This window comes from Diadema antillarum, unplaced genomic scaffold (assembly GCF_040938485.1).
Source record: "Diadema antillarum isolate AM-2024a unplaced genomic scaffold, OU_Dant_1.0 seq00001311_RagTag, whole genome shotgun sequence".
Taxonomy (NCBI): Eukaryota; Metazoa; Echinodermata; class Echinoidea; order Diadematoida; family Diadematidae; genus Diadema; species Diadema antillarum.
In genome coordinates this window covers 1-72,089 of record NW_027272084.1, presented here as the reverse complement: position 1 = coordinate 72,089, position 72,089 = coordinate 1, and the positions used below count along the sequence as shown (strand labels likewise).

Sequence of the window (72,089 nt, the reverse complement as noted above, 5' to 3'; positions counted from 1 at the left end):
AAGATTTAGAAAGATTTAGCATTTTTTTATGAACCATCATTATCTAAAATAGTGTTTCAATGACGAAATACCTGTCACACATTGACATGGCAGCAAATCACTGTCCGAAATATGAACCTCATGACATTGTTCATTACTCTTGGCAATCACCACTATATTTAGTGACACGAAACTGGGGCAAATGGTCGTGGCGAGGGTACACGAAATAAATTCAAAATTGCCCGTAAACCAAAGAATATAGATGTCTTTTTTATCATCTTTGAATTACCATTTGTATCATTGACTTTTCTATGATATATGAATGTAAGAGTAAAGCAAACTTAAGTCTAAACTGGCAACAGTTCAGACTTCGCTCAAAGTCTTGCAAAGAATTTTTGCTCAATTGTTTCTTTTTTTCGACAAAACTGTAAACAATCATGAACACTGAATAAAGATTGGAATACAAAATGTTTGTGTGATTGTATGATAAAGGTAATAGATTTAAAAACTCTGTTACATGGGCCTAATTAACTTTGCAGCAAACAAAGGAATTAAAAAGACTATGTGATTTTTAACTGGGTAAACAACAAAAACAAATCTAAGCAACTATTGCTGCTCTGAGTGCTATAGAAAGTTTCGTCATATCCCCTACCCCCTCACCTTTTGTTCGGTATTCTGCGTTGGTTACACTTGCTATAATGAGGTTATTGAATTTAGGGTCGTAATAACATTAAAGCTTCAAAATGTATTACATTTGATAGGGTTGAAATGAATTACATTTAGGATTGTTATTGCATTTAGCGTCAAAATGTTTTACATTTAGGGTTGTTGTTACATTTAGCGTTAAGATGTATTACATTTAAGTTCGATATTACATTTCGGGTTGAAATTGATTACATTTAGGGTTGTTATTACATTTAGGGTTAAGGTGTATTACATCTAGGGTTGATATTACATTTAGCGTTGATATTACATTTAGGGGTGATGCACATGCACACTAGAGTGCTCAGTGCGGTTCCCATGACAACGCACACTTGATATATTTTTGCCTGTTTCCTAGAAACAAAGGGGAGAGAACAAAGCTTTACTTCTGCTCTGAAGTTTCAATATTCCATTTTTGCTGAAAGTTGAGAAGAACAATTTATTTGAGTATTATTACTGATGAAGAAATCAGGAAATACATTCGGCTATGATTAATAATGAATAGAAAATAATATATGTCAATATGAGATCGATTGAGTTCCTGATTTGCCTTGCCTGAACACCTGATAGCCCCTCAGGATACAGTATTACGCCTATTAATCTAGCAAGGTGGTACAACCATCCCCAATTTGCATCAGGCAAGCCATTCCTCATCCTCTTTCTGCTTTTGCCTCTTGGAGGAAGAGGATGTTAAGAAAAGTGTCTCAACTTCCATCTATTTTCAGGTAAGCAAATCGTATTGAATCAGCCTTATAATGATATCCGAATTGAATATCATCATTCGTATGCCGTTTTAGATTATGCCGCGTAGGGATATAAGAGATTTTAGATGAATTTTGGTGATGTTAACCATCACAAGTTACTTGCCACATGTCCGTGCATATGAATTGAGTGAACAATTCGAATACAGTAGATTATTTGATTTTTTTTTTTTTGCATGACGATAAAGTGACATTTATTTCCACTACTGATTCATCACACCAAGAGCTTAGCAGGATTTTCTGCCTGCTGGTGCTGCATTTTCAGTTTGCATTGCTTGAAATTGAATGTTTGGACAACCCAAAAATAGATGCATGAAGATGCAGGAAATGTAGAAAATACTCCTCCTCCCCCACATTCCCCCGCCCCCAATCAGCTGGCACCCCAGGATCCGCCATAATCAAACATGAAATTTCAGTCATGAATGTCTCTATAGCTTCATATCACTAACTTAGCTCTGTCTTTTTTGGTTCGACTAAGAAGATAAAAAAAATAAGACTATAAGGACTCTGAGGCTTCAACTCCCCGCATCCCTCCCCTTTTAAGTAGTCTGGCTTCCAGACCCTCTGCCCATACTATTTCGCTCCGCAGGATATTGACGCCCTCAACGTCGAAAACTAGTATAGTTTAAGGTGGTTTTGTTCTTCGGCAAAGGCTGCGACTTCGTCGCCGCGGAGTCCAGTTGTCAAAGGGTCTGGAAACCAGACTACCTTCGGGGGTGTGAGTTGGAGGGGAGGGGGCTCATTTTAACTAATTAGGAACATATCATCATACAGATACTATTTGCCAAGTTTGGTGAAAATCCGTCATAGATGTTTCGAGAAGATGCTGAAAATGTAGAAAATTCCACTCATCCCCCCCCCCCAAAAAAAAAAAAAAATCAGGGCACCCATGGATCCGCCATAATCAAATATGAAATTTCAGTCATTAATGTCTTCATAGCATTAACTTACCTCTATCTTTTTTAGGTTCGACTAAAAAGTAAAAATTCAAGACTTCAACTCCCTCCCCCTTCTTTATTTAAATGTGTTGATGTATTCAGAGCTCCAAGCACAATAATATGTGACCGTGCACCTCAAAACAAACAAAAAGTCGCCAGACATGAATTTTTAGTTAAGACCATATTCTGAAAGAGCAGACTTTAAGCTTTAAAATGATGTATAACTCAAATCAAATGGACTCTGCTAACCTATCTAAATATTGGAAGAAAAGCACAAACTCAGTGTGAACTGAGAAAAGAGGCTCTGAAGTACAGTGTCTATTCAAACGCTTAATCTTTACGAAACCGTGCTGGCTGTGCGATGAATGGGACAAAAAGCAGGAAGTAAACCACCAGAGTAACAACAATGAAGGGATTATCAGATTAAACTGAAATTAAGCATGCCTCATTAACACATTCTGTCCATAATAAATGCCAACTTTCAAAGCAGTAGCACTATTCTTTCAAAAGTTATTAGAGTTGAAAGTGAAGAGTGTGGACAAGGTTTTTCAGAAATGAAAAAGGATTCTAAAGACACACCTAATCACACTATCAGTCTACCAAAAATGTTCGAGATAAACTGCTAAAAAAACACACTTTCCTGCCCGTTTTATGATACAAAATTTTAGCATAATGTAAAAGAAGACCCGCTCTTTCAGAAAATATGAAAAAGTCAAGTTCGGCTAGGTTGGCCCATTTCACTTATTTTCAGTCCTAACGCAAAATCAGTGTGTGCGACTTTATGTTCGTTTTGAGGTGCACGGTCACATATAAGAAAAATTATTTGATGTGAACAGAAAATGAGATGGTTGATTAGACTCAATTCAATTCAATTCAATTCTTTTATTTAACCATTATTTCCCCAACAAAATATAATACAGCATAAATCTGAACAGGAATAATAATCATACATTCGACTGTGCAAAGGACACATGATACAGATAAAGATATATGCATGCATACCGGCAAAAATACAAACCTATGCTTCAGTTAAGAAAAAAAATTTGAGAGGTCTTCTATACTTAAAAGCTGGCTTGTATATTGTGAATCACTCAAAGATTGTTTTATGAAATTGTAGGCCTTGGTGGCACGTTTAATGATTGACAGAATCCATACAAAATATTTGCGATAAATTCTTCAAAAGTTTTTTGTTAAACATGTTCTTATTTTGTCATATTAATCTGATATATTTCATATGTATTATGTGTAAAATAGAACTTAGGGTGTTAATGTACTACAGATAGGATTGAAATGTTATAATGTTTAGAGTTGATACTGCATTATTTAGTGTTGTTTTCAAATTTGAGAGATGCAGTCGCCCTATTACTATACTTATTCATCATAACTTCTCGGAAATGTCGTGCATAAGCCCTGAAAGGTATACAATAATCCTCCCCCAACTAGATAACACCTCCTTGATGCTGGATGAACGTCACGAGATCGACACCCACGAGTCATACAGAACACGAGTATAAACACAGCCAACAAGTCATACAGCCTACGAGTCATACAGCCCACTAGTTATACAGCCATCGAATTCGACACTAAGTGAACAAAGCTCATGAGTTCAACATCAACTAAAATAAGCCCAGTAGTCATTGAGCCCATGAGTTCGACACCAGGCAAATAAAGCGTATGACGCTGTAACACTCTAGCGACTCCCCTTTCCCATTCCTTATGCCACTTTTGGGACACCCTATACAATTACGTACTCTTATTCGGTTTGTAGCTGGCGTGGTTCGTTCTTTTTGCCTTCTTCGCCTGTAGTGTCGGTCTCTTTTATAGCCTATCTGGCATGATATCGGTCTCGTGAGCCTGTTTTGCGTAGTATTGAACTTACGGGCTTTATTTGTGTAGTGTCGACTCATTTCTTTTTTAATGATAATATCACCTTCTTATGAAAATATCTGAAGCTTCGACGTTCCACAACTTGATGTTACGGTCGATTTTTGTATTACATCTCTACCACTAGGTGCATTTTTTATTCATTACAGCTAGTCTAGTGTTCATTTTCTTCTTCTTCTTTTATAAGCAGAACTATAATGGCATAAATACCAACGATATAGAGTTAATTCAATGAAACCCGTAGAACCGATTCCCGTAGTGTACCCAATGCAATGAAAAAGAAGAAAAAACTCAAGACAAGTGATTTTTAACGTATTAAAAAATCTGAGTTTTGACTTCCCAGGTGAGATATACAATTAGTAGAATGAAGTTGATTTAAGCAGGACCGCAACAATTCATGAACTAACAATTTCCGCAATAGTTTCCTGCAGTAAAAAAGAAAGAGTGGAAAAATCATAAACAATAATGTAATGACCTAGATATGGCCATTGCGATCCTGGTATCTATCGCATTTGCTATGTTCGTTTCAGTGAATATTCAGGATGAAACTAATTATTTGCAATAACACCATAGTAATATTATTCATAATGATTATGCTTCCCTCTGTACCATGAATGTGTTCCATAGGTAACATAACTATTATGGTGTAAACTCAAGGATTATTTTCTTCATTGAATGGAAATATCTATATGGTATCAGAAGAATAATGTCAACTATACTGCTAATCTAAGGCAAAATGAATGAATTGTTCTATTCGTTACAGGCAGATCTATAATGGATGCTACGATCCGGTCTTAAAAACGTGATTCAGTGTGAATGTTGTGCGGAGTCTCCAACTTTAATAAACACACACACACACACACACACACACACACACACACACATACATACACTGCAAAAAGTCCGGTAATAGTGAACACCGAGCTGGTGTTAAATTTTCGGTGCTCATTTATGGTGTTAAATTAACACCTCCGGGTGTCATTTCCAAATCTTAAACTGTTTTTTGAAGAGTTTCTTAGTAACTGCACTTCTTGTTGATTTTTAATCCAAACAAGACGATCAAGAATTTTACATTAAAATACTAGATTTTTGAAAAAAAAAATTGAAAATAAATTTACTCCAAAGTAACACCAGCTGGTGTGGTCTCTTATTGAAGCTGGACGGGTGTTAAGCCATTGATATCAACACCAACAAATATCAAATCAACACCATGTGGTGTCATTTTTTAATTAACACCAGTACAGTGTCAAAATAACACCAGGTACAGTGTCAAATTAACACCACGAAGTGTCAGGTGAATACTTTTCAACACCATCACAGTGCATTTTCAACACCTGTGGGTGTGGTCCTTTATTGCACTTCGATCGGTGTTAGATTTAACACCTGTGGTGTTAAACCTAACACCAATGTTTTTACAGTGTATTATATACTTAAACATACCTTAAAGTAGCCTTGTAAAATATTGTGCCCCTCCCCCTTAAGTCCAGTGATTTACTTACATGACGATTATATCTGTTTACGATAGTCCTTTTAATGCAATTAAAAAGGCTTTGTATTTTTTATAGATGTTTGGCGCTTTCTTCCAAAGATGATAGCGGCAAAGGTGAGTAGCCCTTGTAGGAGGACAAATGCAGCAAGAATCCAAAACGCCTTGTCGTAAGACTGCGTCCTGTCATAGATGGTGCCTGTTAAATAACAAAGAAACACGAAAATTATGATTTCGATAACATCGGAGTACTCTGACTTAAAAATCATTTCATTCTCGTCATAGTGAAAACCTAGTCCGTATTAAAAAAAAAGTTAGCATAGTAATTCTTGCTGGAATGACAACCACCCACAGCAACAGCCAATCAGGAAGCTGGATTCTTGTCGTTATCATGATAATTGTTATTCTAGCAAAAGTTGCTATCATAATAGACACTTTATAAAATGGGTTCCTGATCTTTGACTCTATAAATTGAGTGTATAATGTGTGTGTGCGTGCATGTGTGACTGTATGAATATAAAAAAAGATGCAACATCGAAATCATAACGAAGGTATTGCAGAACTATTAGTATCATTGATCACTGACAATTGTGAACATCACCTTCTTCCCTTTATTGTATTCTCTTGTGTCTTCTCAGTTCAATGATAATTATTCGTTATTCTCCTTAATTTCTTTAAATCAGCGTAAACGAGTAAGAATATGCATACATTTATATGTAACATATACATTGATTTGTACATATTCATATACACTCAGCAAAAAAAGAAAGTAAACACTTTTTCCAGTTCATATTTTTCATAGAAGATTTATATAGACATCATTATGTCATATATCATATTAAAGGTTATCTACGTAATTGAATATCAACCAACCTTGTAGGTTTATACAAAGGGAAACTTTACGCATGAGTAAACACATTCGGTTTTGTACTCCAAGGCACTAAAGTAAAAATTGCAGAAATTGACATACTGTATTCAAATTCGTTTGCAAAAGCCCCTCAAGATAGCAATGATAACAAAAAGACCAATTAAACGCAATGAGAGACATAAATGAAATAGCAGAAATAAGTTTCCGTTCCCTTGTTTCTCTTTATATTCTCAACCGAAACCATAGTGGGGGAACTGAAGGGGGAACATAAGAATTTTCTGTCAACTCAAACTTTTAATGGCATAGGGAGTAAGCCGCAAAGGTAATGAAATGGGAAAAAATCCTTAATTGGAATTTTCATTTTTGATTAAGGAATTTAAAAATGCATGAGATAAAATCAATCAAAATCAAATCAAATCAATCAAAATATTTCAAATTTTCTTAAATTGGAATAACATTTCTACTTTCCAAGTTTTCTTATGAAATGATTTGTCAGGTAATTTTCTGACACTTTGAAAAGAATTTGCAATTTATAATTGATTTTTGTAATTGTTTGCAGTTCTTATTGTATTTAGAATGGCCAAGAATATCATGTGTTAAATTTGCATGTACATACATATCTCTTTTTGTATATATTTGTGTGTATGATATTATTTGATAAAGGAACCCTGTGGAAGGGGAAAAAACCCATTTCTAATTTCTACCATCTTTGTTGGTATACCATTGCTTCTTCTCTAATATGTTCTAATTATTGATTTGACTGAAGATTCTGCATTTTTTCCATTATTTTTTGCCTTTCTCTATCATTGGAGGGTTGCAAAGGCATAGTTATCATAGGGTGATTTTTGCAACTTAATTTGCATTTCTCATTGCGATGAACTTGTCTTTTGTTCTCATTGTTACATGCAGGAGTACATACGCTTTATTAACAATTTATCCATTTTTGCAATTTTTACTTTTGTGCCTTGGAAGAGAAAAACGAATGTGTTCACTCATGTGTAAGGTTTTCCATCTTATTGACATACTAGGTTGATAGCCAATTAAATTACCTTTAAAATGGTATATAAAACATTACTATTAGTCAAACAATCTATGAGAAAGATGAACTTGAAAAAGTGTTTACTTTCTTTTTTTGCTGAGTATACATATAGGTCTGTATAAAGTAATTCGCAGTCCACGTGTTTGTCCAATAATATTTAATGAAAATTGTCAAGTGACTTTCAAATTACTTGACACAGGGCAAGGAGCCCGAAAATTTGTGTTGCAACAAATAAACTGTGTGTATTGACAGGATGAGCTTGAGTTCTGTTCTTGTATTATATATAATACACTTGTATTTATGAGAAGTGCAGCGTTAAGCAAATTCTACTCTATTTAAAGTAGGCCTACTTTCCTTTGTATTTTACATCCATATAATAGTGCCTCACCGAATAGGACCCCACTAATTGGTGCTCCAATGCCAACTGCGAAAAAAGCCAGAGCAACCGAAGATTCATACTGATGCGTTCCCAAAAGTTCTTTTAATACAATGAAAAGGCCGGACACCATAGCACCATAGCAGAGTCCGCATATGAAAAAGACAATGGCAAGAGACCACAGGGATGCTGCCAGAGCGTTGATAAACATTGCGCCAGTTAGAATGACACATGCAGTGAGATACAGGATCTCCACGCGCACGTTCTTGCGCGAGGTGAGAATTGCGAAGCCTAGTCGGCCAAAGGCATCTCCGATGGCTTCTGTCAAAGATACATACACGGAAAGGCCTCCCAACCCTTTGGCTACGGCGTTAGGAATGATGAACAGAGTAAGGGCGTTATAAGTTGTGCCAAACAGAATCATCCCGATGAATGCAATTGTAAAAGAGGGGAATTCATCCTTGAATACCTGAAAGTGGAAAAAGCGAGCTGCACGCCCACGACAGCCGACTGCGCTTGATATAATTTCTTGACACCTTTCAGATGCCTTTGTCTTTGTGGATTCTGCACGACAAGCGTAGTCCTTCGTTGTTTTAGAACTGTCATCAACAGATGGGCAAACTTCATCATCTTCTTTGACGAGTACAGTCCCTGGAGTGGAGCATGGTTGAACAGTTTTCCTTCGTGTTGAAATTTGCCCAGAATTCTCGGATACCCAGATCACGTTTTTTCTTGGTTTTCTTGCTCTGTCGTCAATCATGCTCTCCTCAATTTGTTCGTCGTCTTCGTAACCAGGATTAGCGTTTCCAGCAGAAGCATCGTCTCTGCATCCCAAAGTGCTTGGAAGTTCCTGCAGATTGATCACGTCCACTGAAGTGCCATCTGTAGTTGTTTGGCCATTTTCAACGCCTTCTTTTCTTTTGCATATCTGCCCCGACCGTGGTCGAAGCAGAGCACCAAAGGACACTGAATGGAAATTCACTGCCCCAAGAAGCAAGAGGGCGCCCCTCCAACCGTAAGCCTCGTACAGCTTCTCCATCAACACCGGTAGGACCAACACGCCAATCGCGCCGCCCGTCACGTTTATCCCAGCAGCAACCTCGAATAAATCCGGAAAGTACATTGCTGGGACTGAGTTTGAAATCACGATGACACTGCAAAAACCTAAACCTGTAAGCAAGCAAGAAAACAGTGAAATTAAATATCATATGTTTCTGGCGGCTTTTTTTTTTTCATTTTCATTAACACACGGATAACACGAGATTGATATTACTTACTCTATACTCACATGTTTCTTGTGGTTAGAGTTTGTCTTCAAGACATTTATTTTAAAAAATGGTAAGTGCCATTGCGTTCTATATTTAGACGTAATGTTTTAGAATGTCCACATTGCAATAATTCAAAGCAGAAGTTGTTGGTTTCATTGTGGTCGTCCTACGAGCTCGACACCCACGAGTCATACGGCTCGCGAGCTAGACATTGAATTTAGAAAAGGTTCTTCAGTCATTTACACCCACGAGCTAAATATCAACAAGTCCATGAGATCGACACTAGGTACAAAAGGCCCACGAGCTCGACACTTCAAACGTTACTCCCAGGCATGTGTTGTTGAGGTCGTGGATTTTTCTTTTCTCCTATATATAGATGTCGAGTCCGTGGGTCTTGTTTGCGGCTTCTAGCTCGTAGGCGGTACAGTTTAACTCTTGAGCTGTATGGTTTGTGGGTTTTAAGACTCAGAGGTGTCGCTTGTTTTTTTCATAGGAAAGAGGTGGCAGTTGACAAAGCCTTGAAAAGATGATAACATGTATGTCATATTTATATTAAATTATATATCTAAATCATATGTATTATATACAGCTGTGTAACGTTACTTCCAGCCATAAGGGCAAATGCGGAATAAATGTTTTAATAGTTAGGGGGAATTTCGATAAAAAGCATGAAATATTCAGAAAGAATGCAAATATTGCCCTTTTTGAAAAATCATGCATTAATAATAGGCTCAATGCAGAATTGAACTGACAAGAGTAGAAAATGCATCTTATAGTATACCACTACATTCTGTATGTTAATGAGAAAATACAACAACAAAGCAGATATACCTAAATTCCCCGTCTTCTATGCACATCCAATATATAAATTATACACCCATTTTTTTCTTTGCATCCCTGCCAATCTCTCCTAAATTGTATCAATGGTACAGTCCTCAATCTATAAACACTATGCCATCTGTGCCCTGTAACTGTGGAGTAGTCCTGAGGCCCCAGATCAATGATAAGGCTTTGAAAAACATTGTCATAACCTTGAGGGGAATCAAAAATGTCCCCTTTGGAATGAATTCCCCTTCATATGTATACCTTGTTTTCAGAAGTATATTCCCCTATGGACGCTTTTATACTTATGTACATGTATGATATACTGCGTAGTCCATTGCTCATAATACTATGATGAGCATTCCAAAATTATATAGAGGTGCAGTTTAGATAATTCTTGATTTACTGTCTCTCCTTATTCGAATTTCTCTCGTCCTGCTTAGCGCTTTGTGTAAATCTGTCATTCAATGGGCAAAATTCAACATACTCAAGGGAGAAAAAATGACTAGAGATTCCTGTAGTTCAAAACCATACGAAACTTTTAACTCTGCCAAATTGCTTTATCTAAAGTTATCAACTATTTTATAGCGTACAATGTACTTAAGTTATATATATATATATGTATATATATATATATATATGTATATATATATATATATATGTATATATATATATATATATATATGTATATATATATATATATGTATATATATATATACGTATATATATGCATGTATATATGTATACATTATATATATATATATATATATATATATATATATATATATATATATTATATATATATGTGTGTGTGTGTGTGATCGCCCAGCTCAACTTCCCCCCCCCCAAAAAAAAAAAAGAAAAAAAAAACAACAACAACAACAACAACAACAAAGTCGCAGATAAGGAATTTCTGTAATGGAACAAAATGCGTCATTTGGGTTGGCCCACTCGAATTTCTAAAGTTTGTCTAACCTCGCAGAATTATCTTTTCTCTACTCGCTATCAAAATTTGATAGCTTAAAAACCCACTTAAAAAAAAAAACAAAAAAAAAAACTTTTTTTAAAAATTGAGATGTTGGACAGTTTTCTGGACCATTTTTTTTTTTTTTTTGACAGGCGCTGTTTTCCGGGGAAAGAGTAGATTTTAATTTACAATTCTGCACAGCACACCTGAGTGATCCTATTATATCTTTTTTTTTCTCTCCTTGTTCTCTGAAATTGCATCTCTTAACTCTTCCTTATTTCAGTCACTTTTTGAGTGGGTTGGGTGGACCAGTCTTAACGTGTTATATATCGTTTTAAAGCTTTAAAAAGGCATACTCTTTTAAAGTTGGTAGAAAAGTTGAAATTCATTTTACAATACTTTTTGTGGATTATTACATGGGCGATCGGATATACAATAAATCCTAATCCTAATATCATCTCTGCTTCACATACCGTAAAGAGAGAACGTTGCGGCAAAGTGACCTCCATTCTGAGCGAAAGACGACAGTACCAATCCAAGCGATGACAGAGCCCCACCGAACATGACCAGCTGTCGTTGACTAAACTTCCGCAAGAGAGGCGTGATGAATATTGCTGCAGGTTGATAGTAAGACATGCCAGCAATAGATGAAAACAACCTCCCTCATTTTAGAACCTATCCTTCTTGAGGATGGTGTAGATTTCATTTTTAAAGATTCATATTTATGATTTTCCCGTAATCCCTTCTTAGCCATGGTACGGACGTATGTGTACTGTTATGATGATTATGTATCTATACGTTTCTCCTTGCCGCATAAGATCTGTGGCGTCGCATAATAAAGAACTTGATGAAACTGAATGAAAACTTTTAGTCCAGTGATGAAGCATATGTAATTGTTGTTTTAGCGTCTTGTTTTTCTATTAACTTCGTTTATTTTTCTGGGATGATTTGGTATCTTTCTCCTCCTGTTTCCTCCATCCCTCTAAACAATGCATTTTCAAAGGAAGGAAAAATATCACAACTAACAATCAAGCAATATGAGTGTAATCTCGAAAGCTATACAGTTAGGTAGGCTTGCCAGCCGCTCGTTAAACTGGAATCAAAGAGCAGTAAAGTATGCACACTGGATTCTGATTGGATCCTTTTGGATTTAGCACCTTTTAGAACAAAACTAATTTTTACCGCCTGATTTCTCCATTTTCTAACAAAATTCTAAGTACTTCACAGAGCGTATTGTAATGGATTACTAAAAATAATTATATGCATTTCCGTTACTGAAAAAAAAATCAAATTGGATGGAAAATATATTAAGTACCTTTTTGAAAAGGGACTCTTTATAACGTTTGAAAAATAATGACAAAGGATGTTGCAGGATGACAGATTTGTTACTGTCTTAGCTTTATTGTTTGTAAACTTATTTTTTAACAAAACAATGGGAATTCAAAGATTGAGTATTTGCCACCGACAACCAGGGAAAGCAGTAGGTGACAAATTCAAACCCCACTGGTTTGGCGGGGAAGGGGGGGGGGGTGACATGTTTGGTTTATATATCGGCAGCTTTGGTTTTCAAAATTTTGAGGCTCTCCTCCCCCTAAAAAAAGTCTGCTGCAGCAAGGAACTACGTACTTCGAAGATCTTATCTTAGCTTTCTTTTTTTGTCTGAATAACTTTGTCTATTTGTCATGATGACTTGGAAGGGGGAAAAAATCATCAACCTGTAATAATCCAATGAGAAAACAGGGGCAAATATATTACACTTATCATTTTCCATTATCAAGAGGAGGAAATATGGACTTTTCATTTAAACAAATGAAATTTTGTTGAATTCTCTTCGTGTTCTATCTGTATCGTTTTCCGTGCGTGACGTCACGAACTGTCGTAGACTTCTCATCCAACCATGGCACTGACGTCACCAAAACTTTAAATATCCATAACATTTGAATTGACTGTCCGATTTTCCTTCAAATTTTACTTTTGCGTTCTACTAATATTCCCGCTTTTACTCAGTCCATCTGTAAGAGTTTCCAGTTCCCTTCAAGTTCTGTTTCGATAACAAATTTTCACCAAGTTTTCACCTTCTGTCTGTTTGGTTTCTTTTATTTCAATGTATAATAATCCACTCGAATATGAGGTGGCTTTACACTCTTCACTCTTGTTTGACAAGGCGGTCAGTGCAAATTAAGTGGACCACTCTCTTACCCATAGAAAACATGAGACCAGCGGACACGGATATAACTGTTCCCGTAAACGCTGTTGAGATGCGCAGCTCAGCGGTGGAATCGTTGATGATGACGCCAATGGCTCTCACGTTCCCAAGTTCGAGGAATGCGTTGAAACTAGCGCTGAGCAATATGATCCATCTCCTAACACCTTTACTTAAGCAGGAACTGCGCTGAGACTCCTCTCTTCTTCGCCTCGCCGCCATCTTGTTACCCTTTTTACCCTAAAAGACAAGGAAGGGAGGAGAGAATTACAGGTGTGGAACTATCTATTATCATTCCACGAGAACCGTCCATTTGTATCATTGTTTGAGTCACAGAGCTGCTGTCTGCAGCTTTTAAATTGCCATTCTGAAATTATTTGAAATAATTAATCTCAAGCGTAGAATAGGAATGTTGTGTTGTTTTCGTTGTTCATTCATTGACGAACATGTTATTATTATCATGAAATAAAGCTCCGCTGTAGCTAACGTGACTAAAACGTATGATGTGTCTAGATAGCAGAAACTTGTATAGATACTTTTTCACACTCTTAGATGGAAAAACAACAAATCTCAAACTGTCTTTGTGTATAGACATTGCTCTTGGCGAAATCAGGAAAAGATGCCTTCTCTTTTTTTCCTATTTCAAAAGTTGGAGATACACAGGCTCACTTTAGTCGTCATTTACTTTCAGCAAAATACTAATTGTTACCATTTGGCGATCCATACGGCATTCAGGGAGCCAATTAGTCCATGAGCCAAGTCTGAAAAAGCCCTTATTTTTCGATTTGGTTGCACCCCCGGAGGGCCCAAGATTTCTTGTTTCCAAAAGATAGGTACAAGTCTGTAGTTCATGGAAATGACATTTTTTACCTTGAACTCTTGATCGTTACCATGGCAACGCAGTTGATATATCACAACCTTTGGCAGTGTGTGCAATTTCAGTGTCAAATCAAGAAATTGGGTGAAATAGTTCAAAGTTTATTTCTTATGAACATATTCTTAGCATATAAGTATTTTGTAAGAATGTAGGTTGAATAAATTTCTTGAAAAATGATTGGTTTAAATGAACATGAGTGTTGCATTATGGGTACTAATGCCGTTTGAATGTCATGTGACTCTTTTCATTGTAAGTCATTTCAATGCATTGTCAAAACTTTAGTAAATGTTATTTTATATTGGCATTATTCAATAAAAATTGACAAAATTCGTTATAACGGAGCATATTGATAAAGAATAGTGTCTAATGACTTCAATTTTCCCATATTGAGGCAGACTACCAATTTGTTACCATGGCAACTGAAGTCATGTAAAGAGCATGAAAACGTGATTCTGCCTACACAAAGCTCTAGTAAGGGCAATAATGTCTGTAAAGTGTACAGTCTTAAAACCAAAACTTCATTAAAAATTATTGACTGTCCCAATAAAGGACCAAAATGATTGACCTATGAACAATTAAATATTTTTGTCAGGTCAGTGTTCAGTGTCATTTCTAGGTCATTCTCAAGGTCATTCTCAAGGTCATGCTCAAGGTCATATGATACAGTGACATCTTGCAGTTTTATAACATGGTTATGTAATAAACACTGCAAAGAAAATAAAAAATATACGATATCCTAAGCAATGCTAAAGGAGCACCATGACATCAAAAAATAAGTTTTCAGATCATTAAAAAAGCGCCCTCTTTTGTCCAAATATGAAATAATACTTCTACATCTGAAGGAGACAAAGATGGCGGAAATGACGGAAATATTTCTTTGATGGCATGATCCAGGTGTAAGTTGTTTTTGTCATAAGGGAGAAAGCTAACCAGCTGATACACCACGAACAGAGAGCATTGATTACAATAGGTAAGTGTTTACAAAGTTTGTGTTAATCTTTGATCTCAATATTTAGAACTAGAAAACCAAGGTCTTGAAAGATTAGTCCCATATATTAATTTTCATGTAAGTTAAATGATTTTTCATTAAAGGTTAAGCGTAGTCTTTGTTAAATCTCAGTTTGTCCAAGCTATCAAAAAGGAAATCAGTTGTTCAGATTAGGAGCATTGGCATTGTGACAAATAGATAACAATAGTCAGATTAAAATCATTATATCTGTATATCATCAAGATTAGGTAAAGAATATGGACCAATGCAAGAATTAGGTTCAAAACTGTTTTTTTTTTTAAATTTAGACCAAAATGTTAAACCAGGACCAAGATCACGATCACGTTATGAGCTGATGAATAAATATGTTATCAATACTACGATCATTGGTCTTTGCTAGTGAACAAAACCTTTTACCCTATCCTAATATTAAGATTTAGAATATGATTAAGAGCATCTTAAGGCTCAGGCACATATTGAATTAATATCAGGACTAAGACTAGTGACTTAGACTGAGTCAAAGATAAAATATCAGGACCAAGATAATGGAAATGCCATGATCAAATTAAACAAAACAAAAGAAAAACCCAGTCAATGTTGGTCAAAATAAACGCTGAACAAAGTGGGAAAATACCGGAATTAAGATGATAAAATTTGATATAAAGAAAAAAAATTCTGATATTTAAGAACAAAGTCAGTATGATTTAAACCAAAAGGAAGACCAGATCTAGGTCAAGGGCGCAATGGACATAGTGATCACTACTTAGTCCAAGCTACTCCTAGATTCCATGGCACAAGGTTGGCAAAGGGCCCATTGTGCCACCTCCGTGTATTTTCTTTCTTTTTCAAGCGATTGCTCTAAAATTTGGCGCAGATGTAAAACAAGTCATGATCTAAATTTGGTTCTATAAGAAATTTTAATGGTATTATGGTGACCTTCAGATATTCATTATCTGAAGGTTGCCACGTCCGGGCGCTATTTCATAAAACGTGCCACAAAGTAGTGAAAATGTAGACCATTTGATTTACATTTTTTTTTAAATTGTTTTAGCCCCAAAAATAGATAAATAACTGTCAAACAAAAATATACAGGATGTCCATTTCCATTGAATACCTTTATTTCCACAAGCTCTTCCTTTAAATCACTTTCATAAAATCTCAGGGAATATTTCATTTAAAGTATTTTTTTTTTCATTTGCACTTTATGTCACGTTTTATATCACTAGTAGATTTAATTATAAACTTGTTTGTGTATGAACTCTTTTTTTCAGATATGGATGCCTTTTCACTTAATGTATCCCACCAGCCGGTCAAGCGGTCAGTTGCGAGTGAGAGTACTTCTCCATCTATTCATGATGGACCACTACCTGAAAAGCAAACAACTAGAGCTAGCATTGCTCCAAGAGATCTCAGGAAATGTATCTTTTGCCAAGCAATGACCTATGTCAAGTCACACTCAGGTAGTAGGGTGGCAGAGACTCTTATAACTTGCCAATCTCAGGAGGTTGCCGAAAACATCCAAAGAGCCACAGAAGTCAGAGAAGATGAAGAACTCCTACTAGCCATCAGAGATCTCACAGTCACGCACATCAGATACCATAAGAGTTGTCACAAACGCTTCATGAAGCGCAAATCCTTGGAACGCTCGAATCAGAAGAACGATGCTCACATTACAAGCTCATATGATGCTGCATTTGATGCCTTAAAGGAATACACCAATACTGAAATAATCAAGGATATGAAGGTAATGCAGATGGCTGATCTTCTTAGGAAGTTCAAAGAGCTCCTCTTTGATGCTGGCACTGAATCTGACTATCGATCAGAAAAACTTAAAAGAAGAATAGTGAGCCACTATGGAAATCAGTTGTCTTTTTGGAATCCGAAGAATCGTTCCGAGTCTGAGATGGTATTCCTTGAAGAGGTACTAAAGGGCTAAATTGCTGAGGCAGGTGTGCAGTCTGCATCTACTTCTGTGGAAGAAGAAGCATGGAGCAGCGACATCATCTCAAATGATGAAAGTGAGGGAAAAGCTTGCAACATGTGGTAGTTATCGTACAACAGGCTCTACTTCAGGTGCTGAATTCAGCGGTCTCCCAACCCATTAGGCCTGAAGATATAGATGAGAACAATGTTCACATTCCGAATTCTTCGTGTATAACCTGCTGGCCTGCATTATTCACGGAAAATGCAAGTTTCAAGTAGATCAATGGGTTTCTGTACCAGCTACCATCCATCGTCAAGTCTTCTCTATCAGTCAAGATCTCATACATGCCATGAGTCGGGGACGAGTAAAAACACCAAAGCATGTGGCACTTCCTTTCCTTGTTAGAACCCTAGGTGGATCTTCAGAAATGATAACTGTCTTGAACGGAAAGGGTCATGGTTTGTCTCACACACAGGTAGAAGAGATGGAAACTTTGCTTGAAGAAAATGTCTCAAAGACTTACTCCAATTTGCCAAGCAACTGACAAAATGGTGTATTTGAGACATTCTGTTGGGATATAACAGTGACCTTCAAGAAGAGACGCTCTCTGGACGTGGAACTACACACTGCACTAGTGGCATAGTACTACAAACTAGACGTCAAGAAACAGGGTTGTCACAGTCTTCCACCAATGCTCGAAACACAAAATCTGATGGCGCCGTCAACAATTGCAGGCGTTCCATTAAGCCCGAGCCAAATGCAGTGATACCGTACCAGTCAGTTCCAAGGAAAGGACCAGCTAGAGAAACTAGTAGTTGATCAAGATCTTCTGACAGCATCGTCTTCTGAAAATGCTGTAGCAAGGAAAAATGATTTTGCTTGGTTCTTGACTATAGATTGGCGCCTGAGGAAGTGATGTTCCAAGAATGTGATGACAAACATCAGAATGTCCCCAGCTGGACTGCTTTTAACAGGCTTATTCAGGAGAGCATACCAAGTCTGAGCACTATCAGCTATCGCCCGTCAATCGATGCAAGCCTGACGGTTATGTCTACTGTACACCTTGTTGAGTAGGGGGTGTGCGTGGCCGCATTGATGAAGAGGATTCATCCCCTATCACGTCGCAACCGGACAGTACCCCCATACCTGATTTCCCATGCCCATGACGTGAGGCCCCTTCCCCCTTCCCACTTCCCTCCCCTTCCCGGCAACCGAGGAGAACTGTGCGAGACTTGGAGACTGGCTACTTGCATACTACCGGTCCAGCACTTTCAATGTGTGTGATCACCAGCCCCTACCGATGATGTCTGGTCCCCCTATGCGCCTACTCGTGGAAACCAGTGGCTCACCATACCCCCATACCCATCCCCATCCGTTGGCAGGATGATGTGAAGAAGGGCCTTGATCAGGACGTCCGACTCCGGTAAGCCCAGGCGTACGGTTGACTTCCAGGCACTCAATCGCCATGCTACCCGCGAGACCCACCATACACAATCCCCGTTCCACCAGGCCCGTGTGGTTCCATCTAACATGCACAAAACTCTGTTTGATGCATGGAATGGATATCACAGCGTTCCCCTTGATGTGCGGGACCGCCATCTCACCGCCTTTATCACCCCGTGGGGTCGCTATTGGTACCTCGTGGTCCCACAGGGGTACATCGCCTCGGGGGACTGCGATAGCCGCCGGGTTGATGACATCGTGGCAGACTTCCCAGTGAAGACAAAGTGTGTGGACGACACACTCATGTGGTTGGATAGCGTAGTATTCAGTATGCCTTCTTCCAGGTGGCTTGATGTATGTGGCCGCAACGGCATCACCTTGAACTCATCCAAGTTCGTCTTTGCACAGCAGACCATCGAGTTTGCCAGATTCGAGATAACCCCAGCGACTGTCCGCCCCTGCCCGTGCTTCCTCCAGGCCATCCGCGAATTCCCCGCACCTGAGAACGTCACCGATGTTCGCAGCTGGTTCAGCCTGTAGAACAAGGTGTCCTACACCTTTGCCTCTGCAGACCAGATGCTTCCCTTCAGAAGACTCCTCAAGCCAGGCAGCCATTTTCAATGGACAAACATCCTGCAAGAGCTCTTTGATGAAGCGAAGTCCCTGATCATCGGGGAGATCCAGGAAGGTGTCACTATCTTTGACAAGGGAAGACCCACCTGCCTGGCCACGGATTGGTCAAAGGACGGGATCGGTTTTTTGCTGCTACAGAAGCACTACCCGTGCCGGAGCACCAAGCCCTTCTGCTGCAAGTCTGGTTGGCGGGTCACCCTCATCGGCAGCCGGTTCACATCTGGGTTCTGGATGTTCTGGATGCCCTCGATAAGGCGCGTCATTTTGTCCTTGGGTGCTCTGACTTGACAGTCGCTGTGGATCACAAGCCTCTGTTGAAGATATGTGGTGATCGCTCTCTTGACACCAGCCCCAACCCCCATTTTCGCAACCTCAAGGAGAGGACCCTGCGATATTGGTTCCATGTGGTGCACATCCCGGGCCTTTGTCACACTGCGGCTGATGCTTTCTTATCCCATCCAGTTAGTGAGTCCCAGCCGCTACACCTCCCGGATGACATCGCCAACCTCCAGGGACCCACTAGTGAGTCTGGCCACGTCGAACTCCCATGTGCCATCCTAGCTGCCACCCGGTGTTGTGTAGAGGGCATGACGGACACTCCATAGGTTTGCGCCCAGGGTACCCCCGATGACAATGCCATCGTTGAGTCGGTCACTTGGGATGACATCCTCTTAGCCACCTCCAGCGACCCCCCCCCCCTTACTCGACTTGGTGGAGAATGGCTTCCCAGACTGCCGCGATGACTTACCTGTTGATCTTCGTCCCAGCCTCTACACCTCCCGGATGATATCGCCAACCTCCAGGGACCCACTAGTGAGTCTGGCCACGTCGAACTCCCACGTGCCATCCTAGCTGCCACCCAGTGTTGTGTGGAGGGCATGGCGGACACTCCACAGGTTTGCGCCCAGGGTACCCCCGATGACAATGCCATCGTTGAGTCAGTCACTTGGGATGACATCCTCTTAGCCACCTCCAGCGACCCCCCCTTCCCCCTCTTACTCGACTTGATGGAGAATGGCTTCCCAGACTGCCGCGATGACTTACCTGTTGATCTTCGCCGGAATCACCAATTTCACGATGGTCTATCCAGTTTTGATGGGATGGTGCTCTACAACGACCGTATCGTGATTCCCTCCACTCTGCGAGAGAAGGCCCTTCAAGCCCTCCACTCGGCCAACTAAGGGGTTTCTCAAATGTGTTCCAGGGCTGAATTTTCCTTCTTCTGGCCTGGGATGTCATCTGACATAACGGACCTGCAGGCACGATGTTCAACATGCAACTGCATGGCTCCCTCTCAGCCGTGCGCTCCCCCCCCCCCCCACCCATCAGCCCTGCATATCCATTCCAGTGCCTCATGGCCGACTACTTCCACTATCATGGTCGGTCCTTCCTCGTTGTGGTGGACAGATACAGCAATTGGCCGATCGTGGAAGAGGCTGCCAACGGGGCTGCCGGGCTGCGATTGCCGCATTTAGAAGCATATGCATCACCTACGGCATTAGCGACGAGCTCACCTCTGACGGTGGGCCTGAGTTCACGTCCAACAAGACCAGGAAATTTCTCCGGGCTTGGGGGTCCACCATCGCATCTCCTCTGTCGCGTTTCCACACAGTAATTGCCGTGCAGAGGTCGGGGTCAAGACGGTCCAAGACAGTCAAACGTCTCATCGCCGGGAACACCACTGCTGATGGCTCCCTCGACACTGATGAATTCCAGCTTGCCATCCTGCAGTATCGGAACACTCCCGACCGTGACACTTGCCTATCCCCTGCCCAGTGTGCCTTCGGTCGGCCTATCCAGGATTTCATCCTCATCCACCCGGGCAAGTATCGTCCCCACTCAACATGGCGGGACACTCTTTCATCGCGGGAGAAGGCCTTGCGGAATAGGCACATGCGCGCTGCCGAACGTCTCTCCGCCCACACACGGGTACTCCCCCCACTTTCCGTTGGTGACGACATCCGCATCCAGAACCAAACAGGCCCCCACCTGACAAAGTGGGACAATTAGACTCGAATAGTGGTTGAAGCGCGTAAGTTCGACCAGTATGTCATCAGGGTGGACAGCTCAGGAAGTGTCACACTCCATAACAGGAAGTTCCTCCGCAAGTACCAGCCGGTTATCCCTTGGGCGACCCTCACCACATACCCAGGCCCCTCCACGGTCTCGCCTCCACCTCGTGCCATTCACCCCACCACGACGTGTGGGGTGACAGCCCAAGTGATCAGCCCAAGTGATCAGCCCGTTTCCTCCGGCTCACCAGACCACGCCCCTACCTCACAGTTGCCTGTGGGCCTGGAACCACGCTGCCGTCTGCCCTGCTCCGTCTGTGTTCTCTTTCCATTCAATGCCCCGGGACGTAAGGAGGAGCCTCTCCCTGTAGCACCAGACGCTGACCCCTTCCCTCCCACGCTCCGACGCTCTACACCACGGAAGGCTCCATCTGGCTCATCTCAATTACTGATCAGACTTGTCACTGTTCTTTCATCTCGTTAGATAGGTGTTATTTGTTGGTTAACTTTTTGCGCGTTGGACTTCAGTTGACTTTTACTTGTTGCTCAGTTCCTTGTTATTCAGTCTTTCTGGAATCCACGTTTTATTGCTCCAAAAGCCTTGGGAGGCATAGATAATTATTTTTATAACTTGATATATCTTTTTCCTTTTGCAGCCTCCATTGGACTTAGTGTGTTATTGCTTGATTTGAACAATCGGATATTGATAGCAAAGAGCAATACTCATCTATTGTCCTCTATTTTCGAAAAAAATCATTCAAAAGGTATGTTATGTCTTTAATTGGAGTCATGGTTGTCAGTACTTTTTATAATTTTGCAGAACAAACCATATCCATCATCAGGGCAAGGAAACAAACAAAGTATATTTATCCTCTCAAGTTCATGTATATTAAAATCAAGCATGATAATACATTATATATTTCGTAAGATATCTATTATTTTGTGCCCCTCCATCTTCATTTTCAGGTACTGAGATAATTTAGAAACAGACTTTCACCTTACGGTAAAGAAACATCCAGCATTTCATCCTCATTGAATACATTGAATGGATTGAATGGATTATCCATATTGAATTAGACATGTATGTAGACTATCCATGAAGAAGAATCCAAGGAATATTTGTTAATAACAGTATAGATATGCTATTCCATATTATTCTATTCTGTTCTATGTGTTGTTGTCAGTTTGGTGAAAGGGCAAATGTTGCAGATCTATGATGAATTAAAATGATGTTATTATACACCCATGTACTTGTACAGCCTTAGAGGGGGCAGTGGAAAACTTTAAGTTTTCACATACAAAACAAGGAAAAGTAGAAATTACGCGGTGCGTAATATATGTCCCTGCCGGAAGTAGCATTTTGTAGCAAAATGTACAATATAGGTCAAAAATCAAGGTCAAAGGTCAAAGAAGTCAAAGGTCAAAATTCTGTGTAGAAGTTTTGAAGCCCTCACCTAGTGCCATCACATAAAGCAAACGGAATTGAAATCGGGTTAGAAATGGCGAAGGAGTAGCATTTTGTAGCAAAATGTACAATACAGGTCAAAAATCAAGGTTAAAGGTCAAAGAAGTCAAAGGTCAAAATTCTGTGTAGAAGTTTTGAAGCCCTCACCTAGTGCCATCACATAAAGCAAACGGAATCGAAATCGGGTTAGAAATGGCGGAGTAGTATTTTGTAGCAAAATGTACAATATAGGTCAAAGGTCAAGGTCAAAGGTCACAACTGAAATTCTGTGTAGAAGATTCAAAGCTCCCATGTAGTGCTATCATATAAAGCAAACAGAATCAAAATTGCCTCATAAATGACAGAGAAGTAGCAAATTGAAGATTTTGATCACACACGGACGCACACACAGACACACGGACACACGGACACACACACGAACGGAGCCGTTTCATAGTCCCCTGCTCGAACTCGTTCGGCGGGGACAATTACAAGATAAAATGTTATAAACGTCATGACCTTGAAAATGACCTTGAGAATGACCTAGTGTACATGGTTATCCTTCATTGAAAGTCAATATGAAATGTGTAATACTGTTCTATTCAGTTTTGGTTATAGATCATTTTTACACATAAAGCATTGAAAGTCAATATGAAATGTGTAATACTGTTCTATTCAGTTTTGGTTATAGATCATTTTTACACATAAAGCACTTTACTGTCACATATATGTAGCCTACTATAGGGCCGGAAAGCTATCATGAATCATTTCCACTAAATACCGTTGTTGCCATGGTAACAAAAAGGAGCAATCTTTTCATTTATTTAGAAAAAACAACAACACACTTTGTAGATTGTGAGCTTTAATGATTTGATCATTAGGGATTCTCGCAAAGGAACTGACTTTTATTATATAAATTAAATGCTTTGACCTTGAGTATGACCTTGAGAGTGACCTTGAGAATGACCTTGAGAAGGATTTAGAGGGTAAACAAACCAGATTCCCTCTATTGAGAATACCTAAAATGCTTAATCACGATAAATAATGAGAAATGATAAGTTGAATGGTCATTATTTTACATTGTTACACATTTTAAACACAAATTTCTATCACGTGGGCCTGTTACAGAGCCAAAAGCTCTTCTTTGCACAAGAGACTCAACTTCCGTTTCCATGGTAACAACTTAGCAGACTGAGGTCATGTGGCAGAGTTAGAGTCAGCTTGCTTCCTAGTTTGTGTAGCAAACTCATAGAAGTATGTACAGTTCCTTGAAGGATTTGACAAAAACTTTATCACAAAAATTGGTGCTGAATTTGTATAGATTTTGTGATATTCAATAATTTGACCTTGAAGTGACCTTCATATCCTCGAAGAATGAGCCATGTTCATATTTATTGCAAAAATCTTTAGTAACTTACTTAAGCCTTCATTCCAAGACAAGATTATCCTACTAATTCGATTACTTACAGAAAATTTTTACCTTTAATATATTGTCTCATTCTCTAGAAATAACATTGAATCGGCACATGGTTTAAGAGGTTGTGATATATTAACTGCGTTGCCATGGTAACGATCAAGAGTTGGAACCTAAGATCATCATTTCCGAAAAGTAGAGACTTGTACCTATCCAACGGTACCAAGATATCTTGGGCCCCCTGGGGGTGCTACGAAAATGCAATTTTCAGGCCTTGGCTCATGGACTAAATAGGTTCATATGAATTTTGTGATTTAATAATCTAAATGTAATTTAATCTAATTTCATTTCTTTTTTTGTCCAAATTATGCATAAAAATGACATGGAAAACTGGTTTTGTCACACATTCATAACCACATATTGATAACAGATAAACAACAAATTACATTACATATAACATCAAATGAATACTCCAAAAAAATGGAACTAAACGTACATCAAAATGAAATAAAATCAAATGAACCCACGAGCTATCAAGACACCAAGTAAACCAAGCCCATAAGCTTGACACTCTAGGCACATGTGGCCTATGAGCTCTACATTATAGATAGATAAGGGCCATGTTCGATATCACTCCCGATAAGTAGAGATTAAAGCATATATTATTATAATGTATTCGTTCAAGGTGAAGAACTATATGTATCGATACAGAGACCAACAGCGCGTATAGAAGTAACCGTGCACTACGATGTCATCAGTCGTCAGTCTTTTTGAGACTTACGTTCTCCATGACGTTTTGATGAACTGTAATTAACGAATTAAAACTGGCCAAAGAAAAAGTGGAAAATAAAAAAAAGAACATAGGTGACGTTAAGATGACTATGGGTAATTTCAAATATCATGATCTCACTTCTTACATTTTTTTTTCTTTTTTTTACCTGAGATTTTTTTTCAAAGATTTATACTTTGTTGTCGTTTTGTTTCCAATGTTCCACGTCTTACAAGCTTTGCTTTTTAGTCGAACACTGTTTTCCGTCGTTATGATTACTTACTTCTTTATTCTTTTATTACCAGGACAGTGTGTATTGTTTCTTTTTTCATAACATCACTCGTGCACGCATATACCTCATCAAAATGTCATAATATTGCATTCGAAAAAAATAATGCCCTTACCAGATGAATGAAAGACAAGTCGACAACTTGTATTGCTTTGAATCATGTTTTTTTTTCTTTTCTTTTTTTGATGATGGAAAGAAGCAAACTATTCAAACGAATTACATACGCGCATTTTATAAATGAGCTAATTCCAAACAGTCAGGCAAAAAGAATAGAGAGAGAGAGAGAGAGAGAGACAGGCAGACAGACAGACAGACAGACAGACAGAGACAGACAGACAGACAGACAGACAGACAGACCGACAGACAGACAGAGAGACCGACAGACAGACAGTTAGACAGACAGAGGCGGAGAGAAGTAGAGAAGGTGTTAAGTGAGTGACCTTTATAAATACGTTGTGCCACAATTTGCATTTGTAGACAACAGTATTTACGCCGGTTTCTGATATGAAAACAGAGGCGACTCAAAACCGAGTTGATTATCATGGAAATACAAAGGATGATTGACCATAAACAATGGAAAAAGAACACAGAGCAAGCTGAATGATTCGACCGAGGAGAGTGCGTACTCCAGGCTGCCAAATTATTGTTTCTTTTCATTTTCATTTGGTTGCATTTTCCACAAAACATTATTTGAATGCCATATACCGTTATTGATTACGGCAAATGGTGAATAAAGCGCGGGGGGGGGGGGGGGGGGGTGGGTGACAAAGCAATACTGTGCTCACCAGTGCAGTAATCTATTTCATTTCACGAGGGACGTGTAAACAGTATTGGCAACAGCCCGGACAATACAGTTTGTACAGGCAGGTGGGAAATCAACTTCCTTGGTTTGTGTGCAATGCCAAACACACTGGGAGAATGCTGCGGATAGCTATATACCGCGCGCCATTTTCTATTGCTGATCAGTCACTGTTTGGATAATACATTTTCGCACTTTTCTCTTTGTTACCACCCGTTTGACGCTGTTACTTTACACGCTAAAATAAAGTTCATGTTACGTTGAAAATGGCAGAGAAATCTGTCGGCCCACATGAACGCAGCTTGAAAACGCACAGAAACGTGATTAGTCCTAATCACACACCCCATGAAAACAACAATAGATATGAATAAGAAGAAATCATAAAAACAGTCATTTTTAAATACGAGATTGACAAGTGCACGGAATGGTTTGGATGAAATTTCATTGTCATTAGAATGTGTAGCCAAAATGATGACACCAAAACTGATAGAACTGATCGAGAGATATGGAATCCTTTTTTTTTTCTCGGTAGGCCCTATACTATATACCAAGATCAGGCATTAAAATGGTTAGCGGGTATGATAAAACTATGTTTATAGGTGTAATATTTCAGAGAATGGCAAATGTCGCTCTAACCCTGACAGGGTATAAATGAAAACTAGTGACAGTATTAGTTGTAATCGAAAGTTTAAAGTTTAAATTGCCATTTGAACCTCAGTGTACACAGTGGAATACCGTCGGTGATTTTGGTTTGAGGCGAGGTCTTGGGACTATAACAGCTCAGAGTTTGGGGATGTCGGATGTGTTTGTGTGTGTGAAGTGTTTGTCTTTCAGACACAAAGATGGACATTCTACTAGTATTCGATATGACAAGTGATCACAATAATTGTGCAATAGATAATACCCATCCCCGATGAAAAATTAAAAAAAGAGCGATATTGGGAAGTCTTACCTTCTCTTGCGTGTTGCGCTAACGAATAACTGGTATGACAGAAAATAGCACATGCAGTGTGGTTTTGCACAGTCACTCGGGGCAATCTACTGACGTGATATCATAATCCTTATGATATGGAATATGATCGGTCATGCAAGCCCCTACGGGAGCGGAAGGTGGAGTGTATTCCACACCGTGTGTGAATAATCGGTGTTCAGAGTGGTCCGCCTCAAATCCAACTGGGACCCATGCGAGAAGACCAGCTAGTGCAGTTAGAATATGGGCTATCCAGCCATCTTCTCTGATAGAAAATGATCTCTCGGGTACGGGGTTGTGTGTGTATGTGTGTTCGTATGTTTCAGATTTTGAGATCTGTCGTGGAAGAGAGAGCAAACTCGATATCTGACGAAAGACCATTAGATTATTTCAGATGGGCTGCGATAGTGTGCATGCACCGCCTGAACCGAGACGACAGCCCTTTTATTTGCGACTACTCGTGCAATCGCTGGTGACATAATGGCACTTGAAGTCTAATATTGCTTTTACGAATTATGGTATACTCCATAAAAGTCGCAATGATAACATAATTTCTTTTCTGACATTTCCAGCCATCTATGTGTATTTGTGACCCTGCACCTCAAAACAAACAAAAAGTCGTCAGACATGAATTTTTAGTTAAGACCATATGTATGCTGAAAGAGCAGACTTTAAGCTTTAAAATGATGTATAACACAAATCAAATGGACTCTCCTAACCTATCTAAATATTGGAAAGAAAGCACAAACTCAGGAAAAGTGTGAACTGAGAAAAGAGGCTCTGAAGTACAGTTTCTATTCAAGCGCTTAATCTTTACCAAACCGTGCTGGCTGTGCGATGAATGGGACAAAAAACAGGAAGTAAACCACCAGAGTAACAACAATGAAGGGATTATCAAATTAATTCAAAATTAAGCATGCCTCATTAACACATTCTGTCCATGATTAATGCCAACTTACAAAGCAGTAACACTATCCTTTCAAAAGTTATTAGAGTTGAAAGTGAAGAGTGTGGATAAGGTTTTTCAGAAATGAAAAAGGGATTCTAAAGACACACATAATCACACTATTCTATCAAAAATGTTCGAGATAAACTGATAAAAAAACACACTTTCCTGCCCGTTTTATGATACCAAATTTTAGCATAATGTAAAAGAAGACCCGCTCTTTCAGAAAATATGAAAAAGTGAAGTTCGGCTAGGTTGACCCATTTCAGTTATTTTCAGTCCTCACGCAAAATCAGTGTGTGCGACTTTATGTTCGTTTTGAGGTGCACGGTCACATTTGTATATGTTTGTAGGTGAGGCAGAACTCAACAAAAAATCGTACGTTTGTTTGTTTGTTTGTTTGTTGATAATAATAATGATAATAATAGTAGTAATAGTAGTAGTAGTAGTAGTAGTAGTAGTAATGATAATAATAAATAAAAGATAATTGCATTTATATGGCGTTTTATACGGGTGTTTCTCAGCGCACTGGTGTTATGTATACAAGAAAATTAGAAAACACAATAACATAAGGATAATGCAATTGTTGTTTTTTAAGTATTACGTAAGTTCTTGAGTCAACTTGATATTGCGATTATTTAATTTCAAATTCTTCATTCAAATTCTTTCTCGATCCGTTGAATCTCTTTTAATGTCAATGAAATCAAAAAATTCACTTTTTCTAGCATTATGAAGGAGCACTTGATTAACCGCTTTCAGAAAGCAGGGGGAATAATTGCTACCCTTAACATATGTCAGTATCAAGTTGATGGAATTTGTAATTTTCATGAAAAATGAATTTTTCTGGTTTTTTCTTTATATTTTCTTTATAATGTTTTTATATTGTTGTCCACTCATACGTCATAACCTCTAGTGGTCTCTCGTCCAGCGGTTCCAACATCAAAACTTTAAAAATTCAAAACTTTTGCATCGATTGTCCGATTTTCTTCAAACTTTCACGAATGTGTTGTCTAATGTCTAATGTTGCTGCTTTCACTCAATCCACATTGCTCTTTGGGTTTTAATTGGAGTCCTTGGAGGCAGTAAAATTTTGATTTCTTCTCTTTTCACACTGTTGGAAGGGATTTGTTATCTTCGCAGATTAGACAGTTTCAAGCGGCCCTTTACAAATACCTGTAGTAGTATTTATATAACGCCTGAAGAGATCCTGTCATTTGATTGGTTGTTTGACATTGATCATTCGGCCCATTTCACTATGACGTCATCACCCGTGCAATTGCGGCTCCATTTACCGTGCAATTTTGGATCGATACGATTAATTGCTCCATTGCACGCTCGCTGAGAGCGGTATACCACGCGTGGTAAACGCTTGCGTTTGCAGTCTGTGTATGCGACAGTGCGCTAGCGTAGAGCGCTCAGTGAGCACTCGCGAAATCAGATTCTCTTTTGTTTCTAAATTGATAAAACATCAAATGACAAGGATCTATTTTAGGCGTTATATAAAACAAATAATAAATGTTTTCCATTCGTGCCATGGACAGAATATTTCATTCTGTGGAAGATGAATTGTTAGATCCATTCAACGAGGCGCAGCCGAGTTGAATGGATCATTTCATCTTTCACCTCATGAAATATTCTGTCCATTGCACTCATAAACATTCATTATTTGTATACTAAGAAATTCAGCGGTCTCACTAGTCCAGATACTGGCCGATTTTAAAGGGATCGTATAGTTTTGGTTGAGACCTAATTTCAGGTTTCTAACATTTTTTGGTGAGATAATGAGAAACCTCTTATGAAATATGAAAGGGCATGTAATTCTATGAGGAATTCAATGTTTATTTGATGAAAATTGGTTTTGAAATGACTGAGATATCCAAAAAAGAGCGATTCTAAGAAAGTGTGGGACCCACACTTTATTACGATCGCTTTGTTTTACTTTGTTTTTTCGACGTTTCAGTCATTCCAAACCCGATTTTCATCAAATAAACTTTGAATTCCTCTTAAAATTGTATGTTCTGTACTTTTACTTTGTTTTTTCGACGTTTCAGTCATTCCAAACCCGATTTTCATCAAATAAACTTTGAATTCCTCTTAAAATTGTATGTTCTGTACCATATCATTAAGTGTTTTCTTGGTATCTCGCAAAAAGTTAAAAGCCCAATTCTCATCTCCACCAATACTGTACTATCCCTTTAATTGTCTGCATTCCCCACACGCATGCATGCATGCACCCCACACTCAACGCGCCAAACCGCTGATCGCGACACTCCCTCCACCAATTGGTATTCCCAAGGAGTTATCGATAACTCCTCAGTATTCCCCTTCAGGATCGGGAATTTTGTGTAATTCAGACGCCATCAACGTCCGTGGTATGTACACCGCATGAATACAGTTCAGGAAGTGGACTACGGTCTGACCAAACAAACCATGACCTCGATCAGTGCAAGCGCAAAAAATTCTATATTATGAGGGACTGCAAACACCACAGCAAATATTCTCAACATGGCTCCACAACCGAGTGTCTCTCTCGTCTTGACTGTCCTACTAGGCGCTGACTTCTTCTCGCCATTATTAGCCGACATCGACACTGCTCAGACATCGGTTGTTGAAACTCCTACGATTACGTATCGTGGTAAATTCATCGACGTCACGTCCAATCAACTGCCCGATGTCGCCAGCAGAGTAGCGGCGTATACCGGCATTCCCTACGCCGAGCCACCGACTGGTGAACTCCGCTTCAAACGCCCAGTCGCTAAAGTGATCAAAGGGGAGTTCGACGCAACAGGGGGCTCCAATGCCTGTGCACAGCCCCTATACCCGGGATTCGATATGTCAGCTTTGGAGATTTCGGAGGATTGTCTGTATGTCGATGTTTTTGTTCCAGAGCCAAAGGTACACAATCAAAGTTCAGCTTTGTACACATATGACTCCTTCATAAACTCAGTTTTCATTTCAGCCATATTTTGAAGGGGCATTCCAGGCGGTACATAAATCGACAGTGTCATGTATAAATGAGTAGGATTCATTTGTGGTCCATGACCGGATAAACCATTACTTTGACAACCCAAAACATGATACACTGAATAAGGATGATGACATTTAGAAGGCTCACATATTCCAGTAATGTAGCAATGTCATTCCATTACAATACCACTTGTTTAACAAGTTCACCTGTTTGGAATCTATATGCTTTCCTCTCTCCCTGCTGGAAAGAACACAGTGTCCCACAGTGTGTTCACAGTGTGTTCACATAGTCGACTATGTGTAAACGCTCGAATTTAACAGTGTGGTGATGATTTCACACTGTGGTTTGGTTTTCACAGAGTGTTCACGTGTTCTACGTCACATTGTGAATTGCACTGTGGACTGATGATTCACAATGTGTTCACACTGTTAAAACGCTCGAAAATTTAACAGCGTGAAGAGATTTCAAAGTGTGTTCACAATGCGTTCACATTGTGTTCACACTGTGTTTCTCACAAATGTGGACACTGCGTTCTTTCCAGCAGGGTTTGATTTGCTTCCTTGAGCTCCCAATCATGCATTCTAATTTAAACTTCTTTGTCATCATCCTCGTTCACTGTGATTTGTTTTTTAGTATAAGAAACTTTTTTCCTCATCCTGTATATTACTATAAATACTTAATCTCTGTACCTATTATAACAAATATGTAATATAGATCTGAGATGTAGGAGACTATTCTCGTCAGAAATTTCGGACAGCTTAATGGTATAATTTCTGCATTTGCAGAGAGTATTTTCAGACAATTTATCAAAAAAAAAAGAACTGATTTGAGTGGAAAATAGACATCAAATTGGTCAATAGAGAATACCCGTTATTCAGAAAGCGAACGTCATTATAACCTAAAATAGTGCAGTCTGAAGATGCATGACTCTAAATATAACACATGTGGGGGAGAAAGGAAACGACGGGGTGTCATGGCGGTTCGATAGAGCCTACTTTTTATGAGACACTTGTTATTAAGAGACGTGAGACCCAGTAACGTGGGGATATGGAGTTGGAAGACTGCCCCGGCTCGGATATAATCGAAAATTCCCGTAAGGAATATTGTGTACAGCGTTATTACTAATATCTGAGTATAAAAGTGCACAAGCTCTCCTCTTCTTGTCTTTATCCAGATCCTTTAATTCACATCCTGTTCATGATTTCCCATACTTCCTTACAACTTAATATTTTGTGAGATGTGTATGTTGCTTCACTCATACAAAATTTAAACAGGTGCCATTTTGTCTGTCAGTTCATGTCTATGAGTAAGGTTTACCTCCTTTTCCGGCAGCTAAATTACAACATAATTCAGTAAATTCCAAAATGTAAACATGAAGATTGATCGAGACGGATTAATTGCAGCCATGTCTGTTCTTTTATGTCAATTTAAAGAATGTTCTTAACCTGTTTTAACGCGGTGAAGACTAGTTCCGACAATACTCGAGCAGGTGTAGGTGGGAAATGTGTGTTGTAGCAAAAATTAGCTCGATCTTAAGGGTTAATGGCATTCCAGCAAGTTAACAGAAACATTGTGCACTTTAACCTAACAATTTGGAACGTCTGTTTGATTAATTCCATCCCTATACAAGCAGATACTTACGCATATTTGACTAGGACGATTTGGAAAGGACCACCTATTCTTGGGTCCAGATGCCTATATTTCCCAAAAACCTACGCCATGATACCTGAGGTCTTTCACGGTATTTCAGTAAACTTTATGGTCTCCATAATATTTAAAAAAATGAAACGTTGCTCTTTATGTAGTCTCACGAAAATGGTCTTTCAGTGGTTCAAACAGTCATTCGTCGATTTCTCATGAGCGTTCAAGGGTCTTACTTTACATTATTCTTTCAATTATCTTCCGGGGGTCTCTCAAGAATTGCCACATTTTTTTTTTCTAAAAGATCACTGGCAGATCATTGTTGAGAGATCATTGAGGGATCGTTGAAAGATTACTAGAGTATCCTCTCAGATATCTTGATTGATCTCTCGAAGATCACACAGAGTATGTCAGATTATCTCTCAGTGATATCTCAATAGTCTTATCAATCTCTCAGTGAGCGTTCGGCGGTCTTCAAGGTCCCACAGAGATCGTTTGAGAAATTTCCTGCAAAACTAGTTTTGGGCCTTTCAGAGGTTTTTTGGAGCCTTTCTACATCTAGTCACTAACTTTTATCTGGTCTCTAGGTCTCTCGGTGCTTTTTCAAGGTTCTCCATTATGTTGAATGGGAGCTTACAGAAAATGATTGATGATTATCCATCAACTTGGAGCTGAACTGATCGTAGTTCTAGAATGCGTTATCGGTCCCTGCCTGCACAAGCAACATAAATTCATTAAAGGGATTGTATAGTTTTGGTTGAGATCTAATTTCAGGTTTCTAACATTTTTTGGTGAGATAATGAGAAACCTCTTATGAAATATGAAAGAGAATGTAATTCTATGAGGAATTCATCGTTTATTTGCTGAAAATTGGTCTTGCAATGGCTGAGATATCCAAAAAAGGGCGATTCTAAGAAAGTGTGGGACCCACACTTTATTACGATCGCTTTGTTTTACTTTGTTTTTGGGTGTTTCAGTCATTCCAAACCAGACTTTCATCAAATAAACTTTGAATTCCTCTTAAAATGCTATGCTCTGTACTGTAATCATAAGTGTTTTCTTGGTATCTCACAAAAAGTTAAAAGCCCAATTCTCATCTCCACCAATACTGTACCATCCCTTTAGAGTCCTAGAGTTTCTAGTGTCTCTGAATGAAACGTTTTATACAGAATGGTCCCATACACATCCTTACTTTGTGTGAAATATTGCTACATTTCAGTTTTTTTTTTCCTCTAGAGGACTTGAACATGAACTGCATGTCCCATCAATACTCGTATGATCAAGCTCTTTGACGAGAATGAAGTTGGAGTGGCATGGGGTTGCAATGATTATGTTTATATATCTATATATAATTGGGGCATGGGGGAATTTCCGTGTGAGAACAAGGTATCCTAAGGGGAATCCGTCCTTAGGGCGAAATATTCGATTCCCCTTAGCGTTTTCAAGCTTGTTTACGAGAAACTGGGCAAACCCTATTCGAAATCTGCAATGAATTGTCTTTTTTGGAGGCAATGGTCTGCAAATTATTTTCAAAGCTGAAGAAATCTCTAAGGTATAATACTTGTGGCGCGATACACGTCTATGATTGGTTCCGTCCTTGAATTCCCCCAACTGTTTCCAAATCCCCCAGCCGAGATCGGCGGCCGTGATGGTCTTCATCCACGGAGGTGGTTTCATAGCCGGGGTGAGATCCCAACCGACGATGCTGCCGATACCCCTGGCTGCTATGAACGATGTCATTGTTGTCACCTTGAGCTATCGACTGAACGTCTTTGGCTTTCTCGACACAGGTATAGATTGCACTCCGCAGTTGATGATCAATTAAACCATTCATAGAGAGGGTAATGAAAAGTTGCCTTTTTTTGTATAGCCTTGATGGAACCCAAGGTTTGTGTTTTGGAGGACTGTATCTTGAATGTATCTATGCAAATTTTTGATCTGTTGTTCTATGTATCTACAACAGACTTGTTCACAAATATCACTTGTATATCTTTTGCAGTATTTAACGTTTAGAGTATTAGAAACAAATAAAATTAAAAGGCAATTTTAAAAAAGTGGGTATTATGTGAGACTGCTTGTCATGTGTATATGGCTTATGTTATTGATTAAAAAATCAATTAGAGAATCTCTGCAGTTATTTGTAGCAACATCAATGCTTTACTTTCTTATTTCTTTGATATATTTTTTCCTATTTAAATCAAAGGTGACGACAAGATTCCTGGCAATCTTGGATTGCTAGACCAGCGACAGGCATTGATATGGGTTCGTGACAACATTGCAGGTATGGGCCCGCTGTTGCCTTGCTCTGACTAGTCAACGTGAATAATCGTGGTGTTGTTGGTGTTGTTCACTCATTAATGCATATTTCTCTGTTGATTTTCAAAACATAACTTCAAAGGAAATTATGGAGCAGTGAGAAGTCAGTCTGAAAAGAAAGAGTAAGATATTCAGTGGTAGTTAGTGTCGGTCATTAGTACGTAGTCAATTGTAAAAACTTTTGCCATCTGGGCATGTTAGGCAAAATAAAGGACTGCTCACGTGATTGCTCTCAACCAATCATTTGATTAGGATCCATATCACCATTTTATAATCGCAACCCATACAGGTATAAGAGCCTGCTTAAATTCATCTCAAAGAGCAGGGTGCATATCCCGATAAAGTGGTCCCGCCTCACATCGAACTGGATCCCCATGAAAGAGCACTTGATAGCGCAGCTGAATATGGGCTAGGCATCTAGCCATCTTTTCAGATGGAAAATGAAACAATCAGTCAAACAAACAAATAAACAAACAAACAAAAAACAAAATACATAAACAGTGAAAATTGTTTTAAAGTATCAGTAATAGTACTCAGCAATATCAGTACATCATTGTGATAAAAGTATCGATGATTATGATGATTAAAGGGAAATATTGATAATAGTATCGTGATCACCACATATTGCAGTTCATTCTATTTTCTCTATAATTCCTACGAGACTTCGGAGGCGATCCCGCTCGGGTGACGATCTTCGGCGAGAGCGCTGGATCAGCGAGCGTAAACTACCACGTCCTCTCCCCCATGAGCGCAGGTCTCTTTTCACGCGGTATTATGCAGGTAAAATGAAAGCGTGAAGCTTGAAAGCTTTTGACAAATTTGAACGAGGGACATTATCATGAGTAGCACGTTAGCAATAACAAAATGAAGATAGTAAAGACTCACAGAGAAAACGATACTTAGCTGAAGCATCACTGTGGATAATGATTTACTGTTATGGTTATCAATTGTTATGTCTTGGCCAATATACGTCTATGAATTAGTTTTGAATGACTCCTAGTTATTTCATCTTTCTAGTTCTAGTATGCAATTCATAACGCACCTTTATCTGCTAAGATTTTGATTTTTCTTCTTTTTTTTTCATTGGTTGCCTTATTACGTCTTCTTATGATGTCTAATCAATCAAAATCACGGGAATTGAGGTCTTCACAAAAGCATCAAAACAAAAACAAAAATCCACATTCACAAAACAATTATGCTGCCAACCAAATCGGTAGAAACCGTATTAAAATTTTTTACAAACTTTGATCTAAATGATGTCCTTTCGACGTCACGATGTCAATTTGCACGATCCCCTCATGTAGAGCGGAGCTGCACCTGCTCCCTGGGCTGAGATGACCGCCGAAGTTGCGAAGGAGGTTGCTTTCGGTCTGGCGGCCGCCATGAACTGCAGCGCGACTACTACTGATGAGGTACTAACGTGTTTGAAGGAGACACCGGCCAGTGACATCACAGATTTTTTCTTGCAGGTACACATATCGGGTCAAGAGAAATTATTTTGATTCTTGTGAGCATTTTCGACACCTGCATACACATTGCATCCAACGACGCAGATTATCTACATGAATTATTTAGTTACAAACGCTAAGTTGTATTACAGAAGTTAAGTAGATAATTTATGTTAGGGATTGAATTGCTCTCACCTCGTATGTTTTACTCGTGTAATGTTTGTACTTTTAATCTTTGGCTTAGTGATTGTATCCCGTCTCATAAATGTGTAATCTACACTGCCAGTTTGTAATCCTTTATGCTGTATTATATTGTATATGGTGTATCTTATATTTCTCAAACTCCTGAGTCCGGAAGGGACTGGGAAAAAGTTCAAAGTTCAAAGTTCAAGACGTAGTTTACACCGCGTACACGTCAAATACATATGTTGTTACAAATGCAGTTCCTCACCCTTCGAGGTGCAGGTAAAGGTTTAGATTTGTGCTGGAATGATTTGGCTGGAACGGATTGATGAGAAAAAGGAAATACCGAGGAAATAAAAGGACGCACACAAAAGCCCACAGAAGCGGCTATGTGTAATTTGTCACATGCAATTCTATTTACGATATTTTCATATTAAAGTAACGGTCCAGAGAGCATGATGTCTTTAAAAACTCATACCCTACCCTTTATTCTATTATTCGATGAAGTATCAATATTTAGTCAGAATATATAGACATTCCATATGAATAGATATACCTATAATCCTAGGGATACTTGTCTCTCTCCCTCTCTCTTTCTCATTTCGTTGATTACCCTTCGTATCTACCAAGTTCGGGTCAATAAACCTTGTCTTTCTTAGATATACGTTTTCCCGTTCATTTTCAAACTTTTTCATTCAAATTAATAGATTTGTGGTTCAATTTCGTCCCGAGAGATCTGGAATATGCCAATCCTAGTTTCAAATTTGTCTTTTGTCGATCATTTTCAAACAAAGTCTATTCAATTTTGTCATTTGTCACACCGATTTTCGTCATTTACAAGTCAAATTCGTCCGTCACGCTCGCTGCACACATAACAGCAAAAGCAATTTCGTCTGTTAGAGATCAGGATTATGTTCGTCAAATTTTCCTTCAAATTCGTCTCACATCTTTTCTGTTGTAATTTCTTGGTTGTTTCATTTTCCCTGCGACCGTTCACTTTTTCCACATTTAGGAGTAACATACACACACGTATACTATACCCCCGCACACAAAAACACAGACAAACATGCACACACACGCACGCACACACATACATACACACACACATACAAACACACCCTTCTCATAGAACACACGGAGACAAACATACATTGTGTACTGTCAAACAAACGAAAACAATTTTACATGTGTGTAGAGTTTAAGCCCATTTTAATGTATATAAAAAAGACAAAAGGTTTTTTTTCGTTTATCAATTTGAATAATTTTTTTTTCATACAATAACATAAAATCGGGAAGTAAAAGAGCTCAAGTCAAAAAGTTATCACGACATGATTAAAGATTGTCTTTACGGTTTTTGATGTTCTGTGACTGCCGTTTATCCTTCAATCTCCTGTGTGTGTATATACATTGTCAAGCAACCGGTTTAGGAATAATGTCTTCTGATCCCAATACCGGGGGGAAGTGAGGTAATGCAGGCTTAGAATTAGTTCACCCTCACACTAAGAGACCAATGCTATCCGACGAATTTGTTTGAAAAACTCATAAAATTGTGCGATCAAAAACGATTTTGATTTTTACATTCTTAAGTCGATGGGCGGCGGGGAAAAATTTCATTGACAATCGACGATTTTGAATGCGATGTCTTTGAAAAGGGTTGACGAAAAACAAATTACAATGACAACTGACTAAATTGAAGTTAGGATTTCCGTTCTGTGAGTTTCTCGGTACGAAATTAAATGAAAAATTTTTGATATTGAATTGTAAAAATGCGAAAATGGACGGGAAAACCTAATTTTTTCATCATCTTACATTGTCTGATTATTATTTCACTGTCACCTTATCACTCCCCCCCCCCCCCCAAAAAAAAAAAAAATACCTTGTCAAGCCATATTTCAAGACATGTTTTATGTTGTATTAGGATGCCTATAGAGCAACGGCTACTTGACATGTATGGCTTTGAAGGTGTGTTGTTGATACTTTCAAGATGCAATTTTGCACTGAAGGCTTTGCTACATGTATTAGAGACCCCACACAATTACATGTTTGTTTGTTTGTTTGTTGAATGTTCCCAAATAGGATCCAGCGGCAGCCGCCCTCATGCCTCGTCCCACGGTGGACGGCCATTTCCTCCCGAGAAGTCCTGTCGACATGGCGGCCGATGGGGAGTTCAACCAGGTCGACATCATAATCGGGTGCCTGACCGAAGAAGGCAACCTGTTTGTGTCGCCGTTCATTCTCGGGCAGCAGGACTCAGAGAAGCCGGTCATGGACAGGACTACAGCACAGGGCGCCCTCAATGGGCATATGTCGCTCATCAAAGATGGCGTCAATCAAGTTGTTCTGGACATGACGACATTCGCGTACACGAGCGAAGCCCAAGTAACTACGAATGCCATATTAGCTTTCAATGCATTCTCATCACTCGTTCGTACTGTATACAAAGCTTTCTCAACTAAACTTATGGGTAGAAGTGTAGGGCTTTCTTATTTCAAGCCGCTACTGGGTCACTGGTTAGACTTTTTTTTTCTTTTCTTTTCTTTTATTCGTTTTACTGAAGAACAGGTTTAATTAGAAGCTGTCTTGCCAATGAGGAACATGCGTAAACTTCTGTCATCTGCAGGCGTAGATGGACTTTAATGAGGAATGTGATCAAAGAGACACGGACATACCTTTAAAACCTGCTGAAACGCCTCGGTGTATCAACTTTGCCAATGGCGTGTTATGAATGCCAATCTTCACATTTGCAAATAAAATGATGTGTCATTAATTATGATTACAACATGGACACGAGATGAATTAGAACGTATGTTTCTCTCTCTCTCTCTCTCTCTCTCTCTCTCTCTTAAGTTTCATTTCAACAATTGGACTTACAGATGGTGAATCAATCCTTCCTAAAAATGCAGAATGGCCTTTGAAGAAATTTTAAACACATTCATTCATCCTCAAAACGTGCAAACATTGTTTCTAAAATAACAAACAATCCGAGTTAAAATTAAGGTTTTCCCGTGGGCACAAAGGAGAGTGTAATATTTTACTATCAATTATTTTGTTTTATCTCGATAAATACATCATAGCGCTGTGTATGAGGCAAGTAGTAATATAATAATATACGACAGACAATTATTGTATATTCTTCAAAGATGCGCATTGAAGATGCATAGACATTTCCAATTTGAAACAAAAGCAAAACAAAACAAAGAACAACAAAAAAGTGGCAGAGAAAAATATCACGGGAAGAATGACACTTAAGAAAATGTCTGTGGTCCGCGTTAATGTTATGCTCTTCTGTTTTCTTTCTTCGCTCCTTGTTTCATAGCTTGCTGATCCGGAGAATAATTACCTCGATGTTGTGGCAGGTTACGTCGGGGACAGCTATTTCTTTTGTCCTACCTACACCATGACCGAACACCTATCCGCGGGAGATAACACTGTCTACCAGTATTTCATGAGCCACGCCCCTTCCCGCTCCATGTTCGACAAAGATGTCACGTGGCTAGGGCCGACGCACGCAGAGGACATACCTTATGTGTTCGGCTACCCGCTCATGGCAGACCAGCCCGATGACAATGAGATGGGAAGAACCAAATTCACTGACGACGAGGCGTTGATGTCGGTTCAGATAATGAAATATTTTTCAAACTTCGCAAAGACCGGGTATGCTGTTCAGCTAATTATAATGCTCTTCTATCCCTGTAAACGTACTTTACTTAATCCTCGTAATATATTATATGCATGGCCGGCGCAACGTTTTCAAAAGTGGGGCCCACTTCCGGATTTCCATGAGCTAACAAGAAAAAAAAAAAGGCCTTCAGCGCAACATCGGTTGCCACTTCCTGGTTTCTTCAGCTGACAAAAAACAAAATGAAATAAAGGTCTTCAGTGCAATAACATAGGCCTTACCGCCCTCAAAGGTTCTATTCTATTTTCTATTGTGTTTTTTTTTTTTTGTGTGTGTGTGTGTATGTGTGTGTGTGCCACTGCAGAGGTTAAAAAAAAAGTGGGGGCCCAAAGTCGTGACACCTTATGTATTCCCATGCACGGGTGCAAAAAAGTGGGGGGGGGGGGGGTGGGGCGAGCCCCACCTCACCCCCGGTTCCGCCGGCCCTGATGCATTTATATATACATGATATACGTATTTCATTATCATTTAAGAGTCCATGAGCATTTTGCCCTACATTCAAGAAATCAATCGATTTCTCCTTTCAATTCTCTCTTTCTTCAAATTCTTGTTCTAATTCCTACAATACAATTTTCTTTTCTTCTCCTCTTCCCGAATCGAAATGTCAGCTCGCCCTTTTTTTTCCCTCAATAATAGATTCCGAAGGACTGCAATGAAAAATGCTTTTATCTCCATGTTCGTACCCCACAGGAATCCCAATCTTTCGTCAAACGAGAATGAATCAGAGATAGATTCGACGTATCCACCTTGGCTGAGATTTTCAAAGGACCAGCCGGTGTACAAGAACATCTCGCTTACCTTTAGCAATGGTTTGGGGCATCCTAGAGCAGAAATTTGTTATTTTCATCAAAACATTCTGTCGAAGCTGCATGCAGATTCAGGTATAAGAGTGACTGAATTATTTTGTATTTCTGTTCACCATGCAATCAATGGCGCTGCGTGTTCTTTTTTTTTTGTGTGTGTGTATGTGTGTTTTCCTCTTTCTTTAAAGCACCCAGTCACTGTTTTTTCTTTTCCGTTTTTTTTTTCCAGCAAAATGTGTTTGGTATATAACGTTCAGGTTAAGAGTTTTATGTGTAGGTTCATTGGTGTTGTAATGTACATGTGTACATTCGTATATATAAGACAGGGCCTCATCCACGTTAAGCTCTGCTTATGATGACGGTCCCCTGTATTGATTTCTCCTTTGTTCAATACAGTATTCCTTAGCATGTTGCTTTGATTCATATACGTATTATTTCAGACTGATGTTGTTATGAAATTGACATTTCTTATATTGATTGGACATGTATGTTATACTCTCCCTTTTTTTGCATTCTCTGTATCACTTTGTTTTCATTTGTTATTGTATTTGAAGAAAGAAAATGCAGAAATAAATTAAACCAAACCAACCCAAATTTTATTCTGAATCCATAAACCCATTTTGACAGTTAAATCACAACGAAGAAGTAACAACTTATCTTATACATTCTATAATGAAAAAAAAAAATCAGCACGGTGCGAAGGAAAATCATTAAAAAAACAACAAATGATTTGAAGAAGAAATCTAGTAAACATTATTTTCTTTTTTAGATCTATTGAAGACTTGCGACGCAGTGATAGTGTCATCTCATGAAGATTCAATATGATTTTCGTGCTTTTTTAAGGTTGCAAAGGAATCATCATTGTCATAAAAACTTATGCTGGAAATTTCCGACTTTCCCAGTGTATTTTCGATTAGAACTAAGTTTCTGCACTTTTCTACACGAATATGTCCGAATTTACCAGGTGCAATATAGTCAAGTCGAAAGTAGAGTTGAATGTTGCATATGTTAAAGCTTTATTATCTCTCTCCTTTCTATGTCTTCTATCACAGCCGAGATGATTCGTATGAAGACCCTGTTGGAGGAGACAAAGAGTCCGTAATCTCTGTAGGATGGCATCTGGAACCTTGGAATTTCCGACAAAATGATTACAGCTTTTGACCGTCTCTTGAAAGATGTTTAAACCAATGAACACTTCCTGGCATAATTTAGGTTTTTTCGCTGCTTCAAAAGAACTACTTGTATATGATGCAAATGATCCTCAACACCACTTACGTCGCCACATGAATATCTAGATACTTGCCATATACAAGTATTTTATTAAATTTTGTACAGTTTTTCTTCAGTGTTGTTGGATATATTAAAGCAACAACAAAATTCACCTTCAAGACCAAGATTCCGTCAGTGACATCATCTGTCAATCATTGTTGCAGCACTGATATGATTCACTATAGAAAAATAAAATGCACCTTTCCTCGACCAAACATTAACTTGCATGGAATGCAAATAATTATGTAGATGCTCTTTGCAACAGGCCTAAGTGATGGTCAGGGTATCTAATATAGATGATGACTGGCGGGGGAGGAAACATACCGAATGTTCCATCCGAAGGGTTTGAAATGCTATTGAGGGACTTACAGTCTCCCGAAATAGTATTTCAAACCCTGAGTGTAGAACGTTTGGTACATGTTCCCGACAACAAAAGTCATCATCTGTTATATTATATGGGTTAGTCAAAGAGGTCAACGTCAACGTCAACCACCAGCACAATGCACGCGATCCTTCGCGTGATCGCGCAGAGCCAAATTCACTGTGCGCGTGCGGTCCTAGGCCTTCTGTCCCATTTGTTACGTGAAAATGTTTTCCCATGAGAGAACATTACAAAGAATGTTCGCCCATGGGCGAACATAACGAATTTGCCTCCATCACGTGACTGTGTTTAGCCAATCACTAACCGGCATTTGACTAACCCATTTAATATAATGAAATGATACAAATCAACATGCATTTGCAATGCACATTTAACAGTGTTTCAGATGGCAGTCCTGTAAGGCTTCCTATAGAAATTGCAGAGACATTTTATAGCAGAGATTAAAACGGGGTGATAATAGCCGGGTTCACACGTACACCAATTAGCGGGATACAAATCTCGAGATTTGCATCGCGATCGTCATCCCGAGTTTTTTGCACGTGTGGACAGAAAAAACCCGAAAATTAGCGGGATAAGCATCGCGATGCTAATCCCAAGAAATCTTGCGCTGATTCGTCAATTAGCGGGATAATTCTCGCTATCGCCAATGACGTAAAAAGTACCAAGATGTTGATTTAAGCGTCATTCACGGTGCATTATGGGATAGTCCGGTAGCAAAGTCACTTCCGTTCGTACGCGCGTGATACGTGACTAATGCTGTTTACACACACAACCGACTGTATTCTACGTGTACTTCCGGTTTTCTCGACTTGAATTACAGCTTTAATATGATTTGAAATTCCTCCATTCTTAAGAAATTGCTGTTAATACGACTATTGGTTGTTGCTGCGAAGCTGCCATGTGTTGTTCGCACGAAATAAATGAAAAAAATCTGCAGAAATAGGACCCTTACTGGCATGCGAGACGTGACGTGGCCGCGTGGGTGAAGTTTGCGGGTGACTCCACAGCGCAGTACGTGCACGCGCGACCTACTAGTAGTGGTAGTATAGTAGCACTAGGTAGTAGGCCCAGTGCTTACATACATTGTACGTACTTACTTGGAAGAAATTGCTTCGGAGACAGGATAAGTTCGAGATCACTGTTCGTTCCCGATTGTGTTCGCGACATTTCGACAGAGAACAAATAAAAGAAAAAAAAAAGATGGGCATTCCATGACGATAAACTGTATATCCAGGCGGGTTAATATTTTCCAGCATATTTTCAGCGTATGCAGAGATGACTGATTTGTGATGTACGCCGTACCGGTATGTGTTAGCTTATGCGCTGCGTGCAGTGGTGCATGCTATTAATGCAAGGCCGGCCGCCGGCGGCGGGGACTACAGTGTACGAGTACGGTATCGACAGGCCTGGCCACTCGCTGGCTCGGGCGGTATACAGCGGCCTACTGTATTAGTATCCGTGGTCGGCGCTGCGCTATAGGTAAGGTCCACGTACGCGCACGCTAGCGTTGTGCAAATTATGACCCGCGCCGGAAGTGCCCTTGCTACCAAGTGCACTAAATCTTGACGAAAAAGCCACATCCGGGTACTTTTTACGTCATTGGCGATAGCGAGAATTGGCCGCGCGCTGGTACGTGTGAACGGTCGGGATTACAATCTCGAGTTTTTACATCCCATCATGCAATGCGCACATCACAACAGCGAGGCCTCTGCGAAGAGGTCCTTCACCTCTTTGGAGCACAACAACAACAGCGCGCGAACCACACCACTGACGCGTAAAAGACAATAGACAAAGGTAAGTGCGCGCAAGCAGTGATAGACAATGGACAAAGGTAAGTGCGCGCAAGCAGTGATAGAGAAGGGCGCTGTGTGACCCAGTTTGCAGGCTTTGTTGTTGTCTCTATCGGCAATTAGCGGGATAATTTGGTACGTGTGGACGCTCGCCAAATTAGCGGGATACCGATCGCGATCGCCATCCCGCTAATTTGGTACGTGTGGACGCTAGCCAAAAAACTCGGGATGAGCATCGCGATCGTCATCCCGCTAATTTGTACGTGTGAACCCGGCTAATAATGCTGGTACGGAGGATATTATTGTTGACAGTGGTCACAGTCTACACACAAGTTTTGTTATCTTTGATTATAAAAATGGTGTTGTTTCATTTGAATTGCGTGAAATAAAGACTCTCAAAGAATGCCCATTTGGTCCATTTGTTAAATACGGCATGTGTGTGACGAAGAAATCCTTAGCGCTAGTCCACTATAGTGGAAGTTTATGTAAACGATTGTGTGTGTGAGAGGGAGAGAAAGAGAGAGAGAAAGTGAATGTGTTTGTGAGTGCGTGTGTGTGTGTAATGAACATTAATATAGAATTGAATTTACATGTACATGTAGTTTAGCTAATGCAAAGTTTCAGATTGTTTCGAATTCTGGATTAACGCGTCATTGTGTGCGTATTTGTGTGGTGGTGGTGGTGGGGGGGGGGGGGGGGGTAATGCTCCTTAAAGTTCCAGAAGTTGAATATAAACCAAGTCACAGTATATTTCATATGTTTATGTGCTAATTCCAATATTTTAACTTTACTGGGAGCGTTTTCAAATTGGCGAACATCCAGGCCTGACATGCAACATGACCACAAAACTATGCTTCCCGATATTATCACTGATTATAGGAGACGTGAGTGCGTTGGAATAATCACTGGCATTCACATTGCTATGAAATATCCATGATATTAATTTTGCGTTTCACAATATACGTGCATCACTTTTTTAGTTGCCGTTCACATTCACGTGACACCATACGTTTGTAGCATGCATTATATTCGGTTAAAAACAAACAAACAAACTCATGGATGTTTTCATTGAAAGAAAATTATACTTCTTCACTTGACTCTATCAGCTGTGGATAAGACTTTTTTTACTTCAACAATACATGTCAGTATAAGCTCACAAAAGGCTGGACATAAGGCAAAGAATTGAATTTTAAAAAGATTAAAATCAATTTTTATTAATTTTCAAGTTTAATACGTATCCGCGGAACGTGTAATACTAGTAGTTATTCACCTTTGCACATAGAAATGATTTCAGTGGAAGCGGTTGTGTTGTCTCCCTGTTGCAGGGGAGGATCCAGGGAGGATCGCAACCGGCGCACGCTCCCCTTATATTTTTTCTTGTAGAAACAAAAGAAATAAAAAGAAAAAATGGGGGAGGGGTGCGTGCGCCCCCCCCCCCCCCTTTAATTTTTGTAAACGCGCCCCCTCTTTACGGAATTCCTGGATAAGCCCCTGCTGTTGGTTAGTACATTAAAATGATGCATGTTTTTTTTTTTCCTTTTGGTCAATAATCAAGACTTCAGTATCCCCCTTACAGTTTTTAGTTTCTAAATCTTTACAACTCACTAATAATTTGATGTATGAGATACCACTTATTTTCTGGGACATATTATATGAGTTGTAATCATTGACTGATATGATGCAAAATTCGTTCATTCAAGCGTATAGCACAAAGTGCCTCATTGATACCGTTTGCTGATTATTGATGCAAGAGGTAGCACAGTATTTTCTTGTACAACATTTGAGTCACAAAACAGACTGTGACGAGGTTGACCGCATTTTTTTTAAGGAAGACCTCTAGCAGAAAGAACAAATAATTTAAACCTTTCCAATAATGCCTCATTTGTCGCATAACAATAAAAGAATATTCGTGGAGTTTTGAGCTAAAAACATCCCAAAAGTCTTATTTGTCCTGTGTTTTAGCAGGTTTTAGAATCGAAGATATCACAAATTGACAAGAATGATACCCGAAATAGAATTGAACAAGGCGTAAATTTATCCGTAGCACATTTCCCCTCTACCTGTCTCTACTCCCCCTCCCCTACCTCCCTCTCTCTCTCTATCTCTGTCTGTCTGTCTCTCTCTCCCTCTCTCTCCCTCTCATTCTCTCTCTCTCCCCTTCCCTCTCCGTCGGCGCGGCTGACATTGTTTCACTCCATAGCGGGTGCGATTCACGTAAAATCTATACGTCTACCATGTTTTTTTTTCTTTATCTCTCTCTCTCTCTCTCTCTCTCTCTCTCTCTCTCATTTCCGCGTTCGTAATTGCATGGTGTTATTTTCGCTATTATGTGTATCAATTCGCTTATGTGTCTAATTGTGTGGTAAAAGAGATTATGTGTGTCCTTCCTTATTTGAAAATAACCTGCGCGCACTAATACATGTATCATTATGTCTGTGCTGTTATCGTCTGTTAGTCGAATTCCGAAAGAATGGGACTTTTTCTTGGTCACTATTCATGTTTTTTTTTTCTTTTTTTTTCTCTCACATGAAGTTAATAACAGTATTAAGAGAAAACTAAGTTGACACAGCAAATCATTGATATGATGATGATGGTGATGATAATAATGCTAGTTTTGTATTATGATAACAGTGTAGTGATGATAACAACAAGAAAATATGGTTGTATATTATTATACAAATGTACTGGTGTCCTTTCCTGTATTGACTTTCCACATTTGCAAGGTCAGGCAGTCATTTACATACGGTCATGCACTGTGTATGTTTGGAGGAAGTGAAGAAGGACAAATATGACAAACAATGTTTTAGACCCATCGCTGGGTTTGTGAATGGTGAGTAAATACTTGGTGCTTGGCCTATTTGCCAAGTGACGTAACTCCTTGTTTCCTTTCTTTAGTCTTAATTAGTTATTATCATAGTTCATAATTGGTTGAATAATTGACGTAAAACTTCCGGCATATCATGGTCATGAATGTAACGAGGAAAAAAAAATGGAAAAATGCATAAAGACGTCATATTGACGTCTTTAAGACGTCATCATTCTGCTATCGGGGAAGTCATTAATATATGACGTATTACGTCGCAAAAACTGACGTAAATATTACGCCATATAGATACGTTGCTAATAATTATGACGTGATAAATACTGGCGTGAACCTTTACGTCAGAAATACGTCGCTTATATGACGTGATGAATACGCTGCAAAACTGACGTGAAATTTATGTCAGAAATACATGGCAAATATGATGTGATGAAAACGTCACAAAACTAACGTGAATTATACGTCATAGATACGTTGCTAATATGACGTGATGAATAGTCACAAAAACGTGAAATTTACGTCATAAATACGTCGCTAACATGACGTGATAAATACGTCGCAAAACTGACGTGAAATTTACGTCATAAATACGTCGCCAATATGACGTAATGAACACGTCACAAAACTGACGCACCGCAGTGCGAAATCGAATGATCGAAAAACGACATTGAATGACTATCTTGATGGCGCTGTCTTCTTGCACATTTTGTATGCGTACCCCCCCCAGAGGGCAATTACCCCCCCCCCCCCCCCCTCCCGGCTATATACTGGTTAGTGGTAAGGTTAGAGTTAAGATTAGGGTTAGGGTTAGGTTTAGGGTTGAGAGTTTGGGTTAGGCATAGGATTAGGTTCAGGATTAGGATTAGGATTAGGGCCAGGGGAAGAGTCCGTGGTAATTGCCCAGGGGGTAATTGCCCTAGACCCTTTTGTATGACCCGATTATTAAATTGAATGACAGATGTACGAACATGCATGACTGCTAAATCTGAATTCAATATGAAAGAAATTTGTGGGATTTATGAATAAAAGAGCAGAAGAAATGCCATCAGTACCAAAGGGTAATAGCATCATGTAATTCCCCCTTTGGGCTTCAGCTATAATTGGGGTCCTTGAAGGCGATAAATGTTTGGTTTCTTCTCTTTTCACACTGTTAAAAGGGATTTGTTATCTGCGCAGGTTAAGACAGTTTCGAGTGGCTCTTAACAAATAGTGTTATATAACAAATTCAGCGGTCTGACCAAACAAACCACGACTTCAGTGCAAGCCCCAAGAACCCTCGATGTGGGACGGCAGACGCATCACAGCAAACATTATTCCCAACATGGCTCCACAACTGAGTGTCTCTCTCATCTTGACTGTCGTACTAGGCGTTGGTTTCTTCTCGCCGTTAATGGCCGACGTGGACACGGCTCAAATACCGGTTGTCGAAACTGCTACGACGACGTATCGCGGAAAATTCATCGACGTCACGTCCAATCAACTACCCGATGTCGCCAGCCGAGTAGCCGCCTATACCGGCATTCCCTACGCCGAGCCACCGATTGGTGAGCTCCGCTTCAAACGCCCGGTCGCAAAAGCCGTCAGGGGGGAGTTTGACGCCACAGGGGACTCCAATGCCTGTGCACAGCCCCTATACCCCGGATTCGATATGTCAGTTTTGGAGGTTTCGGAGGATTGTCTGTACATCGATGTTTTTGTTCCCGAGCGTAAGGTATTTAATCAAAGTAAATGTCTGTACACATCTGACTCCTTCAATTAAGTTCCAGTGTTCCTTTCATCTGTATTTTAAAATGGAGCATTCCAGAGAAATATCACATCTTACATAATTCAAGAGTGCCATGTAAAAATGAATGAACTTTATCGAGGACCTGGTACTTGACCAGATAAACAAATTCATAGAAAAGGATGAGTGACAGAGGAGGCTCATATATTTCAATGATGTAGCTATGTCATTTTTATTCCATGCTATTTGTTCAGCAAGGTCACCTGTCTTCTTTTGGTATATCTCTCTACCAGGCATTCTTTTTTTTAAACTTCTATGTCATCATGCTCGGTCTTTGTCGAAGTGGCATTAGGTTGCAATGATTGAACATAACATAAACATGATATAGATATAGATATAGATATAGATATAGATATATGAGGAGGTGATTTCTTACGTTCATAAAGATGTCTCACTGGGACATCTGTTGACCACAGAAGCTATAATTACTTTGTTTTACATATGCAAAGCAACGCTTGCCCTATACCACAAACAAAAGACTCACATCACGGAAAAGAGCAAAACTATGTGTGGTGTCTAAGAGCGATGGACCATATAACATCAACGTTTGTAAAATCATGCAGGGACTGACATTGCAGTCAGCTTTTTTTTGGCAGTGGTTTCCCAATTTAAGAAATCTTATTCATCAAGTTTGGATATTCAAACTGTTTCAATAGACGAGACAAAAATAGGTGAAAAAACTTCACAACCACTAAAACATGCATTGCATGTAATGAATTCGTGAAACATGTATCGTTTTTTTATGTTATTGATATGCCAGTTCTTGTATCTTAACATAATTGTGTTATGCCGTGTGGTAATAATATTCTGGTAGAAGCCACATTGGCCATGTCAATGATGGTAATTGGACTGCATGGACTACAAATTACCGAACAATAGCCAAATATCCTTGAAGTACAGTCTCATTTCACGTTCATGTTGGGTCTAGTAAATGAAAGTCAAAGCAGACAAACAGATTAGAAAAAAAATGGAATTGGACAAAAGTAAGGTTTTGGAATATTATAGTTTTACTTCATACTGATTAACAACAAATGAATAGCCACCGATGGTTTTGCAAATAAAATATATTTTGGAAAGCTGAAACAAGGAATATGTTACAAAACTGGGAAGTAGGTGTTTTAGATCACGGTCGCCCTTCTATTAAAAACTCCCTATTTAGTCCCCACCGTAATTTGCTATACCCTACTATAAATCTGAAGGGCATCGTCTGTTTATTCCGGATGCATCAGGTTACAAATTATTTCAAAATTGTAGATACCCCTAGGAAATAATATTTGTGACGCAATATTTGCCTATGATTGGTTCCGTCCTTGAATTCCCCCAAATGTTTCCGAATCCTCCCCAGCCGAGATCGGCTGCCGTGATGGTCTTCATCCACGGAGGTGGTTTCCAACTCGGGGCGAGATCCCTCCCGACAATGATGCCGATACCCCTAGCTGCTATGAACGACGTCATCGTTGTCACCATGAGCTATCGACTGGGCGTTTTTGGCTTTCTCGACACAGGTATAGACTGGACTCCGCAATTGATGATCAATTGTGACCCTGCATCAGAAAACCAACAAAACGTTGCCAGACATGGATTTTAGTAAATTAAATATTCTAGAAGAGCAGACTTTAAGCTTTAAAATGATGTATAGCTCAAATCAAACGAACTCTCCTAACCTATCTAAATATTGGAAGGAAAGTATACACTCCAGACAAGTGTGAACTGAGAAAAGGGGCTCTGAAGCACAGGGTCAATTCAATCGCTTAATCTTTGCCAAGCCGTGCTACCTGTTCAATGAGTGGGGAATAAAGACAGGATGTAAACCACCGGAATAACCACAATGAAGGGATTATCAAATTAAGCTGAAATTGAGCATATTCTATTAACACATTCTGTCCACGATAAATATCAACTTTCAAAGTAGTTGCATCATCCTTTCTAAAGTTTTCTTAGAGTTGAAAGTGAAGAGTGTATGCAGAGATTTTAAGAAATGAAAATGGGACTTTAAAGACACATCTTATCACACTATTATAAAAAAAGCGTTTGATATAAACTGAAACTGTTGAAAAACACACTCTCCTGTTCGATTTAGGATCCCAAATTTTAGCACAATATAGAAGAAGACTCGCTCTTTCAGACAATATGAGTAACTGCGTACCATGTGTGTATGGTTAACATAATTGATAAAATCGATTAGAATAAAATGTCTTTTTAACTTTGCAATTATTTGTGGCAACATTGTTGTTTCACTTTCTTATTTCTTTGATTTGTTATTTCTCATTTCAATCAAAGGTGATGACAAGATTCCTGGCAATCTTGGATTGCTAGACCAGCGGCAGGCATTGATATGGATTCGTGACAACATTGCAGGTACGGGCTAACTGTTGCCTTGCACAGTCTAGTCAAAGTGTATAATGATGGTGTTGTTGGTGTTGTACACTCATTGATGCGTCTTTCTCTGTAGATGATAATTATTTAAAGCATGTCTTAAAAGAGAATTCCAGAGTAGTGAGAAGTCAGTTTGAAAAGAAAGAGTAAGATTTTAGCTGTATCCATATAGTAAATGCTGGTAATTGGGAGGCGGTAAATGGTAAAACACAAACAAACAAACAAAAAACAAAAACTTATGCCTTCTGGGCATGTTAGGCAAAAATGAAAGAATGGTCACGTGATCACTCTCAGGCAATCATTTCATTAGGATCCATATCAATATTTTACAATTGCAACTCATACACGTATACGATCCTGCTTAAATTCATCGCAAAGTGCAGAGTGCATTTCCCGATAAAGTGGTCCCGTCTCACACCGATCTAGATCCCCATGAAAAAGCACTTGATAGTGCAGCTGAATATGGGCTATCTAGCCTATTTTTTTTTCAGATGGAAAATTAAACAATCAATCCCATAAACAAACAAACGAACAAAATGCAACAGTGAAAATCGTTTTAACATAATAGAACTCAGCAATATCAGTATATCAATGTGATAAAAGTATTAATGATTATGATGATTAAAGCAAAATAATGATAATAGTATCATCATGATCACCACATACTGCAGTTAATTCTATTTTCTCTATAATTCTTACGAGACTTTGGAGGCGATCCCGCTCGGGTGACGATCTTCGGTGAGAGCGCTGGATCGGCGAGCGTAAACTACCACGTCCTCTCTCCCATGAGCGCTGGTCTCTTTTCACGCGCCATTATGCAGGTAAAATGCAAGTTTGAAGATTGAAAGCTTATGAAAATTTCGAACGAGGGAAATTATCATGAATAGCACGTTAGTTTACAGCAATATGACGATAGTAGAGACTCACTGAAAAACTGATACTACCCTGAAGCAGCGCCATCCTGGATGACTATTTACTGTTATGATTATTACTATCACCTGACTATGTTTTCTCCAATATGGCTTCATTTTTTAACGTTTGGTTGCCTCATTACGTTTTATACTTCACGTTTACCCAATCAAAGCTACAGGGTACTGACAGGAACATGTTAAAGTCTCTGCAAAGGCATTACGAAAAAAAAATCAAATTCCCAGGACAACAAAAATACCAACCAAATCGAAAGAAATTGTATTAAGATTTTCTTAAAACCCTTTAAAAATCAAAATGATGGTCGTATAACGTCATAATGTCATTTTATACCCCCCCCCCCCCCCCCCCCCCATGTAGAGCGGAGCTGTGCCTGCTCCCTGGGCTGAGATGACGGCCGAAGTTGCGCAGGAGATGGCTTTCGGTCTGGCGGCCGCGATGAATTGCAGTGCGACTACTACTGATGAGGTACTAACGTGTTTGAAGGAGAGGCCAGCCAGTGACATCACCGAGTTTCTCGTGCAGGTACATATATATCGGGTCAAGAGTATTTGATTCTGGTGAAAATTTTCGACACCTGCATACACATTGTATAGAGGATACAGCGACATAAAAATCAGGTCGCAAAATTGTCGGCTCTATGTTTGTTTGGTTTTTTATTTCTTGGGTTATAACGAAATTTCTATATCATAATGAAAGAAAACTGCTGCCCCCGAGTACTTCATTGCAAAGACTCAAGAGTCCACTGATACAATGACGCAGAATATTTATATGAATCATTAAGTTCCAAGAGTATTTTTAATGCCTAAATTTGCTACGTTTAGCAAAGGGATTTTGTAGAAGTTGGTAGATAATTAATTTTGAAATGAGACGCACATAATCTGAATATAATTACGTAATTCCCAAGTACTCCTTAAAGATTGATCTAGAAGAAATCTTGCGCACCACTCTTCTACCACACTCTTATTATTTCTTGATGCCTGTCACCCATGTATATTTGTCAAACCAAAACATAACTAGTATCACACTCTTACCTTTAAGGTCAATCAGTTTAAATTTTGACTTTACATCAGTTCAGTTATACACAATATAGTCCAGGCGCAGGGACCCAGAAAAAAATGACTTCGTTCAACCCACCCCGCAGAAAAGGTTTGACTGCATAGGGTGGTCGGTTGGACTCTCTGGAACACCCCTAGGTAGTATGTGATTCGAAATTAAGGTATCAATAAAATTTTACAGGCCATTTTAGTTGCGACAAGACCTTATTGTTCGAAAAAGAGTCTGCGCACGCCAAGACTACTATACGCACCACTAGCACTGCTACAGGCGTCAGTGCCAGTGGTGCGTGTAGTAGTCTTAGCGCACGCAGACTTTTTCCTCGGCAAACAAGGGTTTTTGCCAGCAAACTCACTAGCTGAGGTCAGTGTAGTTTAGTTTCTAGCCGTTTTTATTTCGTGTACATTTTTTCCGAGTTGTAGCAAGCCGAGTGAGGTTGCATACCCAGTGATTGTGACCCCAAACCGTTCGGGCGTCGCAATCACTTGGTATGCGCCTTCGTTCGGCTTAGCACAATAAAGTGGGCTTCTACACATGCGCAAGCTGCAACTCGGAGAGATGAAAACGAAATAAAAACGACTAGAAACTAGACTGGGGTCGGTTACGGCTGGCACTGAAAATCACAACATAATCACAGTTTTTTGCAGTTATTTCATGAATAATTCCTCAAAACACCGTAAAACCATATATATATATATATATATATGTTGCTAGAGATGTCAGCAAAACAATGGGATACATTGTAAGTTAAAATATTGTGCATGGTTACCATGGTAACCAGATGTATACAGGTGATTGATAATCCAAAAAATGCCTCCAACTGCTGCAAACTTTGGTATTTTTTGTTTAGTTTTTTTTTTGTAGATAGGTGAATTAAAAACAAACATTTCTATTGATTATTGTTCAAAAAAGTTTTTTCCTGTTGCCATGGCAACCAGTAATATCCAATCAGGATTCAGCTGTTAATACTTAAGAACTCAGTTATAGTAATGCCCATATTTTCAAAAAGCTCAATAAGCATGTCATTCTGCATAATTGTACCATTTACCGTACTTTTAATACATATTTGACTTCAAATTACAGGCAAATGTTGTTTCCAGCAATGTATGGACACAAAATTCCCTTTAAAATCTATGTTAATACAGAGAGCAAAGCCGACGATATTCTGATATTAGCTTTTTAGAGTATATATTTACAGAGAAATGGTTATTCGAAACAACCTTGGAAAAGAGCAGAAGAAAGCAATTGATTGTTCTTATTCTTAAAGGAAATTTATTCAAGAATGCAGATAAATTCCTTTCTAAAGAAGGAATATACACGTACACTGCATTATCCATCAATGGAATTAAAAGCGTACTTTTCGTTGGTAAGCTATATATATTTGGACAACTTGTGGTGATATTTCATAATCAAGTTCGAATTACCAATTCTTTGTTAAATATGAATTCAATTTTTAATTTCTTGTTAAGCCTGTTACTAGAGCTCACAGTGTGATGGATTGACTTTCAGTACTTCGTTATATATGTATATATATATATATATATATATACAAGTATTTTAGCTTTATTTTCAACAAGTTTATTTGTGGATCGAGGTATTTATGAATCAGGGTATTTTAAGGACGTCTCAGGGTCAGACAATTCAGACAATCAGACAACTTTCTGTCTCAAATATACCATCAGCATTTATGTTTGTACCACACCAGCGTGCGATAAAAGTGACAAAAAATATCTCGAGTGTAAATACTTTTTCGTGCTTTTCGCGGACTGTAAGTGCACGAAATTTGAATTATTCTGTTTGTTATAGGCTATATCTAAAGTGTAGATACATTTTTTGTGCTTTTCGTGGACTGTAAGTGCACGAAATTTGATTCATTCTGTCGATATAGGGTATCATTATTTGGACAACTTACGGTGATATTTCATAACCAAGTTCGAATCGTCAGTTCTTTGTTAGATATGAATTTCTTGTTATGCCTGTTACTAGAGCTCACAGTGTGACTGACTTTCAGTACTTTGTTATACATTACAGTACAAGTTTTGTAACTTTTTTGTTCAACAATTTTATTTGTGGATCAGGGTATTTTAAGGACATTTCGGGCTCAGATAACTTTCTATTTTCCACAGTCATTTATAAGTTTGCCACAACAAAGTAGGATAAAGTGAAAAAAAATATCTGGAATACAGACACGTTTGTTTATTTTGCCTTACGTGCTCATGATCACCTATTGTAGGTCGGGTCTTAACCCTATAAAGCCCAAGCTATTTTGACCCCTTCCAGGCCCAAGGGGGGGGGGGGGGCACATTGTGCCCCCTACATAACTTTTTTTTATTATATGATGTATGACCGTCATATTTGGCACATGGGTAGAGCAACTCATGCTCTACACGACCCAACATTTCTCAAGGTTACCCACTGAGGGCACTATTTCCAAAATATAAAAAATACATAGAAAATATGCTAAAATCATGTTTTTTCTTTCTATTTCTTTATCCCCAGTAAATATGTTGTTATTTTATATTAATCATTTTCATATTTACTACAAAGGAAGAGCAAGTCAACGTTCACTATTTGTTATGGTTGAAATTTCTCAAGGCCAACATGTGGGGGCGTAATTCATTACAATATAAAGAAATATATGAAACCTATTACGTATTGCTTGGAATGGGTGCATATATTTGTATTACATTTCATATTTCCAAAATACTGAAATTTTAAGTTTACAGATTGATATTATGATAAACAAATGATATTCCAGGCAAAGCTTGCGTGAAGATAACACAAAATAAAAAGGTAATCTTTGAAAAATGCTGTATTTTCGATTATTTCTATTATATCTATATTGTTTGATGCCTATGTTATATAGAAAATAAAGGAAATAATAAGAAGACCATTAATATTTCAGGGTAATTCTCAACCATAATTACTTCACATTTTTTTTCCTTTAGCAAACTATGGCCAAGAAAACCCCAATTTCATCCATAATTATATTGTTAACTGAAATTGAAACAGAAAATCATACAAAATCTGACTAACATGGTTGTCAGTTTACGGTTGCCATAGCAAACAGGAATATCGGACATACCTAAATTATATATCAAAAGGTTTGTAATAAGATTTTAGGAAAAGACACCAAATTTGGTTGAAATCGGGTAAAGGGTTTAGGAGCGGCAAATGAAGATATGGTAGGGGGCACAATGTGCCCCCCCCCCCCCCCCTTGGGCTTTATAGGGTTGAACTACCCACCTCAACACTACAAAGTTAACCTGGAGAAAACGGACAGGACCCCTAAGATTTTCCCTCATTCTCTCCTTAATAGCATTAATTCATTACTGCACGTTTTAATACAAATTTACATGTATTTTTAACCCTAGCTTACCAACGAAAAAGTACGCTTTTAATTCCATTGATGGATAATGCAGAGTACTTGTATATTCCTTCTTTAGAAAGGAATTTATCTGCATTCTTGAATAAATTTTCTTTAAGAACAAGAACAATCAATTGCTTTCTTCTGCTCTTTTCCAAGGTTGTTTCGAATAACCATTTCTCTGTAAATATATACTCTAAAAAGCTAATATCAGAATATCGTCGGCTTTGCTCTCTGTATTAACATAGATTTTGAAGGGAATTTTGTGTCCATACATTGCTGGAAACAACATTTGCCTGTAATTTGAAGTCAAATATGTGTTAAAAGTACGGTAAATGGTACAATTATGCAGAATGACATGCTTATTGAGCTTTTTGAAAATATGGGTATTAGTTCTTAAGTATTAACAGCTGAATCCTGATTGGATATTACTGGTTGCCATGGCAACAGGAGAAAAACTTTTTTGAACAATAATCAATAGAAATGTTTGTTTTTAATTCACCTATCTACAGAAAAAAAACTAAACAAAAAATACCAAAGTTTGCAGCAGTTGGAGGCATTTTTTGGATTATCAATCACCTGTATACATCTGGTTACCATGGTAACCATGCACAATATTTTAACTTACAATGTATCCCATTGTTTTGCTGACATCTCTAGCAACATATGTATACATGGTTTTACGGTGTTTTGAGGAATTATTCATGAAATAACTGCAAAAAACTGTGATTATGTTGTGATTTTCAGTGCCAGCCGTAACCGACCCCAGTCTAGTTTCTAGTCGTTTTTATTTCGTTTTCATCTCTCCGAGTTGCAGCTTGCGCATGTGTAGAAGCCCACTTTATTGTGCTAAGCCGAACGAAGGCGCATACCAAGTGATTGCGACGCCCGAACGGTTTTGGGTCACAATCACTGGGTATGCAACCTCACTCGGCTTGCTGCAACTCGGAAAAAATATACACGAAATAAAAACGGCTAGAAACTAAACTACACTGACCTCAGCTAGTGAGTTTGCTGGCAAAAACCCTTGTTTGCCGAGGAAAAAGTCTGCGTGCGCTAAGACTATTACACGCACCACTGGCACTGGCGCCTTTAGCAGTGCTAGTGGTGGGTATAGTAGTCTTGGCGTGCGCAGACTCTTTTTCGAACAATAAGGTCTTGTCGTAACTAAAATGGCCTGTAAAATTTTATTGATACCACAATTTCGACTCACATACTACCTGGGGGTGTTCCTGGAGGTCCCATCTACCACTCTGTGTGGTCAAACCTTTTCTGCGGGGTGGGTTGAACGAACTCCTTAATTAAGGCCCGTACAGGAATTAGCGCCTTGACTAATAGCTATCTCTCATATATTATTCTCTATCTTTACTAGTGCTTGAACATTGAAGGAAATACCGAAGAAATGAAAGGACGTGCACAAAAGCGTATAGAAGCTGCTATGTGTACTTTGTCACATATTTGTCACGATGTTTTCATAAACTAATAATTGTCCAATATGATGTCTTTGACAATTTTGAATGCCCAACCCATTATTGATGATTTTTTTATAACGTGTCAATATTTAGTTAGAGTATGTAGACATGTCATATGAATAGATATAGTTCTATCTTTAATCCTGGGATGTTTTTTTTTCTCTGTCTCTTTTTCTTTCGTTGGTTACTCTTCATATCCATCAAAGTTATTGTCAATAAACCTGTCTTTCTTATTTTCTTCAAGTTATTATCATTTTACTGCCGTCTTATCACTTTTATTTTAAAATAATATATACCTTGTCAAGCCATAATATTTCAAGAGATGTTTTCTGTTGTATAGAGATGCCTATAAAACAACGGTTACAGGACATGCATGGCTGTAAAACCGAGATAGCACCTGTAATTGACTCTTTCAAGTATTATGATTTTGCACTATAGATTCTGCTGTTATAGACCCTACACCATTACAATCATGTTCCCGAATAGGATCCAGCTGCGGCAGCCACCCTGATGCCTCGTCCCACGGTGGACGGCTATTTCCTCCCTAGAAGTCCCGCCGACATGGCGGCCGAGGGGGAGTTCAACCAAGTGGACATCATAATCGGCTGCCTGACCGAAGAAGGCAACCTATTTGTGTCGCCGTTACTTGCCGGGCTGGAGGGCTCGGACAAGCCGGTCATGGACAGGACGACAGCACAGGACACCCTCACCGGGCATATGTCGCCTCATCAAGGACGGTGTCAACCAACTCGTTCTGGATATGACGACATTCGCGTATACGAGCGAGGCCCAAGTAACTATGAATGTTATGTTAGCTTCCAATGTATTTTCATTACTCGTTCGTACTGATTGCAAATAAACTTCTGGGTATTAGTGTAGGGTTTCTTATTTCAACCCCTACTGAGTCAATTAGTAGACCTATTCCTTTCTTTTATATTCTTCTGTTTGTTTTATTGAAGAGCAGGTTTAGTTAGAAGTTGTCTTGGCAATGAGGACCATGCGTAAACTTTTGTAGGCGTAGATGCACGTTATTGAAAAAAAAGTGATCAAAGAGACATGGACATATCTTGAAAAGCTGCTGAAACTCCTCGGTGTATCAACCTTGCCAATAGCATGCTATTAATGTCAATCCTCACATTTAATACAAATAAAATGATATGCCATATGATTACGATGTAGGCACTGGATAAATTATTCTTAAATATTTTTTCTTCTTTCTCTCTCGTTTCATTTCAATAATTGGAATTACAGATGGTGAATCAATTTTTTCTAAAAATGCAAAATAGCTAGCCTTTGAAGAAAAGATAACATTTATTCATATCTAAAAACGTGCAAACATTGTTACTAAAATTAAACAACATCTCAAGAAAATTTGAGATGTTCCTGATGGCGCAAAGGAGGGTGTGATATCATACTGTCAAATATTTTTATAATATTGACTGGCCTCGAGGGAGATACCAGAAAATATTGCCCAAACTGAAAGAATTATTGCCCGAGTCGAAGACGAGGGCAATATTCTTTCAGTGCGGGCGATATTTATCTGGTATCTCCCTTAAGGCCAGACATTTATTACCTATCCCCTAGGTAAATTGGGAAAATATGTGAATACGGCTATACACTACGATATAGATCAAGCCACATTTGACAACCTGTAGATCATCACCAACATGTCGAATAATTGAAAATTGTTCATCAATGTATACCATTCAACTCCAACCTCCAAGATATATGTAGTTGTAACAGGCGAACTTCAAACATCTGAACGTTTTTTACACTTTACTTTTGTTTCTGTTTCAATTTGGAGAGTTGTAATAACTGATTGTCACCGTGCAGTTATTGAGCACAAATGAACTAATCATTGTTTGACGTGTAGTGCTGCTGGAAGGGGTCGACCTTCTATGAGTTGATTTATCGGCGTTCTTCTGCGGCGCGTGTAACCGACACGCAGCGACGTCCTTGAATGTCTTCGCTTTTTAGTCGACCGGAATATTTACATTCAAAGTGATTGGCGAGACCGGAATGTTTACAGTGCACTCCCGTTATAACGAACATGTTTATAACGAAATTCCGGTTATAACGAAGTCAAAATTCGGGCTGCAATGTCATCCACTCTATGTATCTCTATTGTTTATTTGTTCGGTTGTAACGAAAATCCGATATAACAAAAGAAAACTGCTGGTTCCGAGGACTTCGTTATAACAGAAGTCAACTGTATAATGTGTAAAACCCCGGATGCTCGTGATATGCTCTAATGTCGCCTGCTGAACTCCATGAACCTGCAACATACCAATTGCAATTGCCTAACAAAACTACCTGGTATAGGTAATAATTCGTTATATCTCTGCAAATATATCATTACGCTGTATTTGAGATAAGTAGTTATATACCAGAGACAATTATTTTACAATTCTTCAAATATGCGCATGAAGATGCATGGGCATTTCAAATATCAAACAGAAAACAAAAATGAACCAAACACAATAAAACAAAACAAAAACAGAGAAGAATTTCCCTTGGGGAAATGTTTGTGGTTCGTGTATATTAATATAGTATATTCTTCTCTTTTTTTTTTCTTGTTTCACTCTTTCCTTGAAAGCTTGCTGACCCGGAGAATGATTACATCGATGTTGTGACTGGATACATTGGGGACAGTTATTTCTTTTGTCCAACCTACACGATGACCGAGCACCTGTCTGCGGGGGGTAATACTGTCTATCAGTATTTCATGAGCCACGCCCCTTCCCGGTCCATGTTCGACAAAAATGCCACGTGGTTAGGGCCGACGCACGGAGAGGACATCCCTTACGTGTTCGGCTACCCGCTCATGGCAGATCAACCCGATGACGATGAGATGGGAAGAACCAAATTCACAGACGACGAGGCGTTGATGTCGGTCCAGATAATGAAATACTTTTCCAACTTCGCAAAGACCGGGTATGTTGTTGAGATGACTGTACATACTTCTGACCCTGTATATACTTCTCTTGTTCCTTGTAATCATATCCACACATAAATGTATTTTGTTTCACTCTCGTCTGCGAATCCTTTAGCAATTTACCCTACATTCAAGAACTCACTCGTTGTTGTTGTTTTTTTTTTCAATCTAATTCTCTCTTTCTTCAAAATCTGTTTCTATTACCAACAATTACGGTTTCTTCTCTGTTTCGTTCATCGAAATTTGAGCTCTCCCGCTTTTCACTCCCTCTCTATCATATCCTCACATCTTCAGGCCTGATTATTTTTTACAATAATCTGATAGATTCCGAATTGCTGCATTGAAAGTGAATATACCTTGTATTTCCATGTTCATACCCCGCAGTAATCCCAATCTTTCGTCAAACGAGAATGAATCGGAGATGGATTCGACGTACCCGCCTTGGCCTCGATTTTCAAAGGACCAGCCGGCGTACAAGAATATCTCGCTCACTTTTAGCAATGGTTCAGGGCATCCGCGAGCCGAAATTTGCTATTTTCATCAAAATATTCTGTCAAAGCTTCATGCAGAATCAGGTAAGAGTGACTGAATCAATTAGTACTCTTCTCCATCAACAGTAGTTCTTATTTTGACAGTTAAGCCAATAATTAAGGAGGGACAATATATCTTATACAGGGCCTAAAAAAAACCCACCAAGGTGGGAAGGGAAATGATTTTAAAAAACCCAACAAATCATTTAATAAAGACTACATAGTGAACATTTCTTTTAAGACCTATTGGAGACTTTCGAGGCAATGATCTACTAAGATTTTAATTTGATTTTCGTACTTTTTTTAAAGTTGCAAACAAATCGCCGTTCATAAAAACATAGTAAATGATGCCGAGAATTTCAAACTTTCCCTATGTATGTTTGATTAAAATAAACTTCTACTGTTCTACACGTATTTGCTCGAATTTGCCATGTGCATTAAACAGAGTGTTGCGTATTTTCAAATAATTTATTATAATTTTCTTTCTATGTTTTCTGTCACAGCCGAAACGATTCGTCTGAAAGCCCTGTTGGGAGAGACAGAGAGTCCGTAAGCTCTACAGGATGGTATCTGGAACCTAGGAATTTCCGACATAATAATTATAGTTTTGAATGTGTCTTGAAGAATGTTTTAATTCATTGACACTTTCTGGTATAATTTAGGCTCTCTTTTTCCCCTCTCTGCTTAAAAGAAGTATATGATACTGATACAAATGCATGTTGATTTATGTTGATTCCCAGTACCCTTTAATATCGCTTATAAATGTGACCATGGGAATATTCAAATAATTTCCATATATTTTGTCATTTTTTTTTCGTTTTTCTTCAGTTTTCTTAAATAAGGAAATAAAGTCGCAAAAACAAATACACCGTTTAAACCAAACTTCGGTCAGTGACATAATCTGTCATTCATTGCTATTAAAAGCACTGATATGATTCACTATAAACAGTAGATTGCAACTTTTCCGACTGAGTGTAGACTTGGATGAAATGAAAAATATTTTTAAATATGTTTTTGGTAACAGGTCTCAAAGATGGTCAGGGCATTGTGAAGTCAACATGCATTTGCAAATTGCACATTACAGGGTGTGTACAGTTCTGGTCGAGGTGAGGATTTAGCTTTTAACATTTTGTGAGATATTCAGAAACCACTCCATGGGATGTCAAAGAGCATGCAATTCTAAAGGGTATAAAAAGTTTATTCGATGAAAATCGGTTTTGAAATGGCTGAGACATCAAAAAACAAGGTGAAACAAAGAGATCCTAATAAAGTTGCGGCCTGTCGCCTTTTATTATTATCCTTTTTTGGATATCTCAGCCATTTCAAAACCGATTTTCATCAAATAAACATTAAATCCTTCTTAAAATTACATGCTCTTTTCTTTCATATTTCATAAGAGACTTCTCATTATCTCACTTAGAAATGTTCAAAACATGAATCCCTTACCTCAACCAGTACTGTAGAGTCCCTTTAAGGTAATATGGCAATCTTGTAAGGCTTCGTGGAAAAGTTGCAGAGACATTTTTAGCAGATATAACTAGGAGAAGACAATAATACTAGTACGGAGGATGTTGTTGACAGCGAACAGCGTCTAGACACACCTTTGATTGTAAAGATGGTACAGCTATTTTGCTTTATTTGAATTGCGTAAATAAAGACACTCAAAGGATTCAATTTTTTGTCCATTTGTTGAGTACAGCATAACGTGACGAAGAAGTCCTTTATAGCGTTAGTGGAAGTTAATGCAAACGATTGCGTGTGTGTGTGTGTGTGTGTGTGTGTGTGTGTAATAAACATTAATGTACACTTGGATGTGCATGTGCTATGGTTGAAGCATAGTTTTAGATTGTTTCTAATTCTGGATTAATGTGTTATTGTATGTGTGTCGGGGGGGGGGGGGGGTATAATGGTCTTTAATGTTCCAGAAATTGACAGTCAGACCGCAGCACCCGATAATTCGCTCGATAAGCCCGCTCGAGGCTTGCATACGTAATGAGCTGCGGAAGGGGATTCTGTCCTTGGGCTTTCGGCAACAAAAATACACCTTATATTCACAAATTTGGTATCAAATTCAAGGAAAATATGTAAGCTATCGTCACATGTTACTCAAATTATTGTAAATGAAAAATATCATAGCGTAATTTGAGCTTGAAAAATGATGAAAAAAGTCATTCGTGTAGTACACGTTCAAGACGTCAAAGGAATACCAAATTCACTTTGCGTCTCAATGAAAATGCATTATTTGGTAGTCCATCTCTTAATCTTTGTATCTATGTAAATATCTTGACAATTTGTTGCTTAATCCGGTCAGGAACCAGTAAAATATACATTGATGTCAGCGCTGGTCAGCTTGAAACCGTGCAATCTCAAGAGTAAGCTCTCTCATTGGACAGCGCTTGCTGCATGAATATTTATAGGCATTCGATTTATAGCATGACTATGGGAGAAACACTTCCTAAGTAATTTGTAGGGCCAATTTGGCTTTTTTTTTCATCGTTATGAGAAAAGATTAATCTTAAGATTCCGCAACCAGTTTACAAATCTAATGTAACTTTGACTGTCTGGTCTGTTTGTTATTGCTCTGCATGTGGAGAGTCTGATCGCAAATAAAAAAAAAAAAACGCATTTTTTTACATTCTTCAAGTAAGACCATTATCAGAAAGAACAAATTGAAATCTGTCCCATAATACGTTATTTGTTGGACAACAAAGAATAATTCTTGAAGTTGTGAAATACAGCGTAGAATATCACAAAAGTCTTATTTGTCGTGTAGTTTTAGTGGGTTTTAGAATCGAAAATATGACGAATTGACAAGAATGGGCCAATTACCGAAATAGAATGTAACAATTAAGGCATCGACTTATACTTATACATGTATAGCACTGTTATTCTTCTCAACCTGTCTCTTCTCTCTCTCCCCCCTCCTCTCTCTCCCTCTGTCCCTCTCTTCTGCTTCTTCAGCGCGGCTATTTGTTTCATTCTTCAGCGGGTGTGATTCCCGTCAAATTAATCTACATATTCGTCTACTATAGTTTTTTTTTCTCTCTCTCTCATTTCCACGTTCGTAGTTGCACCATGTTATTTTCGCTACCATATGTATCAATGCGCTCAAGTGTCTGATTGTACAAGAGATTCTGTGTGCGCTTCCTTATTTTGAACAGAACCTGCACTCACATAGCCCTATATGTTGTTATCATGTCTGTGCTGTTATCGTCTTCGATTGGAATTCAAACGGCTTAAGACGTGATAACTCCTAATGTATGGGACTTTTTAAAAATCATTATTCATGTCTTCTTTTTCCTCACCAAGTTGTGGCTTATGAAGTTTATAACAGTATCAAAAAGGAAAAACTAATAAGTTTACACGGCAACATCATTAGAGATAATGATGATGATGCTGACGATAATACATGAAAATGGTCTGATGGTTATGCACTGTGCATGTTCAGCCGAGGTGGAGAAGGAAAAGTATGGCAAACAATGTTTTAGACCAATTCTCTGTCTTTATGAAGTGAGAGTAAATACTTGGCGCTTGGCTTATCTACCTTGTGACGTAATTCCTTGTTTCCTTGTTATTTTAATCTTTTTTTCTTTATACTTTTTTCTTTTCCTTGATCACATTGTTTCTGCTTGCTTTGCCTTCTATCGAGGAGACAAAGTCAATGAGCTCTGTACAATGCTTAACTGAAACGCTTTTCTTTGTTAACAATTGCAGAAAATTCCAGAATTTTTAGAACAAGGAATTTAGCCGTAAACAATGAAGTCAAGTTCATATCTTTCTTGAGTATTAATGTCATCTTAAAACAAAGTGAAAGTAAGAGTAACTGGGATAAAAGATAGAGGCAGAGTCATAGAAGGACGTATCATTTATAGAAACACATGAAATAAGATAATTTGTATTCGCATGAAATTATTGTTTCTTGTCTAGAGATAGATGAGGGCTTTAGTCATGTCAGTGTTCTGATCACTGGTACTTAAACCATTTACATGTATCCTGGATTCCCTAGTTTTAATAGCTTCTGCATTTGCAGCTCTGTATTCTTAAACGTAACTTTTACTCTCTACTTTAATCACAGAATCATTCACAGCACGTAATAAATGGGTGCAGCTAGTGCATAAATTTAATTGCATGAATTATTTTCATTCTGCAGGACAGGACTCCGGGTCTTCGCAGCTCTTCTCGCTGTCAGTGGACACTTTCTCCTCCAGTAGGCCCTTAAGGCGGTTCAGCTCAACTAAAAGATGATAAAGAGAAGTAGAAATGACATCCTCAGCTATTTGATGATAGACAGAGGATCTCATCAAAGAAAAAAATAATAATCTGGAAATATTTGCACACAACAGCAGCTTGATACATAGTGATCCAAAGAATGTGACTGCAAAATCAAAGAATGATTCTGTTTCTAATCGGTAATGAATCTGAATGAACTTTTTACAGTACGTCAATCACATTATGCCACAAGGTCGGGCGACATGCAATTGAACATTACACGCCCTAAAACAGATTAATAACCTATGGTAAAAGGTGTTTTGTATATAAAGGTGCTTCTTTATGGAATGATGTAGTTCGACATATTTCCTCTGATATTTCCCTTGATGCATTCAAAAAACAACTACATGAATATATGAAATAATTATGAATATATAGGATGCGTAACCGGATGGAGTTTAAACCATTCTTTTTTTTTCACTCATCAATTATTATTCACAGTCAAAATATCTCAGCACTACCGATTCTCTTCTGTATTTGAAATTCAGTGTCACATGCCCTTATTTTTTTGTTTTTCTATGTCGTAATCTAAGGCCTTGTAGATACTGTACATGTATATATATTTTTTCTTTGTTTGTGTCTGAAACAAGCTATCATGGTGCCTGTACCTTGTTTCTTGTTCTTTGCATATTATGTGAGGTATATTCTTGTCATACTGCATGCATAATGTTTGTATTTTTAACCTGTATGTGTGGACCCCTCTGAAAACCAGCCTTTGACTGACGAGGGTGTTCCACCCCATGAGTGGAAATAAAAATTGAATTGAATTGAATTGGTAATACTAGTCCATGGGCCAAGACCCGAAAAATGGGTTGTTGGTACCACCTGAGGTGGCACAACCTTTTTGGTGTCATTTTGTTTGTCGGGCATAGATATGCTTATCAAGCTATGATAGCATTTCCAAATGAATAGCTTAGTCATAATAAATTATTTTTAAACCAATTTGGTCTCGTTTTTATATCCCTATACTCCTGAATCGAAACTAACCGCTATACAAGGAAGAGCACTGTCTTCCGTATGTCCACAGGTGTTCTGTTGTAAACACGGTGCGCTTAGTCTTTATTCAAGGCATCGAAGGGAATATCCAAAGGGTTATGATGTCCACAGCTGTCACGCGGTGCACTTAGCCTTTATCTAGACCAATGTACCGTTATCATAATTATCTAAAGTTCCTCATAAAAGGGATTATCTATACTGTTTTTATACTATCCTATCAAGAAATACATCAGTTTTAAACAAAAATCACTTTGTTCATTTACAATATTATTCATTATAATGTATCGTTGTGTACCGGTACCTTGTTTTTGCATTATCTTATATTGTTGGATGGAAATAAAGCGACATTGGCGTGGTATTAGCGTTTTCACCGGAGCGTTGTCGCCGGAAAATGATAAATAATTGAAAAATACGGTAAAATTCACGAGGAATCGCTTTTGTTGTTGTTATTGTTTTTAGATAAAAGGATATACACTGTATCATACGCTTTGGATATTCAATTCGCCGTCTAGAATAAAGACTAAGCGCTGTGGACATCATAACCTTTGGATATTCCCTTCGCTGCCTTGAATAAAGACTAAGCGCACCGCGTTTACAACAGAACACCTGTGAACATACCATAGAGCTGCATTTTACAGCTCTATGGAACATACAGAAGACAGTGCTCTTCTTTGTATAGCGGTTAGTTTCGATTCAGATGTATAGGGATATAACAACGAGATTAAATTGGTTTAAAAATCATTTATTATGACTAAGCTACTCATTTGCAAATGCTATCATAGCTTGATAAGCATATCTATGCCCGACAAACAAACTGACACCAAAAAGGTTTTGCCACCTCAGATGGTACCAATATCTGGCCTGGCCCATGGACTATACAGGATGCAGCCAAAGTCCCTCAGTTCGATGCACGACGTATTGTCGTCTTCTGAGACTGAAGACAGTAATTATCTCGGACATTGAACCTTGAGGCTGCCGCGGTATTCATTTCATATTGAAGTGAGTTTATTCATCGCTGTTTTGCAGTGTGTGTGTGTGTGTGTGTGTGTGTGTGTGTGTGCGTGTGTGTGTGTTGTTTGTTTCATGGTACCAACCTGCATTGTCCAACATTTTGGGGAAGATATCCATAACGAAGTGGCATTCTTTCTGGTGCGGAGGCTCTGGGATGTTCTCAAAGGTTAAAGAGAGATCTTTGATTGTTGGAGCCTCTTCGGAGAAAGTCGGCCAGGTCGGGTATTTTGTTTCCGGTTCGCCATCCTTGCTGGCAGTATTTGGGTTCCTGGACAAAGGTCATGATAATCATAACATCAGTACACTTTGTAATGACATTGATAATGAAAAACTGCAATATGTAATGATTTCACAAAATCAATGACAAATGCGGCTTTGATTAAGAGAAAATTCAATAGTTTTGATATCATGATGATAGTCAAAACATAAAATGATTAAACAGTCAAAAATTAATTATGATGATAATGATAAAGTTCATAATAGCTGTAGCAGGGCTCGATACTTTTTCCTTCTTCTTCTACTGATGGCACGCTTTGATCAGTGAAGAAAAAAAGAGATGTTGGCTGCCCGGGAAAAAAATGTAGTAAGTAATGAAAAATCGAAACATAGGGATTATTTTTCAAACTAAGTCGCCCGATAAGGTCATCAATAGTTATGTTTTCAAAAGTTTGGTAACCCGACGCCAATTTTATCCACGGGGCCACCACTAATGTCGAGCCATGTTTTAGAGAATCAAGTTTAAAAAAAAAAAAGTCGAAGCCTACTAGATTTTCATGGTCGCCGATGTATCATAAGTTATTACTCCATTCGAAATATATTACACACACAAAAAAAAAACGACTTTGCAGAAAAAGATACTGAACTGGTTTCCTTTGGACATTTCATTACATATTTTGAGACTGCCTGTCTTTGTGCTCATGCAAGCCTTTTATTCTTGGTGAATACAAACCATCCATCAATGAAATCATTATAAAGACCTAACTTATGTGCGTGTGGTCAGTAAAGTCACTAAGTATGAGGTAACGGAAATATTCCGCGACAACATTTTATAGAGACAGAGTCTACAACTTTTTTTTTTCTTGTCTCTGTTTTTGTTTTCCTGCTAAAGACGTCTATACGCACCCAGTCTTGGCAAAGTTGGTCCAGTACTTCATAATTTGCCGTGACATTTCAACTTCCTCGTCAGTGAATCGCCCAGACATGAATGACTCGTCGTCATCTGCCGCTCGCATGAGGGCACTGCCAAAAACGTAGGGTATATCCTCACCGTGGGTGGCGCCCATCCATTTGATATCCTTGTTCCAAATGGAGGCGGAGGGGGCGTGTGTCATGAGATACACGTAAGTGGGATTGACCGCCGAGTACTTGGTTGCGAAGTGCATGGTTGGACACAACATCAAGAAATCGGAGGTAGAATCGATAACACTGTCGGTGTGGTCACTCTCTGGGTTCGCGAGCTACGGAATACGAGGAAACAGTGACAAAGTTAATGATCGTAGATATTTTCGAAGTACACTTATTCAGTGAATTCTCTGAGGGTTACCAAGGTTGAACTTTAAAGGGACTGTACAGTTCTGGTTGAGGTGAGGATTTAGCTTTTAACGTTTTGCGAGATATTCAGAAACCACTCTATGATATGTCAAAGAGCGTGCGATTCTAAGGGGCATCAAAAGTTTATTTGATGAAAATTGGTTTTGAAATGGCTGAGATATCCAAAAACAAGGTGAAACAATGAGAACCTAATAAAAGGCGTGGCCTGTAGCCTTTTATTATTATCACTTTTTGGGATAAAACGGTATCTCAGCCATTTGAAAACCAATTTTCATCAAATAAACTTTGAACCCTTCTTAGAATTATTTATTATAGAAGAGATTTATCATTATCTCACTTAGGAATGTTATAAACCTGAATCCCCACCTCAACCAGTACTGTACAGTCCTTTAACAAGGTAGGAACTTGAAAGACAACAATGACAAATTGCACTTTTTTCCAAGCTTGAGAGTCACATGAAGGAACAAAGGATGTCTCACTGAATGGATGAAATCTGTCAATGAAAGTGGCCAAATGAATAGGTCAGCCTGTAGGAATGCAGGTTTGTGTTTAGGGTTTCTTCTAACATTTTATGGTCCATAACTTTTAAACATGGCCACCTGTCCGATAACTTGGTCACTCTCACAAAGGTTAACCCACACAGTCAATTTTCTCCGTTCATATTCAACACATACCAGTCGTCGCAGAGACAAACCATGTTGAATATGAAGAGAGAAATGGACAATTGGTTTGCCTTTGTGGTAGTTACCAAGTTATCGACAACGTGGTCATGTTGAAGGTTATGGATCATAAAAGGTTAGACGAAATTCTAGACACAAATGTGCAGGCTGTCACTTTCACTGACAGATCTCATTCATTCAGTGAGACATTCATTGTTCCTTCATGACAACTCTCAAACTTGGAAAAAAGTGCAATTTGTCATTGTTGTCTTTAAAGTTCATCTTGTCAGTTATGCATGATATTTGTCAACATAATTAGATATCAATGGAAAGAGGAAGAGTTCCCCTTTCCTCACAGCTAACATTTTACTATATAGCTGACAATTAAGAAATAGTAACCTTCCAAAGTTGGATTACATTTTTGTTACACACTGTATACTATTAAGTGTATAACTCCTTGTGGGCAAATTGGAAAGAAAAGTTCGCCTTCAGATGCCGATCCCTAAGGGGAAAATAAGAACAAAAGAATGGTAAAAAAAAAATAATGGTACTACAAAGCAAGCTTTCAAGGAAGTGTAAAAAGTGCATGTTTGCCGGTGGCATTACCTGTTCTTTGGTAGAGTATACAAACATGGACGTTTCCACTATTGTAGGATCAGGCGCTACGTTCGGAAACATCGTCATAAGAAATAAACTCAGCTTCTCACTGAACTCCGTTCGGTTCAGGACGGGTTTCTCCTTGTCATCCAGGCCAGTGAGATAGGGTGAGACGAATACCGCTCCTTCGGCATCGGTGCACCCCACCATGATATCAACCTTGTTTAATCCGCCCTCAGTGAACGTGTTGTAAAAGTCAAGAGGCAGGAAGGAGTCGCCGTACACGGGCCGAGGTGTCACGGTCATCATCATCGTTGGGTCCTGTTACAATCACAATGCGTACAGACAATATGTACGTCGCTGTATACAAAAAGATGATATGCTTTTAGGCTGCAGTTTTCATCTTCACAGACTAATGGCGAGATTAGGTTGCAGTTTTCATCTTCACAGACTAATGGCGAGATTCTCGAATACATGGAAGTAAACTTGGAAATTAAGTTTATGACTCGTGATTGTCACAAGTTGAAAGAAGTATTAACACCTACCTTTGTCGGGAAATGCAAGTCATAGGCGTTATGAACGTACAATTCGAAATCAAATCGAGCAAATCAACCTATTCCTGCCTACATGTAGTTATGAAGCTGTTATGAATTCAAGCAGGGATTCAGCTTATGACGCTTTGTTGCGAATTATCATATCTGGTTATTTCATTGTCAGCGTTGTAAGTCTTCATAACTTTAATTCCCCTAACACTTTCCAGAATGCATAATGCATGGTTCATTTGATGCATAATTACATGTATATACTTATTACCGAAACCTATTTGAATCAATTACTCTTCGGGTTCATAGATTGTTACAATTTTGTGTTATGTTTCTGTGATATTTGGTTGGCCAGTATTTCAGTCGATGAGAAATCATAAATCGCGATGATCCTGGTTCAAATTCCCAGACTGCAGCGGTTGTATACCTTAGGCAAGACATTAATTCTCAACGCTTAGTCCTTCCGATCGGACGTAAAGACTTTTGCCTTAAGGGTGGATTGCTTACAATCAGGCATTGTTATTTCCTGAGCAGTCGCGATAGTAAAAACAAATCAAATTAATTTTCCAGACTTTCAGTGTATACGAATATCGCCTCTTTCCGACAAAAACGAAAAGGGGAGGGGCAGAACAAATCTTGAAATACCACACCAGGCACTGGCGTAGCCAGGGGGGGGGGGGGGGGCGATGGGGGCGGTCGCCCCCCCCCCCCTAAGATTTGGACCGGGGATTTGAGAGGCGGAAAAAAAAATGCGTGTTTGCTGTATGCATGCACATGAAGCGGGTCTCCTTTGCAACCTTTCATCAAATAAGATTTTTTTTTTGAATATTTCACTCAAAGTGTGCACCAGATCGTTGAATTGCAATTCAAAATATGCAAAATCTCTCGTGCTTGGGAGGGGGTATCCCCCTCCCAAA

The 72,089-nt window shown here is 38.8% G+C and overlaps 3 protein-coding genes across 3 annotated transcripts; 2 read left to right on the top strand and 1 right to left on the bottom strand.

The window, feature by feature from the left end:
* Positions 1-5,803: 5,803 nt before the first annotated feature.
* On the bottom strand, positions 5,804-18,614 carry LOC139708130 (monocarboxylate transporter 7-like). Its single transcript, XM_071620107.1, has 5 exons — positions 18,432-18,614; positions 13,290-13,533; positions 11,564-11,704; positions 8,046-9,203; positions 5,804-5,949 (listed from the first exon to the last, which is right to left on the bottom strand). The coding sequence occupies exons 1-5, from the start codon at positions 18,612-18,614 to the stop codon at positions 5,804-5,806; spliced, it is 1,872 nt and encodes a 623-aa protein (XP_071476208.1).
* An 11,526-nt stretch (positions 18,615-30,140) lies between these two features.
* LOC139708123 (cholinesterase 1-like) lies at positions 30,141-43,355 on the top strand. Its single transcript, XM_071620100.1, has 9 exons — positions 30,141-30,696; positions 34,041-34,200; positions 34,614-34,691; positions 35,388-35,506; positions 36,031-36,195; positions 38,434-38,736; positions 39,674-40,011; positions 40,727-40,917; positions 41,892-43,355. Exons 1-9 carry the CDS (start codon positions 30,307-30,309, stop codon positions 41,939-41,941), a joined length of 1,794 nt encoding a protein of 597 aa, XP_071476201.1. The 5' UTR covers positions 30,141-30,306; the 3' UTR covers positions 41,942-43,355.
* Positions 43,356-48,491: 5,136 nt separating this feature from the next.
* LOC139708129 (cholinesterase 1-like) lies at positions 48,492-62,100 on the top strand. Its single transcript, XM_071620106.1, has 9 exons — positions 48,492-48,812; positions 50,230-50,389; positions 51,165-51,242; positions 51,963-52,081; positions 52,548-52,712; positions 58,569-58,856; positions 60,679-61,016; positions 61,402-61,592; positions 62,051-62,100. The coding sequence occupies exons 1-9, from the start codon at positions 48,492-48,494 to the stop codon at positions 62,098-62,100; spliced, it is 1,710 nt and encodes a 569-aa protein (XP_071476207.1).
* Positions 62,101-72,089: the final 9,989 nt, after the last annotated feature.

Excerpts from the sequence above, each read along its gene's own strand:
- LOC139708130 (XM_071620107.1), bottom strand. The coding sequence starts at position 18,614 with ATGTTAGATGGAACCACACGGGCCTGGTGGAACGGGGATTGTGTATGG. Across the intron at positions 9,204-11,563 it reads CGCAACGTTCTCTCTTTACG|GTTTAGGTTTTTGCAGTGTC; the intron begins GTATGTGAAGCA and ends GCTTGCTTACAG. Across the intron at positions 5,950-8,045 it reads AATTAGTGGGGTCCTATTCG|GCACCATCTATGACAGGACG; the intron begins GTGAGGCACTAT and ends GTTATTTAACAG.
- LOC139708123 (XM_071620100.1), top strand. The coding sequence starts at position 30,307 with ATGGCTCCACAACCGAGTGTCTCTCTCGTCTTGACTGTCCTACTAGGC. Across the intron at positions 36,196-38,433 it reads TCACAGATTTTTTCTTGCAG|GATCCAGCGGCAGCCGCCCT; the intron begins GTACACATATCG and ends GTTCCCAAATAG. Across the intron at positions 40,012-40,726 it reads TCAAACTTCGCAAAGACCGG|GAATCCCAATCTTTCGTCAA; the intron begins GTATGCTGTTCA and ends CGTACCCCACAG.
- LOC139708129 (XM_071620106.1), top strand. The coding sequence starts at position 48,492 with ATGGCCGACGTGGACACGGCTCAAATACCGGTTGTCGAAACTGCTACG. Across the intron at positions 51,243-51,962 it reads GATTCGTGACAACATTGCAG|ACTTTGGAGGCGATCCCGCT; the intron begins GTACGGGCTAAC and ends AATTCTTACGAG. Across the intron at positions 58,857-60,678 it reads CTGGATATGACGACATTCGC|CTTGCTGACCCGGAGAATGA; the intron begins GTATACGAGCGA and ends TTTCCTTGAAAG.